The 60,948-nt window shown below is 40.3% G+C and overlaps 2 protein-coding genes across 15 annotated transcripts in view; both read left to right on the forward strand.

Moving 5' to 3' along the window:
* The window catches only part of DNAAF5 (dynein axonemal assembly factor 5), a 26,358-nt gene extending 21,234 nt beyond the window's left edge, over positions 1-5,124 (forward strand). Inside the window, exons 11-13 of the mRNA XM_080981021.1 lie at positions 2,207-2,354; positions 3,548-3,739; positions 4,852-5,124. Of these exons, the coding sequence (XP_080837147.1) occupies positions 2,207-2,354; positions 3,548-3,739; positions 4,852-4,997 (486 nt within the window). The 3' untranslated portion in view covers positions 4,998-5,124. The remainder of the gene's footprint in view (positions 1-2,206; positions 2,355-3,547; positions 3,740-4,851) is intronic.
* Positions 5,125-8,614: 3,490 nt separating this feature from the next.
* SUN1 (Sad1 and UNC84 domain containing 1) lies at positions 8,615-60,300 on the forward strand. 14 transcript variants are annotated; one of them, XM_080981001.1, is made up of 23 exons: positions 16,294-16,516; positions 24,884-24,980; positions 30,638-30,841; positions 33,560-33,750; positions 36,173-36,199; positions 36,287-36,481; positions 37,668-37,790; positions 39,410-39,493; positions 40,060-40,170; positions 40,873-40,971; positions 42,822-42,915; positions 44,762-44,820; positions 46,261-46,406; positions 47,203-47,439; positions 48,031-48,117; positions 49,350-49,393; positions 50,195-50,333; positions 50,955-51,209; positions 53,323-53,407; positions 54,881-54,996; positions 56,390-56,557; positions 57,202-57,294; positions 58,195-60,300. In XM_080981001.1, the coding sequence occupies exons 2-23, from the start codon at positions 24,904-24,906 to the stop codon at positions 58,306-58,308; spliced, it is 2,748 nt and encodes a 915-aa protein (XP_080837127.1). In that variant the 5' UTR covers positions 16,294-16,516; positions 24,884-24,903; the 3' UTR covers positions 58,309-60,300. The 14 variants fall into 14 exon arrangements, with proteins under 14 accessions (XP_080837121.1, XP_080837132.1, XP_080837133.1 ...); XM_080980994.1 differs by having other exon boundaries at positions 16,294-16,483; XM_080981000.1 differs by having other exon boundaries at positions 16,294-16,475.
* The last annotated feature ends 648 nt before the right edge of the window (positions 60,301-60,948 follow it).

Raw genomic sequence — 60,948 nt, forward strand, 5'->3', positions numbered from 1 at the left:
CCACTGACTTCCAAAGTCCCCCTCCAGGGTCTTTCCTTTCCCCCTCTCCCACCCTCACAGGTCTGTCTGCTTCACAAATAGTATTGATGAAATAATTTTAAAAGGTGGCCTTAGGTTTTATAATATTGGAGCTTTGCATTTGTATATTAAGCAACGCTATCTAAATCATAAAAATAAAGGGTTGGAGCTGGAATAAGTTAGTCACCCCTAGGTCCCATTGAAATGAATGTGAAAAGTGAGTAATAATTAACAAATGACACTATTTTAATGGGAACTTGGTGCCACTAACATAGTCTAGATCCAGCCCATAGTTTTTAAAGAAAAAAAATGCCCGACGCTTGGATCAGTTCCTTTTAAAGTGGGCTTTAACAGAGGATTAGACAAATTCAAGGGGTAAATTCAGCAGCTATTGCCCAAATAGCTCAATAAAACTACTTTTGAGAAGCTATGCTGCTGAATATCAGTTGCTATTAGATAACATCAGAAGTCTATTGCCTTATGGCCCTTCTTGTGGGCTCCCAGGCGACTTCTGCTTGACCACCCAAGAAAGCAGTATGTTAGACTAGATAGAGAATTTTTATCAGCTTTCATTATATTCTTTTGCCATTTGCGTGATCTGGCACTGACTTGATCCTTGTCCTAAATGGTTTCTGCAAGCTGGTACATATCAACTGCGCTGCAGCAGAATAAAATTGAAACATGATATAGGAGCCTGAAAGGGTGTGGAGGAGACCCCTGAACTCAACAAAGTGCAAGGAGAGTTATTGATTGGGAACCACACATGGTAACAGAGGTTTGTGTGGAAGATCTGGAGAATGAGAAGCTGCTACGCAACAAAAAAGGAGGCAGATGAAATAGTAGGCAATGGCTGTTCAAAGGTTTCGTACAACTTGGGAAAGGAGTAACACTAAGTATTCTCTGCCCCTATCTCTGATGTAGAGTTTGTGCACAAACCCTAACACTCCATATTTTTCTTTCTTTTGAGATTTGGGTGGTCTGTTACAAATGTAGTTTGACTTTTACTGTTTGTCTATATTTGGATATTGTGGCTGCTTATGGCCAAGACAATAAAACTCATTTGACTGAGAGACTAAACAGTTTGGAAGATAGCTCAGAAGATCCCTCTAGAGTGAATGCAAGACATGCACATCCTTGCATTTGTTAGAATACAAATGTTCTTCTGCATACTTTACCCAAAAGCAGGCTGTGTAGTGTAGAGCATGGTTTGCACCCTAGTAGAATATGTGTCACACCAGTACTATAGCCATGGTCCTCTTTCTGCTTTTGCCTTAAGATTTTTTAGAAATTGAAAAGCTTAAGGGTAGAGGGTATATTGGTTGCAAGATGTGGTTAAGGTGCGTCTTGGGTTGAAGACTCTTGGTTTAAGAGCTTAAATTTGAACATGAGCACCATCTTCTGGAATACTAAAGAAATGCTAACTTTAAATCATTCATCTCTCACTCCAAAAGTGTGCTGGTGGTGGCAGCCATGTCGTATGATCGTTGGAATTGCTTCCCTAGCCTTCAAAACATGTGCCTAATCCCCTGAAATATTTGCATTGTGGTTTTAGAGAACTCTACTGTACCCCACGGAGCTGAAACGGCAGATACACAGAAAATGAAAAGGTCATGAGGACATGGCTGGGATCCAGAGAGTTAGGCACAGCAAACGGGCGTGCATGTGCCCAGGGGGATTTCCCCCACTACCTTTCTCTGATGCCAATGCCATATCACAAACTGCTTTTGATAGTTTCAAAAGCAGTTTGCCACATCATAGTTTGAGGAGTTCTCTGTGTGTGTCTTGTTTCTGTATAAGAAACCCAAACTCATCATAACCTCCTCTTAGGGCCAGGCGGTTCATATTTTCACCTGGCCATTTTTATTATATCTACCATTAATTTAATTGAACAAGCCAAAAGGGTAAAGCGATTGAGAACAAGCTATGTGAATCCATGTTCTCTCTCACAAGCAAATCCCCACACGTCAAGCTGTTCGTTGTGGTTAAAGGAAAAATCTGCTCAGTGAATGAGCCAAGAAGACAATGCTTTTCTTAAGAGATTTACTTTATTAGCATCTGTCCCTGTCCTTGGCATTTGCCTGCATCCTGCAGACGTCAATGAATATAATAACAGACAATAACAGAAATCAAACTGGTTGCAACTGCATTCCCCTTTTCTTAAGCTGGCGGTTCCTTTCCTTGTTTTCAGATGCTGAAAGTTGAAGATGTGCTGATGCCCAAAATAGTTGCCACACTGGAAGAAGATTCCAAAATGACACGCTTAATGTCTTGTCGAATAATCAGCATTTTTCTAGACGGCTGCGTAAAACAATTTGAACTCAGCAAAATTTATCCAGGTATGATAGCCGTTGGTGGTGGTGGCCAATCTTTCTGACTTCTCTTGTTTGAGAATGTGCCCCTCAAGTTCGCAGGTACAGGTGCATCCTCCTGCACCTTCTTATGTTTTACCTTCTAGCCTGCTAAACTGTGGAGCAGGAGAGTGCAAGACAGTCTGAGTGGAGAGTGGACCTGACTGGTTACCATAACCAGACCCATAGGCATGTACAGGTGTGAAGAGGCCCTCTTAGCCTCTGCTACTTGTGCCACCCATGTCACGGTTTGCCCATCTAGTTTACATGGTGTGTTTCTTTTAAATGAAGTAAATACCCCCAGTGTTAAAACTAATTTCAAATTTACATAATGACAGCTGACACAAGAACACTGATTTCTTACCGCTCATCTTACTTTTGGGGAAGCTGAAAGTAGCACAGGTGGGGTTCCTGTATAGTTTCTCCCATAGGCACTGACCAGGCCTGGGCTGATTAGGTCCAAAAAGGTTTTTGCATCATGTGGCTATGCCCTGAGCCACTTGCAGTTTGATGAGAGTCGGAGCAAGTGCTGCTGCATCTGCAAAAGCAGGTGCTGACCCCTGCAGATTGAAATGGTGTGAAACGTGATCTCTGCGCAAACTTGTATGGAGAACAGAAACAAGTGGTTCACACATGTGAAGGCGCCCCTTTAAAGCAATGACTCTGTTAGACTATATTTTTGAACATAACTGAGCCAAGAAAAGGGGGGGGAGCAATGTAATCTGCTAACCACGGGCAACAATCGTGGTTTTGCTGGGAAGGACAGATCAGTATGAAGAGGAGCAACTGGGAAACCTGTGCCCCCTCAAATATTGTTAAGCTCCGTTTCTCATCAGCCACAGGCAGCATGGCCAGCAGTTGAGGATGTGAGTCTAACGGAACCTGGAGGTGCACAACAGGTTCTCATACCTGGCACAGAATCTCCTTACCTTTTTGTTTTTATTCAGGAAGTCAATTGAAGAAAATAAAGACATTTTCACGTTGCTTTATTGTGTTAATTTTATTGTATAGAATGTTCTTAATTGGGGTGTGTGTGAGAGAGAGAGACACTACTAGATCCTAGTCAGCAGAGTGTAAATTTTAGGAACAAAATAAGTTCCCTATCTCTTTGCAACATAATTTCCATTTGTTACTGAATATGGCATATAGTAAACTTTTGGTGCTATTGTATCATTTTTCAGAACTCCTAAAGCGTTTGGATGATTCATCACATGAGGTCCGACTAGCAGCTGCCAATGCCTTGCTCAGCTGGTTCAAATGTATAAACAATGACGAAAAGAAAGCCCTATTAAAAACCAACATTGAGGTCCTGTATCAAGAACTGTTGGTTCACCTGGATGACCCTGACCAGAATATCCAGTCTGCTGTCTTAGGTAAGCCTTTGAATGAGTTGTCGCTTTGATGTTTTTTTAAGAAGTTGGATTAAGCACCTATTTTCTGTGGCAGTAGTAGCTGTGACACCAAATGATGGTCAGAAAAGAGAGAGAGTTGCTTCATCTTTCTGGGTGGAGGAGAGTGCTCTGGCAATGTGAAGTGGGAAATCATGTTCTGTGTGAAAGGTGGTCAGCTTTGAGAAGGTAAGGTGTTTGCAAGGGCAGCAAGTATCAAAGGAAGGGAACTGGAGAGGAAGGGATGAAGGAGGTTGTCTTTCCAAAGGTACAGATATACGAGTCCTGCTTATACTAAATCCCATGAGAAGTAATTTCTGAATAAATGTACACATGGATGCCTTAGTTTGGCTAATGAGATAGGTGGGAAGAACTCTATAAAATATGAGTTTACACTTTTCTTGTAGATATGGACTAAACTAATGTCCCTTTTTATTTGTTTGACTTGTCTGTATTAGGAGTAGCTTCACCAATTGTTGTGGAAGGTTTTATTACTGTTGTTGAGAAAATAATTTTTCCAAGCTTGCAATCTTTGTCTTTCATAATCTACTCACCAAATGATCTGTTTATATTATTAAGACCTGTGCAAAATGTCATTTTAACTTGCTTGACACTGACTACAGGTTTTACCAAGCACTGTGTCTGTGACTGAAGCATGCAACTTTAGGCTCAAATTGCACTGAGCTCTTCTTGCAGGTGCGCCAATGCATTAATACAGCTAGACTTTCCTCCATTTCAGTGGAGGAAACAGCTCCTTTGCACAAAATATTCAAATTTGCATTGGTGTGTATATGGGGCTCGTAATTGTGTCGGCTGCATAAAAATAAAAAGGAATCCATGGAGGCATCATTTTTTTCCTGAAAAAACTCCAGGAGGATTTTGAGTTATTTTTGCAACACAGGGAGAAACTATGAAAATACTTAAAGTTCATGTGCTTTTAAAAGTTTTCTATTTATATTTGGTATGATCAGCTTCATATTGTTTCTGAAAAAAAATGCATGCTTTCTAAGCTAAGAAGGCTCCTGTGTTTTTGGCAAACAGTAGGAAGTGAAGGACAAGCTGTTTTTGGTAACTGTATATAAACTTGTGTTTTGCAGATATTTTGAAAGAAGGAGGTGTTCTCTATCCAGATAGCTTGGCAAAAGAAATTGAAGCAGTTGTGCGCAAACATCGCTCTCCAGCCTACTGTGATCAGTTGCTGCTGCACATTGAATCAACGGGCTGGAGATACTCAGAATCATAAATGCTTTTGTGGGCTGTGACTTCTCATTTGTACCATACAATGTTGACACTTCAATAAATGGAGAAGTTTCAGCTGCCACGTACTGACATTCATGCACAGATATAAATAAAAACTCCTACAGGCAAAATATTTTTAACTTTTTTAACAGAAAAAAAAACTTGAAAAGACAAATGTGTGAATAAGAGTTACATTGTTTTTCATATTGTTGCAAATCCCACATCTAACATCTCTGCAGTGAACTTTAGACCACTGAATGATGTTACAATGTGTTGACTCAGCTGTGTATTATACAAGTTACTATGCATACTGTAAGATCTGTATGACACAAAATCTCTATGACACAAAATGAAGATCTGGAGACATTTAAAGGTTTACCAAGCAGCAGAATTCAAATCTATTTTTGACCTTGGTAGTTCTTTAAAAGTATTGGTATTGGACCTCTCAAGTGTGAAGCATTTAGACCCCGACCTAGACACTCATCACTGCAAGGAGGAGTGGCTGTCTTCATTTGAATTAAGACTGGATGTGTCTGGCCATGACAACATGCATACATTGCGGGAAGAGCAGGAAAGTCCAATCTCCTTTCACTTAAATTTATGTTACCACATTTCCGGTAATGTAAATACCCAATATCCTGGGCATGTATCATTATATTGCTTTGGATTACTATGTGATGAGTGTGTTATTTGGGGAGTCTTAACTATAGATGGGGTTTGGTAAGGAATGAATGAATTATAGATAATAAAATTATTTGCATTTCTCGCTGGATATTCATTATAGTTTGGTTTGCTGCAAAAATTTTTTTGTTCCATGTCGAAGTGCCTTTATTAAATGAACCACTGTTTTTTCTTTATTGGTTGGGCTGCAAGTAACTGAACTCCCATTGCAAATAACTGATCTCTCATGTTAGCTTACAGTGCCCAGTTTTGATGACATGGTTAATGTGTGTCATTTGGTTTTTTGATACTTTATCATAAAATACACCACGTGTCCATATTTGTGTGTGTGTGTGTGTGTGTGTGTGTGTGTGTGTATGTATAAGTCAAGTGACTGGCAAAACAGAAAAGAGGCTTAACATTCTACCGTTAAATATATTAGCTTCTGCCTTTGTCAATGACACAGCTAGATTTCAAACCAGACACTAGGAGCCAAAGTCTAAAAATAGTGGAGAAAAGAAGGTGGCACCTACTATATAAGTACAAAATAAGTTTTAAACAATTCAAGGCATTGATTAATGATTGTGCATTATCCTCTAAGATAAGACAATGGGGTGTTGGGGTGTTGAGTCTGTGTATCCAGGAGCTCTCTCTTTTGGTGTCCAAGGATGGGGTAGGTTTTTTGTTATTTCTCTCTCTGTGTGTAAGTAATTGACTACAGTCTTAAAAAATGTTCAGCAAAGTCCTTCACTAAAGGCTCCTGAGCAAACAGCATTCATGAGGCAAGGGCATGCGGCCTGTTGTGGATATGAAACTGGTTAAAGAGGGAAGACATAATGTTCACAGTTGATGGAAATAAGTAACCCAGAAGCTGTATTTAACTTCTAAATTATCTGAAGCAAGGGATGAGTGATGAGGTAACTAAATACCATATTCACTATCAGAAGGCATAGGCAGGGAAGATGTATTTGCATGGCACCAAAGAGATGTCCACAATGGGGCTAGGCAGACCTCATCATATCATTGTGTGCGGGTATATATTTATTGTTGAGCCCCACTAGCAAACATATTTTAAAAGGGCACAATAGCCATTTAATAATTAAACTGGGTTTAATTTATAAACTCCTTTGTGCCTCACCTTTTGCTCCTAGTTATTTTGTTTCTATTTTGGGCTGCCTTTTAGGGCATAGTCCTCACAAGATACATACAGAAACAAACACAGAAGAAAAGAACAAAAACAAGATTCAAAACAATTATAAAGGAGCGGCTTAAATAAAGATGCCAGAAGCATTCCATAAAAATTGGAGGGTGCTCCCTGCCTGGGCATATTAGCCAAGTTTCCAGTGAATAATATATACTCTGCCTAAAGGATGCTAAGGAGTCCTGTACCCTAGGGAGATATGACACTTGGCTCAACTGAAACACCAGAAACTTCTCGCTCTCCCCAGCCTTCAACTACAGTAGTCCATTTTAGCAGGTTGTTGCAGGAACTGTTGCCAACTCAGATCTAGTGCATCCAAGTTTGCCTTCTTCCCCTCCTCCCTCCCAGTCCCTCTTCCATTTTGTGTCTTCATCTTTTTAGAATTGTAAACCGAAGGTCAGGGACTATCTTTGTAAACTGCAAATCTATCTTATTTTTTTCCAGCTGACGAACAGGCTTCAAAACAAAATAAAAACAAACCAACCCTTGGAACAAATACAATCTAAAGGCTCCCAGATGTTGTTGGACTCCAGCTCCCATCACCACCAGCCAGTATGACATCAGCGGTTCTCAACCTGTGGGTCCCCAGATGTTGTTGGACTACAACCCCCATCATCCCTGAGCTCTGGTCTTGCTAGCTAGGGGTGATGGGAGTTGTAATTCAACAACATCTGGGGACCCACAGCTTGAGAAAGGCTGAGTCTTAAGGGATTAATTAGGTCACTGTAGTGCACTGATACCCAGAGGTTCCCCACCCTCATGGCTTCACTTTATCCTCAAGTATTTTTCAGATTCATTTTTTTGCTGTTTTCACTTTCCATATTTTATTTGGTACTTTGTGTTTTTTCCCTTTGTGTATTGTACGGCACCGCAGGGCAGGGGCATAGGGCGAGCTGCCCCAGCTTCCATCATGGGTGTGTGTGTGTGACAAATTATCAAGTAACAATTACTGCCCTACTAGGGCGGTTCATAAAAACCTTTTAAAAAAAAAAAAAAAAGCCTGTTCCAAAGGTCTTATTTTACTACACTAGGGATTATATAGCTCTATATCAAATTTCATGCATATCAGTTAATGTCTTGACCCTCCACGAAAATAGCTATTTACTTGGCCGTTTTCCTATGTCGCGAAGGCTGAAATTTCAGTTCAGTGGAGCACTTACTGTTCCCAAGGCTTACCCTGCGGAAAGCCATCGAATTAGACTTTAATTTGATTTTGACATGTTTTTAGGAGGTAATTTAATTATAGTTTGATTTTATACCAATGTTATGTATCTGATGATAGCTGCCCTGAGTCCGACTTCAGCTGGGAGGGCAGGATATAAATAAAAGTTGTTTATTATTATTATTCCTTTGTAAGGAAATATGAAATAACATAAAACCATTTTTTCAGGCAAAAAAAAAATCCATCCATGTTGGGGGGTGAGAAGAAATTTGGGTACCACCTGACCTTCCTACGCCTCTGCCGCGGGGCAATCCCTGCTTCGGAGCTGGAGGTGCGGTTTAGGCACACCTAGAAACGAAGGAAACGGGAAAAGGCACCAGCTGAGGAGAAATATCCGTTTTCCCACTGAGCATGTGCAGAGAGCGCTTCTCCTACCCTGACCAACCGCCTCCGTGTGGAAGAGGGGCGGTGGGCGTGCCTTCCCGCAGCCCAGCCCATTCCTGCGATTGCCGCCATTTTCGAAAATGAACCGTTGCCCGCGGCCGAAGGGGGCGGGGCGGGGCATGAGGAGCAGAGAGAGAGAGAGAAGTTCTGGAGGCCTCTCAGGGAAGCGGCGAGTCCGCCGACGCCTCCCGCCCCGCTCCCCTCAGTCAAGCGGGGCGGGGGGCGGAACGGACGCGTAGCGGCGCTGCTCCCGTAAAGCAGCGCGAGATCCTCGTCACCCTCCGCAGGTGCGCCGACGACGGCCGGCAGTCAGCCAGAAGCGGCGTCCTCCCAGGGCGCGTGCGCGTGCCTCTCGTCAGGTAACTAACGGCCGCGCTTGAGAGACAGAGCGCGCGCTGCGGCCGAGGCGCCTGGTGGACTCCGTTTCCATTGCTCTTGCTTCTTGCTTCTCTTTTCCTTCTCTTCCTCTCTTGCCCGGGAATACATGAAAGGGATAGAGCAGGCGGCGGTATTATGTTAACGCGGCCCTCTCGGTTTCTCAGCGGGATTCATTGCTTGCCGCAGCAGCCGCCGCCTTCATTCGGCTTCTTCACCGCAACCGCCACCGCAGCCTCCGTTTTTATACTGTGGAGGTTGAGGAGGGGAAATTCCCCCCCCCTTAGTTTAGCGCGAGGATTGTTCGTAGGCCCCCACCCAACACCCTCGCTTCTCCCCCCCCCCTCAATAATATGGGGGGGCTCTTCTCTTTGAACCCCCCCCCCGTCACACAAGCAAATCGAGAGAAAGGCGGGGAGGGAGAAATATCTGGTGGCTTCATTCTCCCTCCCCTCCTTCCTTTCCACTCCCCTTTTATATGAACAAATAGTTGCATGCTGCTATTCCAAAACGAATTGTTGCATTGCAGAGGGTTGGACTAGATGACCCTTGGAACCCCTTCTACTCAATGATTCATTTTTTTGGGGGGGGGGATCAGGTTTACAACAATTTAGACACCATACAGTTTACTGGTTGCTTTTTTAAAAACCAAAGTAGCTTACAACAAGCACGTCCATTGAAACAGGCATAAAATAAAGGGAACGAACAAGGATAAATCCGTTTTCAAAAGGCAGGTTTAAATCATTCCACCCACTGGAGGCTGCAGATAATTAAGAGCCAAAGGTCTTGTGAAACATATACATGCACATACAATAAAAGATGAGCTTGCCCAACCCATTGTGGTGGTGTAGTTAAGAGTGTTGGGCCGGCAGACAAGAGTTCAAATCTCCGCTCAGCCATGAAGCTCATTGGGTGACCTTGGGCAAATCACTGTCTCTTAGCCTGGCTTACCTCACAGGGCTGTTGTGAGAATAAAATGGAGGACGGAAACTATGTATGCCACCTTGAGCTCCTTTGGATGAAAAATGGAACATAAATCAAATGCATAAAAATGCATTAGCTTCCAGCTAGGGCAGGGGTGGGTAGCCTGTGATCCTCCACATTTTGCTAAAATACCTCTATCCCTAAGGTAGTTTAGCAAGTTAGGGTTTATAAGGGCTGATGGGAGTTGGTATTCAACAACAGTTTGAAGGACCACAGGTTCCCCCTCTAGGATTAAAATAAAAATAGAAAGTAGCCCCTGCTGCTCCATAAGAAGGCTCCAAAAGCTGCAGCCAGCTAATACTTTTAATGGGGCAAACCAAGATGTCGACAAAATGTTGCAATACCTACCTTGATAGTTTTGTTGTTGCTATCTTCTTATTACATTTATAGTCTGCCTTTCATTCAAGGTAGCATACCAAGACTGGGGAGACCTGGTGTTCAAGTCCCCACCCAGCTGTGAACTTCAGTATGTGTGTCCTTGAGCCAGTTCCTCCCTCTCAGCCTAACCTATCTTAAAGGGTGGCTGTGCAGATAAAATGGGAGGAGAGGACCATGTAAGCTGCCCTGCACCACTTGGAGGATAAACTATGAATGTAACCATTTTTTTGAAGTGAAATTTTCCCCCTCCTTCCTTTCCCCTCTCTTCACTCCGCCTACTTTTGCTTTCACATCCAGTCTGAAGAAAACTTATGGAGCATTTGAAAGTTTGTTCCTTGTTTTGGGAGGTTCTGATAAAGGTATGGCCTGCCTGAGTTTATGATTAAAACTTCTTAAATGTTTGTTTTCAGTCTGTCTAGTGGTCACCAATACTTTCAGACTCTGGCATTATATTATCTTTCTTTTTAAAATTATACATAGCTGAATTCTGTTTCCTGTGCCGTATTCTATTTCTTCCTGTTTTTAGATGGGTGTTGGAAATATTTTTATTCTGGCAGGCATTTTATATTTGGTTTCTACATTTTCATGCTACCTCTTTGAGTTTCATTGTGATTTTTTCCCCTTTTATGTAGCTTCCAATCTGTGCTTGGAACCCTCTGGGCTGGGACTTGTACTCATGTGTCATGTGACTATCAATCAGTGAATAACTAATAGTTTTCCTACTCACACTTACATACTGTGAGCTGCTGGGTATGGTGGAATATGAGCTCACATAAGTTAGTACTCAGTTCAAGGTGCCCTGCATGTCTAATAGAAAGGCTGCACAGCTCAGTGGTAGAGCACAAGTTTTGCATGCAAAAGGTTACAGGAAGGACTGTAGTTCAGTGGAATAATACCAGCTTTGCATGCAGAAGGTCCCAAGTTCAATCCCAGGCATCTCCATGTAGGACTGGAAAAAGACTTCTACCTGAAATCCTGGAGAATGGGTACTAACTAGTCTGAATGCTTAGCTAGATGAACCAATGATCCAACCTGGTATAAGGCAGCTTCCTATGACTGCCACTACAACTTTTAAGACCACCAGGGAGTGCTGTCAATATAGACACCAAATCAAAATCTGTAAGGATACACATTAAGGGTATTCTTGGCTACCCCTCAATGTCTAAGGGCCCAATTTTCTTAAAGAATGCCTCCTCCCATTCAAACCTGCGTGAATTTTAAGATCTATAGGAAAAGCTCTGCTGGTGGCTCCCAGGCCTAATGAGGTGTATGTGGTAGGGGCAGGGGCCCATGGGTGGGCTTTCTTTTCAGTGGCCTCTTGCCTTTGAAATGACTTCCCCTCTGAGGTATGTCTCACTACAACACTGATGTCATTTCATCAGCAGCTGATGACACCTCTTTGCCTAGCCTTTTGGGATTCAGGTGTATTAGCCATTTGAGTTTCTGTTGCTGCTGGTGGTTTTATTTGTAACTGAATTCTGTGTTTTGTTTTACATTGTTTTTGTTTTATTTTATTTTTTGTTTTTAACAGCATATAGTTCTGACATGGGATGTTTGGTAAATGTTGGATTATAAATATTTTAATACAGTAATGTAAATAAATAATCTTCAGTGAGTTTCTATGGAAAATAATGCTTTAGTGTATTTATTCTGAAAAAGTGTATTTATTCTGAAAAACCGTATGAGGATTTAATTTGGTTTTTAATAGCCAGTGATGGAGTCAAGCATATTATTATCCGCCTCAAGACTTTGGAATAGGAAGAACTGTGTCCAATAAATACATATGAAAGTTGCTTAAAATGGTGGGCGTTTGACCCAGTTCTGTTAAGTAGCACCCTGATTTTAGTAACTTGTGGTAAAATTGTTTCCTTGTGATTGTTGCTGAGGACAATGTACCAGTAAGTAAGAAGAAATTAAAGAGAATGATATAAAAGTTCAGAGTGAGAGGTGGTTTTGAACAGGCATGAAGTTTTGGTAGTCATATTTTGTAGTAAAAATAGTTGGATAGCACTTTGCAGACAGGTAGTTATGTTTTCTTTCTCCAGGAAATTATTAAGTGTATTATATTCAGATACACCCCCTCATATGGGAATGTGGCACAGTTAGTCCTATAAGGATAATCCAGGCTCACAAGGCTTTAATAGAGTTCTGATTAGAACAGTAGCAGCTGTGCCTTCTGTCTCTTTGGCAGATAAATGACCTGTCCACAAAAGAGCAACAAACGGCTCTCTGTGCTTTCACTATTTGTGGTACTTTGCTCCAGAGTGGTCTGGGGGTTTGTAACAGACAGCTGGGAAACAAAAAACGGCATGCTTTATTCAAATGAAAAGATGTCCTTCTGCTAGCATTGCAACTGGGTTGGCATCTTGCTGGGCGTTGGTGGTATATTTTAGTCAATAAAGAATTTGATGACAGGTTGCATAAATGCCAGGAAACATATGGTGATGTCTCCAATACTATTAGTTATTATTGCCATTGCTGCTGTTAACAGTAGTGGATTAATTCTGCAAGGAAGACTTGAATACAACATATTTTGGGGCTATGCCCCATTGAATGAATGAATGAAACTTTATTTGCGTCAGCCGTCGGCCATAGCAACAAAAATACATTGTGATATACACAGAACAAAAGAAAACGTCGATTATAGTAGACCATTGGTATTGGTCTACTATGATTTTTTGTAATGCCCATCTTTCACATTGTCTCTCTGGTTTTAGCATGCTTATGTGGTTCTGAAGTAGAGTTATGGATTTAGTGATATTGTGATCCAGGCTAAAATGGTAAAGATCTTGGCAGTACAGCATGGAACATGATGGTGCCAGCATGGCATTAAGAAATGGAAAATGAAATGTGCGCATCAAGTTTTGAATGTTGAAACAAGGAAAATTTACCTAGGCAGGCAGGTTTTGAGTGTGCAATTATGGTACTAAAGACTATAAATATTCCATTACTAAGTGAGGCTAGACTGATTTATTTACTGCAAACTTTCTCATATTTATATGTGTTTCTTAGTTATCTCTGAAGAAGATGAACATCAGCTCTCTTCTTAACTAGTCTAAGGGTTATCAGAACTTAAGCAAAAAAATTGTAAGCCCTTACACACAGGCAACTTAAATATAGATGGTCAAGTGTGATAATTGCACAAGTCTGCTTCCTTGTGTGCTCCTGTGGTGTACACGTGCAGAGAAACTGCAGCCAAACATAGATTTCCATCATGGTGTACATATAGAAAAATGTGTGTTTATTTAAAAGTGTGACTGTTTATATTGTGGTAACATGCTAATTCCCATCAGAACAAATCTATGTGTTTCACTCTGAGAAACTGTGATTGGTCATGGATTCTAGGGCTTGTATGCAGCATGTTCATCCAGCAAAATGTATTTGTGTGCAATTATATGGTATGTAGATTGTATATTAAGGCATTTGGAAACAAGTGCTTTGCACTTAAGAATTACATACTGTTGGAAGTATCCTTGCTATAAAATGGAATCCTAGCACGTTCCACTAATGAATAACTCTGTGGGGGGTTTTTTGGGAGGGGGCTGTACATGTGAGAGAGCTGCTAATTCTTATTACAGTGTAAGCTAATTTGAAAATTGAAGGTGCAAGATGTATTTTTCAACTCCAATTTCAGTAGTCCATATACAGTGGTACCTTGGGTTACATACGCTTCAGATTACAGATGCTTCAGGTTACAGACTCTGCTAACCCAGAAATAATGCCTCGGGTTAAGAACTTTGCTTAACAGAAATTTCGCGGCAGCGGGAAGCCCCATTAGCTAAAGTGGTACCTCGGGTTAAGAACAGTTTCAGGTTAGGCATGATTGTGTACTCTAACCAGTGCTCAACTGCCTTTGTAACAAAGACCTGGGTTCTAGTTGTTGTCCAGCCTGTTTTATCATCCATAATTACTTGAAGTACCAAGTTGCTGAACAGACTACATAGCACTGGAGAGAAAACTAGATTGCTAAACTTTCAATTGTCCATCTTATCTTGCCATTCTATAGCAAGACTAGGACCTTTCATATGAATGCCTGCCCCATCCACTGGGAAATTCCCAAGAACTTTAAGCAATTCATCATATTCCATTGGTCTCTGGGCTGGGATCAGGGAGCAGACCATCTAAATGGGTCCTCCACCCTGTAGGGGGATGTAGGCACTAGAATTCCAAACTATACCTGGAAATGTTCTAACCATGGCAATGATGTTATAGAATCATAGAATTGTAGAGTTGAAAGGGACCCTGAGGGTCATCTAATCTAACCCACTGCTATGTACGAATCTCAACTGAAGCATCTATGACCAAAATTGAAGGTGGAAAGGGGAGAGAAAGAAAATGGTGGTTTTTACACTGTATAGCATGATTTTATTAAATTTACAAATGAAACATCACATGGATGAGAAATACAACATATATTGCTATATGATATAGATATGCAGGCACTACTCATAAACTCACTCCTATTATTCTGTTTTCCAAGTTGATTTATTGAAGAATTCATTGAACTGGTTTACTATATCACCTCATTATCATGTACTACAAAATAATAGATTTAGTAGTTTACATGAAAGATATTTTGCTTGGTGCTGCCAATCTTTCCCAGAAATCTGCAGCTGTAGGGGAGTATTAGATGTCTACTTCCAATACATATGTGTTAATGGTGATTTGGTGAGGTGAGCCCAACAAACTTGGGTGGCACCCTCTCTGAAATGACTGTGTGGCTAGAGCACACCACAAAGTACATGGGTCTTTTGGTGGGCTAGTTGAAGCTAAACAGATTCCTTGAAGCTAGAAAGCTTTAAAACAACTGCTCCTGGCATTTTTGATATGTGTAATGCTGAGGAGGCATGTGCTATAATCAGGGGAGGGCCAAGCCTCTCTTTGGCCCCTCCTCGGGTGCGTATTGGCTTCACCATCCTGCCAGTTTAATGCACCAAACCTTGTGCCCTATTTGAGTATTGATTAGTCCTTGGGGGTTCACTAGAGTGCATCCTGCATATTCAAAGAATGTCATGGTCTCATGCAGCCCCAGACAACTGCTTCTGTATGTCAGGGTTAAGAATGAGCATGAATGAGCCATTGGATGAGCTGCCAGTTTTGTTTTATCTGCTGAAGTGAGGGAGGGAGGCTTACAGAGAGGCTTCCTTTGACAAGGTTATGGGAACCTTCAGGGAGGGAAGGAAGAGCAAGGGATCACTATAGCAATGGGGGGGGTGGAGTACTGCCACCCTTTTGATTAGGTATGGCATGCATGTGGGTGAGCAACAGGTGGCAGCAATGAGAGGCAGAGAGGGGAGTGGGGAGCTGCATACCTAAGCACTGTGAAAGCTGATGATCTCTAAGATGGAGATGGAGGCTCTGGACAGTGCTAGGTGGGATGAATAAACTCGTGTTGCCAGATTTCAAAAGCTCTAGCCTTGCATGATGTGGGACATTTTAATATTTCCTCTAAGGCCAGCTCTTGTTGAGGTAGGAAAAGGTTTTTAAGTTAAGTTGTTCCAAAGAATAAGGAAAATGCTCCCGACATTCAAATTTTGCTTTGCATATGATGAAAGTGCTAGAGCTGTGCAGATAATTTACATAGGTAAAGGTCCCCCCCCCCATAAAAACGTTGTTTAGCATTTGAATAACTGCACTTGCCTCCTTGCTATGAAAGTATCAATTTTGCTAGCACAGGTTTAATGGAGTTCTTGCTCATAGGTCTCCAGAGCTTATTTTTAAAAAGCAGGGAAGAGCCTGATCCCGCCCCCTCCCTGCCTTCCTTTTGCTAAATAGAAGCATGTTGTGGAAACAGAACATTGCAGGTTGCCTAGGAAAACAACAAAAGCATGTTGGGGGGATCTTCTGTGCAGTATTGTAGCTTCTCCTTGCTAAAGAGCTAATTAAAGGTGAGAATGAAAGTGCCATGGAAACCTGTAACTATAAATAAAACACTGGGAAAAGGTTTTCAGTATGTACATCCTTGAAGGAAATTAAGTGGTTAAATATTGTGGGCTGGCTGAAGTAGCTTTGTCCAATAAATTCAAAGTCTGCCTCTGAGTGACAATGGAAGCTTTAAGAGGCTGGATTAGATTCGTCTGATCCTTCAGGCTTTGTTGACGCTGGGAAGCCATTTTGGGATTCTGCAGTGTGGAACAGAAAGAATGTGCTGTCAACTCTCAAACTTGTTTTGAGTTATTGGGCAGGAGATCGCCCCGTCCTGGAACACAATGCTGAATTAAAGTATTCTTCCTTCCTTCTCTGTGGGATGAATGATGCTGCATTTTGAAAAGATCCAGGTTTGAAGGTGTACCTCTGCTGCTGTTTTCTGATCAGTTGTGTAGGTCTGATAGATCTGGAGCGTAACTTGGCAACTTGAGTTTGTTTTTAGCTGTGCCAAAGCATCGAGTTGCTTGCTTGTTCTGCTTTAGTGAGCCTTATTTTGCAATTTGTTTCTTAGTAATTTGGGATCTGACTGAGTTATTGTACAGAACAAGTTGAGTTGGATTTTTCGATCATTGCTGGTTTTCAGGGTTACTAGCTTGTAAAGTGAAAACACTCATGTTATCTGAAGCATGTAGAAAATGCTCAGTATTTTTATAAATTCCATGTTCTGTTAACTGCAATTTAGCTATGTATGTTCCTCTTAAGTTCAGAATAATTCTTTTAAAAAATATTTAGTGTGTTGTAATATGTGCTCTCCTTTGACAGCCACAGTCTAAGTAATAATACAGTCAAAGCTTGCACCAAGTGCAATATATAGATGATCAGATTTGTATGTCAGAATACCCGTGGTTTTTTTTAACATGTGATTGATACATCTTTCTGAAACACTGTCTTTTGTCCTAAATCGTGTACTGTATTTACTTTTGCTTGAAGCTCTTTGCTTTTCAGCCTGTTCTTTTTAAATTTTAATGTGGGGAGGTACGTGAAAGAGGCTGCAAAATGTTAGATATTCCCTGTAAGTTAATTCAGATTTTGGGGAATGAGTTTTCAGTGACTAAAATGAAATACTATAGTTAGATTAGCTTGTAAACTGCTGAAGCAGCAGCAACAAAGTTCTTAAAATCTGAAGGTGCAAGCTATTTGTTATTGGCTGCATTAACCATAATTTAATTTAATGTACTGCACTAAAAAGAGAGTTCATAGCTCAGTTTGTTTTGAGGAGGCATTTGGGATATACATAGTTAGCATATTATAGCTCATAAGTAACCATATTGTTTTTAAAATGCTTAAGAATAGCAGGTCTTGATTTTTAAACCAGCACTATGGATGTTTTGTTTATTGTTTGATCAGTAATACTATCCTTTTAATTCTAAAATGAAGGCCCATTTTATAGACAGTTATTGCCTGATGTATTATTGCTGCTAGTGTATTCTTATAAGAGATATGTTCCAGTAGTTCTAAAAGATGCCTGTTTTCTGTGAACATCTAATATCCTACTCCTTCAATCCCTTTTCCTTATCAAAAGTGAAACTAGAGTGGAATGTATTCATATTCTTTATCACAACCTGTGAATTGAGCAGCAAAAGGAAACTGATGTCCATGGTTCTGAATTTGTTAAAAAGAATAATAGCAGCTTTGAAATGTAGCACGTGAGTTGCATCAACAACTTATTTAAACAGAACATCAGGTACCACTTTTTGTACTTCTGATTACTGCCATCCCAACATCCAGACCTGTTAAGAAAAATAAGTGGAGATCCCTGCTGCCCCACCCCCAAAAGTCTTATTTTTGAATCTTATTCAAAAACAAAAGTAAAAGTTTGAAGCCTTTTGCAATTTGCATAGTTTTCTCCTGAGCCATGGACTTCTGTTGATAAGATTGTTGAGTATAGAGAGACACATTGGAATCATCATGAGGAGCAGAACACACACACACCCATTTTTAAAATGTGGCTATTTTTACTTGAGTGATGAAGCTATTGCACTATAGCCGTGTTCTCACCCATTTCATCCTCACAACAACCCTGTGAGGTAGGTTAAGCTAAGAGATAGTGACTGGCTCAAGGTCACCACCCAGTGAGCTTCATGGGTGAGTGGGGATTCGAACCATGGTCTCCCAGGTCAGAGGCCAACACTCTAACCATTATGCCACACTGGCTTTCATTGTTTTGTCTCCTCTCTATGCATTGAGTAAATGTGGTACTGGATGTACGAACAGGACTACTGTCTCCTATGCAATAATGTAGGAGTTGGCCACAATTTTTTTAAATGTTTCTTGGATCATTTGAATTTATAATATTTTTCTCTGTGCACTCTGTGGCCAGATAATTATTGGTCACAGGACAGCAGAGCAGGTTGGGCTGGCTTAAGCCCTTCTCTGGTCCAAGGCAGGGACAGCAATTTTGCTATCCCTTCTGTGCAGGAGGTTCCTGTGCTTATTCAGTTTTTCTACAGAGCTGCGGGTTTGGAGGCCTTCTTGCTCATTTCTTCAGACATTTCAGCCTATCTTTCCTCTGACAGAAAGGGAAGGAAGAGTGCAGCACCTCACACATCACTCTTAAGACTTCTATAACTTCATAGCCTCGTACCCCACACCTGTTTGACCACAGGCTCAGGAAAGGGAGGACAAGATGCTGTGGCTTCCAAACCTATCACAAAACGTTTTATCCTCTTCCATAGAAGTGATGGATAGGTGCACTGTCCTCTCCGTGGATGGCTTCGTGGCTGCATTAATACCCATGCCAGCGATTCCCCAGAAAAAGGAGAATTCAAGATGAATCCTTGATAGGAAGAATGGTGCTGGCCTATGATAGATTTGATCCGGATACTTCTTTCATAGAATCATAGAATTGTAGAGTTGGAAGGGACCCCAAGGGTCATCTAGTCCAACCCCTGCAATACAAGAATCTCAACTAAAGCAACCAGGACAGATGGCCATCCAACCTCTGCTTTAAAACTTCCAAGGAAGGAGAGTCCACAACCTCCTGAGGGAGACCATTCCACTTCCATCAAAGCCACCACTGCCAATTATTTTGGTGTGAGCTCCCATTCTTGTACCCAGGCTCTACACTTAGAAGTTATTTTGAGTGGATCAGCTATTTTGGGCTGGGCAGCTGAAATTTATGTTGGACTCATCTATGAATTTCTTTTGGTTTCAGCAAGGATTGTATCATCTAGAACTCATTAAATAACTTTTAATCTGGGCTTCTTAATTGTCAATATATTCTTCATGTCCAAAGGAACCCCAAAATGGCACATTTCTTCTCCAAATTCCAATAATAGGGATATTAAGTGATAGATTCACTTTTCCTACTAGGCCTCCTATATACCTTTCTGTCTCTCTACTTTTAGGGAAAGTACTTTTAGGGACACAGTCCTTCTACATGGAAATCTGAAATATTCTGCGTGGCTGACCAAGATTCCCAGACTTAATGGAATATGAGATTCTGGGCCCTTGACCCTTCCTCATCTCACTGAGTCTTCTCTCTCAGAGCCCAATCTACCATCCCTTTGAGATCAGTCTTGCTTTTATGCTTCAAAACTGAAAAGCAATGCTGTCAAGACTGGGATTGTGAGGAAAACAATTAACACCATTCTGACCTCCTGCAGATTGTCTGCTTCTCAGACTTATGAAATAACATGGAAAGCCATCCACAGATCCCAAGAGAGAAACACTCCATTCCATTTCTGCCTCTGGTCAGGACATCTTAGCCTTCTCCAACAGGCTGACCAAGAGCTCAGCAATCATTACTCTTAAGAGACAGATGGCAATGCTTGATAACATTCTTGGGTAGCTTCTTAACAATATGTATATACTATTAAAATTTAAAATTTAAATAATAAAAACAGTTTAAAAATAATTATAATTAACAGTATAAGAGATTAAAACAGTCAACATCTACATTTCATTCTTATCCCATCATCTCACTTAAAAAAATAAAATTAAGGAGTAAGTTCATTATCTACTCTTGCTCTGTTCACAGGTGCCACATTTGCAACCATTCCTTAGTCCTGAAAGCTCTTACTGGCCCTCCTTCTGAACCTATTTGAGTGCTTACCTGGAAGACTGGGTTTTGAGTTATGCTTATTTCCCCCATGAATTGGGGGCAAGAGCACAAGAGCATTGTTGGTCATAGAAAATGAGTGTATTTATTTTCAAGAAGACAGGGTTGTGCTCCACACCAACTCATCCTTCATAGCTAACATTTATTTGACTTTCCATATGAATTTGTTGGGCTTTCCATGTAAAAAAAAAACCCCGAACAGTTGTCCCACTAAATTTTGCCCCAATCTACTTCTCCCAAAGAGATACTTTGGCAATAGCCAGGTTCTTTGTGTTTACATATTTGTAGATCTTCAAATGTCCTTTCTCTTGTTTATGAGGCTGAGGGTCATTCTGCTCCTCCAAGGAACAGTGCCTACTTTTTCTAGAAACCTGACCTTTCCGCAGAAGTATTAATGCTACTGTAGATTGCATTTTCAGGGTATGCACTTGCATTTTTTGCAACAGAAGGCTGAAGACAATACTAGCTATAAGTGGGAGTTTCCAATAACCTTGCCGTTAGTTCTCGCTTTGATTGTAGCTATACAGAATAGTCTGAAGAAGGAGCAAAATATATTTAGTTTTAGTTCTTGGAAAGTTGCCAGATGCCTTGTGTGGGAAAGGAATCTTAATGATTAAACAGCTCATCTCCAACTTGAGTAAAGGGGGATGTATGCAAATAATAGCTATGTGTCCAGTTCCTGTAGAACACAAGTCACAGCTCACTACGTAGCTTGTGTTTGTGCCTGTTAAAGATCTTTCCCTGGCAATCTAAGGTTTCATATGTGGGGTTTCAGGAGGGTGACGACAGCTGTTCAGCAGCCAGGTCAAAATTAGATTTGTTGATGCAATGCTGCTTGGTAAGTAACAGTGTCTCTTAGTCTGTGTTTGGGCCCAGAGGGAACTGTAGACAGCCAGGTTTCTCAATTGTTTCCAGTATCTCTAGCTGTTGGGTACACTGCTTTGCAGTTTTATACGAGTAATTACACTGGTCCAGTTCAGACAGTTGCCAAGCCAGTCAGGCAATTGGGAGCATCCCATTCTCTTACACACCCCTCCCTTATTATTCCCTCTTTTCCCTGAAACTGTTGTTTCACATTGCATCTGAACCAGCATTGCAATAGGTACCTCTAACCTTAGACTCCCCTCAAACCTATGGCTGAGACCAGAATTATAACCTGATTTCAACTTCTGGTTAACTGTGCCAATTTGGTGATTATTAGACATTGTTTATTTATTTATGAATAGTTTCCTATGAGCCATCTCAAAACAATTTCACATTACAGAAAAAACATATATAAAAACAATTGGATGTATATATAGAGCACACATAGTTTTAGAAATTGCATGTATAAATGCAGTACACTTATGGACTGGGATAAAACTCTTTTCTGAGACTCTGTACACATTCCCATTTACTCCGGCTCCAGTGCCTTCCCGCTGCTGATATTTGAAACTGTGTACATACGATGTTAGCTGCAATCCATATGCATCCTGTAGTTTCCTGTGAGATACTGCTGTTTGATGCATTATCTCTCAAACCAGCTTCCATCTGATTTGTAAATGTAAGCTGCAGTTAAGCAGAGATGTATAGATCTGAGATCTCTGTTGTGCATGTGCAGATGACAACTTCATTGAATAGGAGTTTTGTGGGGTTGTGGGTGCGAGTAAATAAACCAGATAATGCGCTTAGGGCGAAGACATCACTGTGCCAAATTGCACAAATGTTAAAATTAGCTGCAAGGTCATTAACTTTCCGTACTTTGTCATAGACCTTTTATAAATGAGTTCCCCAACCTACGTACTCTGTGTTCTCTGTTGGTCAGGTGTTTGGGGCGTTTCTGAGCATCAACATCCTCTTCTGGGTTTTGAAGCAAATTACAGCTAATTAATTTTTGTCGTCAAGGCATTGCAATCCGGACACATTCACGTGCGCTGCATGTGTTCTGAATGTACTTGTCTGGCAGAACCGCCTTACCATTCCAGCTCCACACTACTGAGCTGTGGTTGTGTGAATGCTAATTCTGGACTGAGGCCTTTTACCTTACAGTATGTGTTTGGCCATAGCCTGTCCTGTCACTGTCGGAACAGCAAGCACAGAGCACTTCATTTAATCTATGAGGTGCTCATTTCACAAATGGAGTGAACATTTCCTAACAAACCCCTTTGTCTTCAAGGCCAAATTATAGCTATTATTATTATTATTATTATTATTACCCCACCCATCTGGCTGGATTTCCCCAGCCACTCTATGTGAAATAATATTCTTTTTTAAAAATATTGGCAACTCCCTCTTTGCATGGGGGTTGTGTTTTGGGTCATTGCAATTGTGTGAAATCAGAAAGCCCATTGAAAAAGCCTGCAAACACCCTGCCCCACCCCCCAATTTAGTGATGTTTCAGTGACATCCTTATGACGTTTTCACATTGCTTCCAGATTTGGCACTGTACACGTATGTGTGACCATGCACATAACGGTAGTTGCCTGTTTTAGCACATTGGTACAGGACAGATCAAAACTGTTCTGAGAACCTGGCCCTGCATGAGTAACTTGCCTTACTACTATATTAAAAGCAAGCACTGGATTTCATCTACCGGTAGTTTAATAACCAGAATCTTGTGTCAACTAGTGTCCTCCTTTTGTCCAAAGCAGCATTTTGTCATTCTTAAGTCTTAGTCACTATGAGTTTTAGCCAAATACTTCATACTCAATGTTGACCTTTTTAAGTGAATGGGACTATATTAGTCATGCTCATGCATTTCTAAGGGTTTGTTCTTGGTAGGACTAGCATTGGATACAACCCTTTGAGGGCAGCACATCACTTCTTCTTAAGGCTCACCATGAGAGAGGTGGGTTGGCTTTGGTTCTTGCATGTTCGTCCTCTCCCTCCTCCTAGTCCTGTACTGATGATGATTGCTGACATTTAGCATGATGTCAGCAGTCAGAATAGAATCCCTGGTTTGTGTCTAGCATGCACATAAGAGCACAGATGAACAGTGTTTGTGCGCCTGATGTGATCTTAAAACAGGGTGAATTAGTTTATATCAGCCTTGAAGGCACCCTTTTGCCCAGTAAGTCTAAAAATACCAGCCTTTACAGCTAATATTGCTCAATGTTTTGTGTTGTGTTCTTATGAAAGAACATTTCTTCATGCTTCTGTTACTTGATCTGCTACGTAAATCTAGGCATTTTGCAACCTTAAATTGTGGTTTTGTTTAAAATTTTAGCGTTTCCTTCAGTTTCAGTCTAGTAGCCCTTAAGCTAATCTCCATTCAGTTTTTCTACTTATTGTAAAAGACTGAAAACTCAAAAATCCTGCTTTCTGGCTGCAGCAGAATTAGAGAAGGGAAGCAGGGCTGTTCCATCAGCTCTGCTGAGAGACCGGTTGCTTTTGGCTCTTCGTCATCATCACCTGTCACTTAGCAAGGGTTGTTATAATAATTTTAATAATAATTTATTATTTATAACCTGCCCATCTGGCTGGGTTTCCCCATTTCATCATTCCATCATTCCTCATTCCATTATTCCATCAGGCCACCTGAACTGTTTCCACCCCAGCTGGTCTCTATAAGAATTGTAACTTTAAGAAATTGTCCTTGAGTTAGCTTTCCCCCTCCTCCCTACCCATTTCTTTTTCCTTTAGTCTTTTACACTATAAGCCTGAAGGCAAGGCTAGAGTTTTTCTTTCTTTTTTTTTAGTTGATCTGGAAACTACTCTGAAACATTTTCTGCTGAAGCGTGGAATAAGAATGCTTTGAATAAGACTGGAATCCAAAGAGCTACTGCAGGCCCATCCAAGCCTTCAGTGTGCTGTGTGGGATTTTTTTTTTTTGCGCTCCAAACCATACAAAAATACTTTATAAATGCTTAGTTTTAAAAGTAGCTTGCATTCAGGACTGCTTCTTGAAAAACACATACCCAAAGGCCCTTTGGATGAGCAAAACTAGCTGTGTGGCTCTTTAGATCACAGTCTAAACATTTCAAAGTGACTCCCTTAAAATGCCTGAGCTAAAACAAGTTCCAGGAATACAGATCTGGCACTAGATTTGTGATTGCATTTTGGATCAGCCTTTAGGGTGTGTACATAAGCGCCTTTGCTCTCTTCGAGGTGATTAGTTGAATCAATCCCAGCTAAACAGGGCTGTCTCTTTCAAAGCACAAGCCGAGCCAGACTCCCTCTTTCCATTCCAGTGGCACAAATGAAATGTTAAAAGAAAAATGTGTTGTTACATGAAACACATCACTTTTTGTTTACTTAACTGTTTTGATTGGTGCAGTTCTCAATACCTAGAAAACATTTAGTTTAGTATCAATGGAAAAAAATACTATTGTGGGTGCTGTAAACTCTTGGCTTTTTTCAACAAAGTGCAGTTTAATAGTATCTGTCAAGTGTACTATAAGCAGCACTGTAGGTATGGACAGGGTTTAGCTTTTTATTACACCATTTAAGAGAACCTTGTAAACAGAACAGAGCATGCCTAAGACTTTTGAAAAAGCTGTCCAGAAGAGGAAGTGCTTAGGGTTCATGTGACTTTTGATAAGGGATATCTAACATTAGCAGCCACATTAAAAACGCACACTACTTCTGATACCAGTGGCATTTCCCCTCCTCTTCCAAAGCATTATTTGCAGTATTCTAAAGTACTGGCTGAACCAAGCAAGAGCTCTTTTTTCTGTCTTTTAAACTGTTATATAGCACTGTGTTTTCAACTTTTTGCAGTATGATTTGAAACAGTGACCATGGATTTTTCACGTCTTCACACGTATACCCCTCCCCAATGCGTGCCAGAGAACACTGGCTATACTTATGCACTCAGGTGAGAATCTTTTTCCTTATGGAGAAGCTGCCTTCTATAGGGCCTGGTTTCTTTGTATGTTGTGGTTTTGTGGCAAGATTTAAATCAAGGAAAGAAACCTGGCATTTTATTATAAATCTATCTGATTTTCCTGTTTATAGATACATGTAGCAGTTTGGTTTTAGGTTTTTACAGTGGATTCTAATCCAGCACCACTGGTGACTAAGACAGTGACTCAGGATTTGGCAGTAGCTGTAAATAAAGTATTTGGGAACCACACCCAAATACCATTGTTTTAGCTTGCAAATGCAGGGTGGGGGGTATTACATGGCAGGGTGTGTGTGTAGATAACTTAATATAGTTCCATACTGCAATGAGGAATCCTTGTCAGTTTTGCAGAGTAAGTACAAAGGTATAAATTTACTATTACTCGTAATTGTGCTTTTATTGCTAAGTTTTGCAATAAACTTTTAATGTTACATGATCCTGCAGTATTAATATGGGCAGGGGTAACTGTTAGGAAGATAGTATTGTCAGAGATTTGTCAGGTTGCCTAGACCTAGATGAAAAAGGGAAATAGTAGATCAAGTTTGAGTATTACTGAATAATGGTTATGCCCCGAGTAAGTCACCATGAAAAATATGTGGAGCTTATAAACTGGTGTATCCTGTAGCTCTTTTTCTCATACTAGCCTTGTAAATAGCTACTTGTTTGGTTGCTGGTGGTCAGTTACCTCCAGGCTACCAGGTAAGAAGTTTGCTTTACCTGGAAAGGGGTTGTATCCTTCCCCTTTTCCAACCTCCACTGTGCCACCAACATAGCATGTGTGAGAAGTAGATGGGGCTGGCTACTTTTGTGGATTTATTTCCATCTCTGAAATTTACAACTGACAATTGTTTTTCTTGCACTGTTAATGTTTGAGCAATTTTCTTGTTTGTTGGACACCATTTATGCTGTTACTAGCTAGAGTAATAAGACCTGAAAAACAATCTGCATTTGGGAGCAGCCCTCACAAATATGCCATTAAACAAATAGGTGTTTGCCAAGTGAAAACAAATTGGGGCTAGTGGCAGCTGTCTGTAGCGCCTGGTACTTCATTTGAATAGTGTGCCTGTAGTCCATCACTTGCAGAAGTAGAATAAAAACAGCCGTATAATAACAAGTGTCAATAGTAGCTTGTGAGGAGTGTTTAAATAGACTATTGCCATCACTCCCTTAAAAGGCAAAATTGTGAGCTGCCAGGTACTAAATGAAGTTACAGCAGGAACAAGCAGTCTTTCTCAGCCCAAGAGCCACATTCCATTTTGGGCAACCTTCTGAGGGCCACATGCCTGCGATGGGTGAGGCCAGAGGCAAAAGTGGGAGGAAGAATGAATATAAATGTTATTGGTTCAAGAAAAATAGATACAAAAGGAAGAGAATTCCGGAATGCCAAGATTCAAATTTGGGGCAAGTACTCTTTGGTGAGAGAAAACCAGCGTATATAAATTCATAAAATATGAGGCAAATAAAGTGTAAAAATGTAGGATGTAAAACCTTTAAAATATGTTATTCTGGGTGAGTTCCAAAACTGTCCCATTTAAAAGTTCCTTCTGAAGTTTCCCAGCATAGAACACACATTCGGTAACTTAAATTGGTATACTTACAAACTCACCAAAGGTATCAGGAACCTGCCCTGAGATTTATGGGTAATAATAAATAATGTGTTCTTCCATATGTCAGTTAGAAAAGTTGCAGAGGCAGTAAAAAGTAGCATAGTTACAAAGCGGTAAAACATTACTAAACTATTTGTATAGGAACACGAGAGGTTGGTGAGAGCAGTGCAGCCGAGCTGGAGGAACCAGCTCAGACCTCCTCACATGCTGAGTTCTCAAGTAGACTGGGAAGCAGGGAACAAAGAGTTGTTTACCTGTTTCTGCCCAGGGTAAGGGGAAGTGACATAGCTAAGCTTGGCAGGACAGCTTACTCTATGGTATTAAACCCTTCATGCATCAATTAGACTAAAGCATGCTGGTTATATGAAGCTGGTTATCCTGTAAATTTTACATGCATCCATCTCTGTCCTTTATTCAGACAAGCAAGAGGTATGATCAGAGTTCAAGGACCCATTCAAAGAACACTCAGGCTTGGAAGCAGGGCCTCTGAAGGGTACAACCTGGTCAGAGTTTCAAAGGCCAGCTAGAAACCTGGAGGCCTGCTTTCGGCCCCTGTGCTTGAACTTCCCCATCTGTCAGTTATCGTAGAACATGCTTTTAATGCATCTTAAGCAACCCTGGTCTAGCTTATCTGAGTCCCAATACGATTTGGGCTGCTGTGCATGGCCTAGTTCTCTCTCAGACAGAAAACCTGTGTCTGGGCTGTCCCACTTCAGACAGTGGGTGGGGGTAGGGACTCGACACACATGATTGAATGTGGCACTCCACACTCAATCCCTGCAGACCCCTGATTATTTCTAGACAAGCTGGAGATAATTCTCCTTTGTGGTGGTTAATCTTAAAATGATTAGCAAATAATTTAGGCTCTCCTCTGCCCATGTGCTGGAATGTTCCCTTCCATGCCAGTGGAAGGGAAGACTATATGCAGTTTTTTCCTGTGTGTGAAACTGCAGAATTAATGGAGAAATATGTTTATATATGCAATTAAAAGTCTAGAGTATAAATCTTGGATCCTGGGAAGCTGCTTTATACCAAGCTAGGTGAACCAATGGTCTGACTCAGTATTACACATTGATTGGCAGCAGCTCTCTAGGGTTTCAGACAAGGGTCTTTCTCAGCCCTACCTGGACATATTTATTAGGATTGAAACATTTTGTTTGCAAAGCACATGTTCTGCCGCTGAGCTACCCCATTCTTCCCCATAAATGATTGAACCCAATCTTCTGTTATGATTGCAGTCTCCTGGCATTCCTGCTTTTAAAACTGAAGCTGTGCATGTTTTTGTCTCTGGGTTTTATTGGTGTAACTCAGAAGATAAGCCATTTTTGGCCTGCAACAGTTTCAGTTTAATAACTTTTAGCAATGAGATTCTCAAGCCAGAATTCTGTTTTTTTCCTCCCTCTAACACTAACCACACAACGCTCAAGGCTGCTTTCTCTTCATCGTTAGTTCCACTTCACTGACATTTGGTTTAATGTGGCATTACATTTTCTTCTCCATGAAAAGGGAGTCTCTTCAGACCATTGTTTTGCTTTTAAAAATGTAATCCTAAATTAAGGTAAAGGTACCCCTGCCCGTACGGGCCAGTCTTGACAGACTCTAGGGTTGTGCGCCCATCTCACTCAAGAGGCCAGGGGCCAGCGCTGTCCGGAGACACTTCCGGGTCACGTGGCCAGCGTGACAAAGCCGCATCTGGCGAGCCAGCGCAGCACACGGAAACGCCGTTTACCTTCCCGCCAGTAAGCGGTCCCTATTTATCTACTTGCACCCGGGGGTGCTTTCAAACTGCTAGGTTGGCAGGCGCTGGGACCGAGCAACGGGAGCGCACCCCGCCGCGGGGATTTGAACCGCCGACCTTTCGATCGGCAAGCCCTAGGCACTGAGGCTTTTACCCACAGCGCCACCCGCGTCCCAATCCTAAATTAGTTTCTCCTAAAATAACTTATATTTTCATGGGTGCATTTAACAACTTTGTTTTTGCTACCACAGACTAACATGGCTCCCTGGATATAAGGACAGACCACTTGTTATTGCAGGCACTGTGCTGGCCCTTGAAAAATGTATCACCATTTTTAAATTATTATTATTTTTAGTTTACCACATTACTTGATTGTAATAGTAAAACCTCTAAGTTGTTTACAAAAAAGCATTAGAATTAACAAATGAAAACAGGTATTTAAAAACAATCATAATATAATAAACAAAAAGCAGTTGCTGAGTACTGCAAAGATGCCTGTCTGATATCAATAGGCGGTGCTGCCACACTAAAAAATCAGATTCTTACAAGTGTGGAACAAGTCCTGTATGGCACCTGTAACAGTGCCAGTTCTGTAGATTGGAGTGAATGGATACTTATGGGGTAAGGCAATCCACAATTAAACTGGTCCCAGGCTGTTATGGACTTGATATACTAACAGTAATACCTTGAACTCGGTCATTTGACAAATTGGGTTCCCATGCAGATATCTGAGCAGAGGCGTTATATGCTGACGAGGTCTCACTCCTGTCAGCAACTGTGCTGCAGCATTCTGCACTAATTGCAGTTTCCAGAGCAAGTACAGTAGAGTGCATTTCAGTCATGGGGAGAGTCACCATGTCTGTCACCCCCACTCTTTCCTAATGATGACTTCACTGTATCCTGCCACTTGATAGTAGTAGTAGTGGTGCTGGGCAGGGAAACACATGGGATGGTGTTTTACGTGCAAAAGTGAAGCTGTGTGCTGCAGGAAGAAAGTAGCATAGGGAAGACCAATAGGTGATCCTTTGTGGAGAGCACCTGCCTCGTCTACTCCAAAGTTTGTGTCACAGTTCTGCTTGTAAACTTAGTTTCTGGCCATGTTTGCCAAGCTGCTACGCCTTTTAGGCTTCAAGATAGGACATATTTGAAAGGAAGTGAAACTACCCAAACTGATCCCTCGGACAAATTGAAACTTTAACATATATATAGAAGGATCTGGTAACTTCTGTTTCAGTGTATCTGAAGAAGTGTGCATGCACACGAAAGCTTATACCAAGAACTAACTTAGTTGGTCTTTAAGGTGCTACAGGAAGGAATTTTTTTATTGAAACTTTAACAGTGATGATAAAAACACAAAACCTTTTTGGAACCAGAGGGCCACATTTTCTTCTTGGCAGCATTCCAGGGAGTGCATACCAGTGGTAGGCAGCGCCATAAACAAAAGTGGCAGAACAAGAGATGTGACCCTTTTCTTTGTGTAGGAGGTTACAGTCCACCCATGCAAAAACTAGAGGTTTATATAAACATACATACCTCTGTTCTCCCAAGCAAGCAAGAAGCATCATCACAGTTTCAAGGACACATTCCAGCAATGCAAAAGTACTCAATGAAGTTATGGTCTGTGGGAGAAGTTACACCCCTGGGGAGAGTGACAAGGGCCAAATAAAGAGGCCTGAGATTCTCTACCTTTACTCTAGGCTTCAAAACTAACTTTCCTGAAGCACTGGAATATTTATTCATTCATTTAAAATATTTAAAACCTTTTGAGGCTACTCTGAGAAATTAGTTAAAGTGATAAAAAGATACATGCCCACTCCATAGCAATAAGTAAATAACTGGACATTATTTTGTTTAATGTCCAATCCTGTAGAACAGCAGATGATTAAAATGATTATTTTATTGCAACAGCTCACATCCTGAATGTCTTCATAAGCAAGTGGGCCTCACGTTTCCCCCTTGAGATTAAGAAAGAGGTAGATTTCAAAGCCTTGAAAAGGATGGTGTTCCTTTCCGATGTTCTGATCTTTCTGCATGATGGGAAGTAGCATTGATCTTCAATAAAATGTTGGGTTTGCACAAGGAGAAACGGGGACTCTCTCAGATGAGCAAGGCCCAAAGAGATTCAAAGATTTAAGTGCCTTGATTTTTACTTGGAAGCATTAACAGCAATCCGTATGGATTGCTCAACAGCAGTTAATTATACTCCTGTCTCCTCCTCTCTGTTGAGAAGCTGCCTGCTGCCTTCAGCAGATATACCAAAATCTTTTTCTGTCTTTTCTTTATAGTTCAAGCTACTCATCAACTGCTCTAGATTTTGAGACTGAACACAAACTGGACCCTGTGTTTGACTCCCCAAGAATGTCAAGGCGCAGCTTACGTTTGTCTGCTGTAACATATAACACACCTGAGGATACACACAATGAAGGCATCTTTGGTGGTGGCAGCGGCTCCTATGGCGGGAAAAAGGCATTTGCAGACCAGTCAACTAAGTAAGCATTTCTTTTAATAGGTACTTCATGTAAGTTACCTTCTTACTGCTTCCATTCTATTAAATTTTAAGGGGTTCAACTGCAAGCTGTGATTTTTGTTTTGTATTTCTATATTGCATTGGGAATTATGATAGTTACTAGTTTTTCTTTAAAAGGTTTGGGTTTTCAGTGGGCAAAAAGAGGAGTACTGCTCCTCCCAAAGTTAGGCATCTTCTCCTGGAGAACTGAAGGTGATGCTTCAGTTTTGCAAATACCTCTGTTGTACTGTAGAATTTCTTTAAAAGAATATTTGTTAAAAAATGGTACTAGTTACTATTGTAGCCTCCAGTTGAGTTAGGTTTTCTTCCCTAACCTTTTAGCACATGCTTTTGTGACTCTTGAGTCCAAGAAAAGTAGCAGCAGCAATTGGAGAGTGTGGTTTGTACGAGATACTCAAAGTACTGGTTAGTTGAGGATGGAGCTTCTATACTTTTAATAGTTGCATAATCTTAAGAGTGGGGCATTCATGCTGTGAAGCATTAATGTAAGCTCAGTGTTCTGCGTCCCCAGCTAAAATAAAAGAGGCAAGTAGATCTTCAAGACAGCTATATATGTAGTCCACATGGCTACATTATTTTCAGACCTGTCAACCACAGGAGATGCTTCTCTGGTGACCAGTGACTGGTTACATTTCTGGACTGTTCAAATGGATTGATTAACTCTGTAACTGGAAATTCTAGTAATCATTTTGTCTTGTTTTGCATTGTGCACTCAGTGTGGTTAACATTGCATTTTTTTGGGGGTGGGGGGAGTTTCTCATTGGAGGTTCTCATCAGAGAAAGCTATGCAGTATCATTCAGGTTATTTTAATCTTGTTCCTTTTTCCGTCATTAGCTGGAATATCTTTTGTCTACCCCTCCCTTACCATGATTTAAATTGTTTATTCTATCAGTGATTCTGGCTGATCACAAATATGTTCATACTAGATACTAGATGGAAGGAGGTAATATTCACAAGAAAAACATTTTAGGATTATGGATTATCTTGGCTTCTTATGAGAACTCAAAAGCCGCAAATGGCATGTAACGCAGTTCCTTCTGACCTCAGTGGGACTTAAGTAGAACCATTTCACATGTACACATTGCCTGCACAGCCACCCTATCCCCTGTAGAAAATGTATGAACTGTTCATTGGGTTAATCCCAATGAAATGGTTTGTGAGTGGCACTCTTTAAACCCTGTTACTGCATCTTTATTTTAAAGTAGTCCCTTCTGAGTTGCTTCCAAGTAGGACAACATAAGTCACATGTTACTCAGTGGGGCTTCCTACAAGAAACCCCACTATTAATCTGCATTCCAAAGGATGCTTATTTAATCACCAAAGTTCATGGACCTTGCTTCTTGGAAATACTATTACAGTAACAGAGGATTCAGAATGTATATGTGCATATTGTTTTGTTTATGATGTGACCATTTCTAGTGCTAAAAATAAAATAAAATTGGCATAGTCAGTCAAAAAATTAAAAGTACAATTGATTTAAAATGGGAGAAATGCAGACTTTTACTTACTTCATGCATTAAAAGTGGGACTTTAAAGGGTTAACTTTGCCTAGATTATACTACTTTATTTAGAAGCTACAGCTATTTAATTTTAATTGGACTTGTTTCCAAATTTAGGATCAGTGGTTTAAAAAAGGACTTCTGCATATTTTTTGGCATAGTATATAGAACAAGGTTGGCTTGAAAAGAGATCCACAAATTTGGAACAGCTTTGGTATGCAACCATTATGTATAGTTGTGACCCTTCTTTCCTCCCATGAGTCCTTTGGGGAAAAAGAATGTGATGTTACACCAGGTACCAGAGTTGTGCAGAAGCAGTGTTTGTCACTGCTTGTGATTATTGTGCAAAGTCAGAGATTGCCCTCCTCCTCTCATAAGTCATATAGAACTCTGGGAGGGGCTGGCTTGATATTTTCACAATGCATATGCTTTCAAAGATGCTTAGAAGCAGAATGAAAACATTTTTCTGTGTATGCCACAAAATTTGTGACAAGGTGGATCTTCTTTCCTCATTGGCACCTATAGGTTAGCAGTTCTCAGGAAGAGATTTATTGTTATCATAAACTACCCTGGAAGTTCAGTTTTCACACAGTTCAGACGCCTTGTGAAGCCATGATTGTGGTGTCCTAATTTCTCTGTCATTTCGACTAAGCTGGGAATTCTTAACAGAAAGAAAACAAAAAAACCAGCAAGCAACTCTGAAATAAACTGTACTTTGCCTCATTGTTTAGATTACAATCTGTGTTTCCACATTATATAGACCCTGTGGTTAGCATAGACTGTAGACTGGTGTATTTGAATTGAGCCACTATCTGCTGTGTGATGGTTTTAATGTTGAAGTAATGTTTCCCAACAACAAAATTATTATTTATACCCCACCCATCTGGCTGGGTTGCCCCAGCCATTCTGGGTAGCTTCCAACGCATATAAAAACACATTAAAATGTCAAACATTAAAAACTTGCTGATACAGAGCTGCCTTCACATGTCTTCCTAGTTTAAGAGGAAAGGAAAACTGCTTCCTTTTTTGTTGCTATAGCCAGAGTAACACTGACATGGCTTCAGAAGACCTGCTGGATTATTATGCCCCTTTTCTTTTGCCTTGTGTTACAGATTCTTAATATGCCTGAAATGTTGGTAAATGTTTCACATTTATGCTTTGACATTTCTTTTTCTTTAAGGTTTGTAAAGCAGCGTAAAAGTGTGGTGAAACAGTCTGGCTCTATAAGACATACCCCAAGAAAAAGTGTGCCCAGCTCTTCCAGTTTTAGCCACAGTAGTTTCAGTAGCCACGCAAGTGATGGCTCTTTAATGTCAACCATATTGGATGAGTCTTCAATACAGGAGCAGACAGCTGTTGACCATTTTTGGGGTAGGTAATAATGTACTACAATACACATACCGTATATTTAGCATGTATACTCTTATCTGTCATGTCAGTTCTAGTTCAAAGGGCAAGCTGCATTATACTCAATAAGGCAGAGTAAGAAAGAAATGGTTACACATCTAGGCCACTGTCACGGCTAAAATGGCCGCTGTTTCTTACATTTCAAAACTATATATATATATACACACACACACACACACACACACACACGAAGAAGCAGTTTTGTGATTAAAACAGAGGGAGAGGCCATAGCTCAACAACACACATGCTTTGTTGTTTGCAAAAAGTCGAGCTTCAGTCCCTAACACCTCCAGGCAAGGCTGCAAAAGATTGGTCAAAAATCCTAGAGGCCTACTATAAATCAGTGTAGAGACAATACTGAGCTAGATGGACCACTAATTCAACTTAATATGGCAGCTTCCTATGTGGATCTATGGCTCTAAATTCTGCTGACCAAATACAAGTGAATTTGTACTTAAAGGATCTCTCTGGGTCCAACTTAGTATTTTGAGAATGAGCTTTCACAGAGTGTGGAGCATGAAGGCTTACTATCACCTTCAGAGTTGTGAATATGTCTACAACAAAACCCACACTTTGATTCTTTCAGCAGAAATACACGATGGCTGAAGATTCTGAGAGTTATTAAACAAGGAATTGTGGATTCTGTATTGAAAAGTAAATTTGGTCCTGTAAAGTGTGTGTGTTTCAAATATAAACCCTGTCATTGACTTCCCCTGTGAAAAGTTGCACTCAGGTGGCACTCCTTTTGATGGGAGGGTGAAGGAGGCTAGGTAAAGGTAAAGGACCCCTGACCATTAGGTCCAGTCATGACCGACTCTGGGGTTGCGGCGCTCATCTCGCTTTATTGGCCGAGGGAGCCGGCGTACAGCTTCCGGGTCATGTGGCCAGCATGACTAAGCCGCTTCTGGCGAACCAGAGCAGCGCACGGAAATGCCGTTTACCTTCCTACCGGAGCGGTACCTATTTATCTACTTGCACTTTGACGTGCTTTTGAACTGCTAGGTTGGCAGGAGCAGGGACTGAGCAACAGGAGCTCACCCCGTTGTGGGGATTCGAACCGCCGACCTTCTGATCGGCAAGCCCTAGGCTCTGTGGTTTAACCCACAGCGCCACCTGCGTCCCTATAGTGCCAATGCCCCATGTTACGATTTGAATTTTGGACATATATGAAACCAGTTTAGTTACTGGTATGATTTCATTCAAGATGACTTGTCATTCTTACAGTGTTGGATTTGCTTCCATCTGTAAATTGTTCAGGGATTTTGTCAATTTAAAAAACCCTTTGAGATGGAAGTATTTTTATAGCAATACGTTTCAAAATACAGGGAATATGCATTCCAGTCCGGCTGCTTTCTACTTGAAATAGCAAGGTAAACAGAGGGTCTGAATGTAAAACACTAGGAGAATTGTGGAAGATTCACTAATGTCTTTTTTAATGGCCAGGTGCCTGAGAAACTAGAGAAAGGGGAAACAGAGGGACAGATGACTCTCTTAAAGCAGCTTATATCCTGTTTCCTGTCAAGGAGGCATGCTGTGTGGGGATTGCTAGAATTGTAGAGCAGCAGGCGCATTAATTTCCAAGTGGAGCAAGGTACTGCTTTGTCACTGTAAATTGACTTCAAGGACAGATTTGAGACAAAGCCTTAGTCCACCTTGATAAATTATCTTTTATTTGGAAAGTCTGTGTAAAAGAGCATCTGTGGGGCTACTGTACCTGGGGAGACAGATGAGGAACATAATGTGTATAAAGCTTTCCGCCCTCCTTCCTTATAATCCTTTCTGACTTGAGGTCTGACCTTGTTCAGGCCAATTTCCCACTTACTCTGGTGTAAGGTGTGCAGGACTGGGCGCCAAATGAGCAGCGCTACTGTCAGAAGATCTTGATCCTGTGTGAGCAGAGAAAGGTGCTGTTGTAGTTGTAAGCCGTATGCTACTTAACTAGCCTAGTTGTAGGCCTCCGCTTACCTCAGGTTGAAGAAACCTGTGTTAACTACTAGTAGCGCATTTTTAAGTGTAAATTTTGGCATTAACCGCCTTGTTTTACTACTATGTAGTGAGCTACAGCTAGAGCAAGTGGTAACCAAGCAACAGAAACATTGTGTGCTTCCAATTATCTAGCTTCCCCAGTAGCAACACGGGTAATAAAATACAGTTTTTTTGTTGCTTTACATTTCCGCCTGGAAATGTAACCCTGTTTGGTAGATAACATAAATGGTTGTTCTTAATAAAAAAAAAGATATTCCCTTGTACATAGTAAAGTTTCCACTATGCTTCTTGTCTATTGTTCTAGAATTAGCAGGAGAATTTCTTTTGGCATAGCAGTTAACGTTGACTTAGAAAGAGTGCACCTCCTTGAATTTAAACAAAGCATCCCTTTACTTTTCAGGTCTTGATGATGATGGTGATCTCAAAGGTAACCAGGCAGTCTTTTTCATTATAATTTCTTCTCTCCCAAATTGACTGGATTTGGATTGTTAGATCATTTATTGCCATTCAACAGGTGGAGACACTACAGTGATTCAGGGCAATGGTGACTTAGCAACAGCTGAGAACCAAACAACACTGAGCAATGGGTATACCTGCAGTGACTGCAGCATGCTTTCTGAGCGGAAGGAGGTCCTCACAGCATACTCGGCTGCTCGCATGCCATCCTCAAGAATTTACTCCAGGGATCGAAGCCAAAAACACAAGTCTAGTAAGTAATGTTTGTGTTCATTCTGTTGGTTTACCACTGTTGAGAAATGGTGCATGAATGAAATCTTACTGTGTGAAAAATGTGTTGAGTTACATTGGTTTAGGATTCTGTTCCTAAAGGTTGGGGAATTTTTGATTTAATAGAACATTCCCATGGCGATCTGTCTGCGACTGCTTCTGGTACAAAGGAAGTTCTTGTGTGCTGCTGATCCTTTTTTGAAGATCATGAGATTCTTTCTAATCAAAAACGGAGAAACCCAAGCAGTTTCTAGCATAGAAACACCAGCATGGTAGGAATTGGTTGCTTCATCTGAACTTGGTAGGCTCTCTTGATGAACAGGTTTATCCAACCCTCATGCGTATGGTAATTTCACATTGCATATCTTCATTGTGAGGAAGGCATCTGATCACATTTTTGTTCAGAAAAACTCCATAGAACTGGTGTTCTTTCCATAAGCTGTGCCAATAGGCATCTGAAGTAGGAGGCAGAGTTACTAGAGCGTGGTTACATTCTTAAATGAGGAAGAATTAAAAGGAGGAAACTTTGGGCACTTGAAAGTGAGAAACCAATCTCCAGAACTACTTTCCCAGAGCAACTGTATCTAACACATCATTCTTTACCTCTGTCTTATTTTCCAGAATGATCCAACATCTCATTCGGGTTTCTTTACTTAGTAGCAGCCTCTATGAAACTGTAGGATTACAATCTCTCAGTAGTATTGATTGTCTTTGCTTCTGAGGAGTTCTGCATTCTGCTTGTCTGAATGTATCCCATGGAAATTAGTGTTGAGAGCGGCTCATTCTTTCCATGCAATTATTTGAATGCTGAAGAAGAACACATTTTGCGCTAACCAGTTTTGCTCATCTGCCAACTTTTGGCTAGTAAATTTGCAAAGCAAGGAATGCAGGAAACATTGTGCTACATATTTTTCTGAAGTTGTTAGTTACATGGACTGGTACTTAACAGTGTTTTCCGGTAACTTGGTTGTTGTCTTTTAACCCCACTTGTTCTCCAAGTGCTTCAATGAATGAAAGATAAAAATGACTGTTGCCATGGGGTGACTTCTCATATTTTGGAAAGTAAGAAATAACCATACTGCACCTACGTGGGTTAGCTTTGTATTTTCACTGTGTTAGTCAGTAGAGAAATGGAAGCAACTAACATGCTACTGATGCTCTTTTAATAGGGGGCCTCCCTTTCTACACAAATCAGATTCTGCGAGCAGCCAAGTATACCACAACATCTTTTTCATCACTCATAGTGCAGTTATTTCAAATGATCTTGCTGAAGCTGGGCTATGACTGTAAAGGTATTTCGTTTTTTAGCTTATCTTTTTCTTTGTCCATCCGTGCCACACACTTAAAAAACAAATTCTGAACCCCTCTGATGCCTAAGTGTGTGTATGCTTCTTCATGTCTTTCACTCTGCGGCTTTATTATGTCCTCTTTGGTGACCTGGCTTCTTGCTTTCAATTGCCTGCCTTATATATATATATTCTCTTAGAAGCATCAGTATGCAGGCAAAAGGCACTGGTGCAGGTTCTCCTTTTTTCTTCTTTTCTTGAAAAGGCATGAATAGTGGGCTTTGAATGAAAGCTTAACCTTGATTATGAAAGTAGATTATTTAAATTGCATTACATTATTGATAAAAATCACACTGTGCCAGTCTTTAAGTGCTGGGGTTTTTCTTCTTTCTTTAGTGTTTATATACAGTGTATTTAACAACAAACATGCTTGCTTTGGTCAGGTGTATTACATATTCCGCCATAGAAGTATAACTCCTGGCTGTCATTGGCCAACTACTGCTTCTCATTTGCGTTTTTAAGATAGTCCCATTAAACATTTTTACATGAATGCCCAGAAATCTAATGTGTGGATGTGACAAGTGTGTTTTCATCTACATATATCATACCAGTCTGTGCCCAAGGGAGCTGGGATGGTCTGCAGCTTCTGTAGCAAACCCACACTTCCATTGCATAATACTGTGCTTGCAATATTGGCCCTGGATACAAAGAACCATGCATCTAATGCCCAAGAGCGCTTTGGAATTATGTTTCTCAAGCACCATGGCAAACCTGTTTTTCGTACTGTGCGACATGACATTCTGCTCTGCAAATTCCACCATATGGGGCTGAGCCCTTGGTGACCTCTTTAGATCCTGGTTTTGTCTTGTAATGGCCTTTCTCATCAAGATGTACTTGGTTTCTCTTTCACGATTTGTTTCCTGCAGGAAATCAAAGCATATTAAAGTATTTTAAAATATTTTTCTGGTGTCCTTTGGTCTCCAGAAGTGAAAAGAGAGTGTGTTTAAAATGTCAGAAAAGCAGGCCTGGTCTTCTTTAGAAGGCTTCTAAGCAGAACAAATATTAGCAAGCAACAATCACCCAGGAATATAAATAGCCTTAGAAATGCAGACCAGCAGAATTCATGAGCAACCCTCTCCCCCCCCCCCCCCGCAAAAAAACTAAGATGGAGCTCATCCTAGCTAGTTCAACTTAAACATCATTTTCTGGGTTGAGTTTCTTAGGACCTCAACTAGCTTTTAACAAAAGAAAATCATTTATTTGCTGTCAGCTATGTGCAAACTGGGGTACTGTATATATGGGTACAATCCAAAGAACAGCTGGCCTTAAAATAGGCACACCCTGGGGGTCTTTATGTTTGTATTTCTTCTCCACACTACTCCAAAGATACCTGTGCTGTCCCCTTTTTCTCCTTTCTGGGTGTGGGGTGGTGAGCTGCTTTTGTAAATAAGGTGACTTTCCATGTCACGTTACAGTTTATCTGTGAAAGATGCTGTGTAAAGAAATCAAAAGATTGCAGTGGACACATCGTGCCTGCTGTTGGACTTTTCTGGGTTGTATTTTCTGTTTTTGCAGCCTGTGAAAATCTTTGTTCTTCTTAATTATTTGTTTTTCTTGTGCTGCAGCTCACTCTAGCTACTGTGGAAGCATGAATGTAAAAGAATTTCTCAGGGAAGATGGCCACCTGGGTATGAATGGAGAATCAATGTGTAAGTTTGACAGATTTTAAAAAAGTGTTATTTTATTTATTGTTGCATTTAAATCCCACCTTTCTTCTAAGGAGATGAAGGTGGCATACATGGTGGCATTCCTATTTTGTCATAACAACCCTGTTAATAATTCTGACTTTTGCAGGGATATTACGTAATTTTGTGGAAGCTGGAAAAGCAATGTATCTTGGCCATGATTCATCCTGCACTTGCAGGAAGTTCCAGTTGTTTGCTCCGTTACCTCTCTAAGTGCTTTATTATCAATTACTTTTCAACAGTTGTCTTCATAGATGCAACTGTCTATGGGATTTAATTTTATTTTTCGCTAAAGTTTGGGAGGCAAATCTGCAGCATGAATGTGTCAAGTGATACAGACCACAGAGGTTTGTGGCATGCCTGCCTCTCCCACTGCATTGCTGCCTGCTCCCATTTCTATAGATAAGAGGCAGAAACACACCAAGATTCTGGGGGAGGAATCTGGGGGGAAATAAATTTCTGTGACATATCTGGCACACCACTGTCTTCTTGAATGTGTTATATTAATTGATTGTTACCACAACCAACAGGTGATGACTGTAAGGGGAAGAAACACCTTGAAACACACACAACAGCCCACATGCAATCCTCAAGGTCTAAAAGAGTAGCAAGGACCATTTGGCACATCTTTTCTTACACAGGTTGACTTGCACCATTTTGTTTTCGTATTTTGATTTCTTTTGCTCTCATCATCACAATCTCTTCATTGTTAATTGCTCTCTCTGTTGTTGTTTTTAGAGCTTTCTTGCAAAGTAGATTAGAGTGACTTGCTTGTGTCAGCCAACACCTCTTATCAGCTCTTGCTATGAGTTTAGGTTGACCCCTGTCATGAAGGAAGGTTGGAGCAGATAATCCTCATTCTACATATGTTGCAGAACTGTTAGGAAGGCAGAATACAATAGCTTGTGCTATTGTACTAAAATGGAATGTTACAGATGAGGAACAATAATCTTAGAGAAGAGAGTTTCTGGTCGTCGTTTCCCCCCCCCCCCCAATCTTCTAGCTAAAATAGATCTACACCTAATAAATACAGTCTTTTTATTTTATTAACAAATGCTTAGCAGTATGACTCTTTCAGTGAAGTACGTAGTATTCTCTCTCAAAACCATTCTTGTTTATTAAAAATAACATGGTAGTAAACCCATGGAAAACAGAGCCTGTTGAATTATCAAATCCAATGTTTCTTTATAATGTTAGTTCCAGTTTTTCTCTGCTGTAATGCTAATAAAATATTTTGTATGTGGATGAAAAACAAAACAATCCCAGAGTGTTTTAAAATGGTAGTGTTTTTAATTGAAGATGCTCCCCATTTTCTGTGTTCATATTCATCTGTGTTATATTAGGTTACTTCTTGCTACATATGTTACAAAGAATGGGAACCGCAGGATGGTTTGTGTCCAGGAAGATTTTGTCACTCCTTTGGCTAGCTGTTGTGTCTCCAGGTTACTATTGATTTTGTGTGTGTATGTTTATGCTTTTGCATGAGTATTCTGCCTTTTAAAGCATACTGGCATCTTATAGTAGATGTGATCAGCTGATTTAACCTGGATTTGTGATCCTTAGGGCAGCTTCAAATGCTACACAGAAACATTTCCTACACAAAAAGCATTTCCTGTAAGTGCCATGGGGCTTGTTTGCACCATCAGTATATCTGATGAGGCATGGGCTTTGGAAAGAAGGCTTTCAAATCAATAGGCTGAAATCTCTGTATAGAACTACCTACCTAAATAGTCTGGAGATCAGGAGGAACCAACCACTTTCTATTTACTGCAGACACTAGCCCTGCTATGAACAAAAGGTCACAAGTGTTCTCCATCGTCCTATACAGCTCCTCCTTCTTAGTTCCTGAATGTCCAGCATTTTTAGTTGGAAAAGAGGATGAAACTTGTTTGTAGACTCAGTGGCATAGCTAGCCGCTTGGGTGCCGGGGGTGGCCCACACATCCCGCAGCCGGGGGCAGGGCGAGCCGCCTATGGGAGCTGGGCTTGCTGCATGGAGCCTCTCTGCTGCCTTCCCCTCAGCTGTAGGGCAGCTGAGGGAGAGGCGGTGGGCAGGCGCAAGCCCCACGCTGTCGTTTCAGGCAGTGCGGAACCTGCAGGCACCCAATCCACCACGTCACTCCGAGGAGAGACGCTGCAGGCCCTGCAGTAACTGCCGGCCCCTGCGGTGTGGCATCTAGTGCCACTCGCGTTTCATTATGTTTGTTGACCGAACTAAAAAGTTTCGTAAGCCCAGGGTTTATTTTTTTAAAAAGCACCCTCATATTTTTGTCATTTTGTCACACCCCTCAGTGATGACACCCGGGCGGCCTGCACCCCCTTACTCCGCCACTGTGTAGACTGGCTTAGTTTTCACATTGTTGCCTATGTTGAAGCGCTTTTCATGTAGGAAATGAACTTGTTTCAAGCATCCTTTTGGTTTTTCCATCATTGTTTGCTTAATGCTAACATCTGTAGCGTGGTTGTGTACACAGCTTATTAATAACCCGGCATACCTTATACAGTGTGCCTGCTTCCAGTATTGCGAGGCAGAATTAGCTAGTTGTGAAAACAGAGGGCTGTTCTCGGAAATAGAGAAACTGACTCCTTGCAATTCCATGTAACCTTGGGCATCTTACTTCATCTCATTCCCCAAGCGGTTTCATTGACACACTAAGTACATGCACTTTTCTTTTGTAAATTGTCAGACTTAAGTTGCTACTGCATTACTCTCTGCTGCATGACTTTGTGCATGCGTGTGTGACATTTCAGGTTATGAATATAGATTGTAATATGATGTGCTTTGGACTGATTTTAATGTTGCATGTGTGTGGTCATTTGCCAATACTCATTTACACCCAAAATCTGCATGTCCTATAATATTATTCTACAGCACTCACCTGTTGCTTCCGCTTGGTCTCCTCCTAAGCCAGTGGTTTTCAAACTGTGTTCCAGGGAAGCTTAGATCTCCTCAATGAAAAGATGTGTAATGGTGGACAACCTTTCCCAGGAGGCTACTCGCCCAACATTACAGAACATCCCCTGCAGTGTGAAGCTACAGGGCCATGTTGGCTGTCTCAGGTGCATCTTGGTTCATGGATGATAGTGGCCAAGCTCTGCAGGCCTAGCCAGTGTCTGTGTGAATGGAGGATGTGGCTTAGAATATGTTCCAGGATCCTCATCCACTTACAGGGATTCCCAGCAGACATGTTGATTTGGAAAAGTTTCCCTGAAGACCCAAACGTTTGAAAACTATTGTCTTTGGTGATTATCTTACATTCCCAATTCAGCCAGCGTTGTCTGTTCTCATCTAGGGAAGGCAGCTGCAGGAGTGTTCTGGTGGCTTGGGACTGGATGGTATCAACTTGTTACTCTGATTTCTTTGCTGAATGTGTTCCTTCTTACAAGGTTTGTAAGCATTTCTTAACAGAATTTAATCACCATGTGTTTAGGAAACTGATTGTAGATCAGTTTTCTTCATCACAGTTTTATCACTGGAAACAATTGGATTAAAGATGATATAGTCTCATTTTTCAGCTGGTTCATACATTATGACAAACCACTGGATTATTACAAAGCGCAGGGAGTCTTGGACACAAATGTTCTCCCCCAACTCCATGATGTGGTTGCAAGCACATTGGAAACTTTCATTTTTGTTTTAAAACAACCACTGTTTGTCAAGGACAAAGAGTGATTAATTTTAATATTTAATCCTATTGCTGTTGGTTGAAATAAGCCAGCTTCAAACCATTGATTATAAAAATGACATGTTTCAACAAGCCATAGTTAAAGTTAACCACCGATTAGGTTACAGATGTATTGCTATACTGATGTTCGCTGAAAATGGAAATGAAAGTGTCCAGTCTTCACAGCTATGCTGTGGGTGCCAGGTGCACACAGGCTGAAGCTTGCTGCTACTTGTTCTTGTTATGATGAACCATGTGCATTGGAAAGCACTCAGTTTACTGAGCTTGTTTGGTGGTTATTAAATTCTGCAAGCTAGGCTAAGAAGTTGCCTCCGGGTTTCAATACTGGGGTTCTCAAGACAAAGTGGTAGATTTTCTCTGAAAGAATAATGCTGCCCTGAGCAGATTGGGATCCAATTTAGGATAGAGAGAGAGAGAGAGATTTATCATTTTATTTTAGTAACCAAAACTAAAAAAAGTATGCCATGTTAATTTCCCTTGCTGTATAAATAACTCAGAAGTCCCCCCAAAAAATTAAAATATCTTCCTTTTAAATGAATAAAATAAAATAAAGCATAGTTAATGTACATAAAAACAAATTCAAATCAAACAAATACTTTGTTTGGAAACTTCAGTTTGTTGGAATACTTGTAAGTACAGTGGTACCTCGGGTTACATATGCTTCAGGTTACATACGCTTCAGGTTACAGACTCTGCTAACCCAGAAATAGTACCTCGGGTTAAGAACTTTGCTTCAGGATGAGAACAGAAATCGTGCTCCGGTGGCTTGGCGGCAGCGGGAGGCCCCATTAGCTAAAGTGGTGCTTCAGGTTAAGAACAGTTTCAGGTTAAGAACGGACCTCCGGAACGAATTAAGTACTTAGCCCGAGGTACCACTGTATTTTAAGCATGGCAGATATTTTTAAAGAAAGAAAATGTTAGCACTGAAACTGGTTAAATTAACTTGGCCATGCTCTAAGAACTTCCTGTCCCCATTCCAGTTGCTCAGTTTGACTTGTATTAATTCATTATATTATTTTTAAAAAATGTATGTAGTAATGCATTCCACAAATGGAAACTTTTCAATGGATTAATATAGCAGTGGGAAAAATGTCCCTCCCACATCACTCCTCTAAATTTATTTTTAAAATTGACTTTATAACACAGAGGAGAGATAATGGCCACAATCCTAAAATCCATGCAATTTATTTTCTGCGACCATCAGGACTGGAACACAAGCTTCTGTTGAGAACATCAGTGCGTTCCAGAGGCAGTTTGCAGTACATCACACCAAGTCACTGTTCAAGAGAGAAAAGTCCTCCTAGGCACCTTTTAAGCCTATGGGCAAGTCTAAACTGTTCTAGATTGTGGTCTGTAGTCTAATATGTGCTGCTGTTTTCTCTCTGAATGGGTTACAAAACTATCTTCATAATGTTGTTGGCATTGTTACAGATCACGGTCATAAAGAGCTTAAGTAATGGAATTGAAATTTTCAGTTATATGTTACATGTTCAGGCAACCAATGGCAGTGAGCTAATTGCAGTGAAATTCCTTTATCTATTTTCCAGATGCCTTCCAAAGATATTCAGACTGCTGTTGTTTCTCCTCCCGCTATTGCTGTTGCTAGGTAGGCGGAAATGTATCAGTAGAATGAGCCTGAAATCTTACTAATCTAGGTTACCTATTTATAGGGTTGTGTGTATTCAGCCTACATGTGTGGCCCACTCAGACTGAATGCAGCCAACCAGCCACGTAACAGTGGTTCATCTAGAACAGGGATGTCCAACTTCCAAGAGATGTGATCTACTCCCACTATAAAAACACTGGCAGTGATCTACCCATTGGATTGACCAAAGTTGTTGAGGGTTTTGAGGGGGTGTCACTCAATCAGAATCACGCAATTGACCAGGAACACCCCATGATCAACCGGTCAATCGCGATCGACCGGTTGGACATCCCAGATCTAGAATAATTTCCCAAACTTGGAACTCAAGCGGTTTTTGGACTACAACTCCCATCATCCCTAGCTAGTAGGACCAGTGGTCAGAGATGATGGGAAGTGAAGTCCAAAAACAACTGGAGGCCCAAGTTTGGGAAACATCTAGAAGCTTGAGCAGCCTTTTTTCCTGCTTGCCTAGGTATGGAAGTGTGTGTACACATGTCTAGTACCTGGTGAGCCACAATTATGGTGAATAATTCATTGCAGAGCCCCACATCCAATCCCTGTAGATGTGGTCCGCTCCCACCGCAGCTGGAAGGTTAAGAGTGTGCCCAGCTACACAGATGGTGAATCTTTGTAGCAACAGAAGTGTCTAAGTACAATAATTATGTAGAATAGCACTTCATATAGAGGGATGACTGAAAGGTTTTAAGCAGCGGAATTGGTAGAAATCATTAATTTATTGGAGGGCATAGGCCCTGGGATTTATTGGGAACATTGGAAGCTCCTTTATTCTAAGTCAGGCTGTTGGTCCACATCACTCTCTATGTCTGCACGGATTGACAGTGATTCTCCGTGATCTCCGCCCTATCAGGAGATGCTGGAGATTGTAGCTGAGGCTTTCCGCATGCAGCCTATATGCTTTCCAACTGAGTCATGGCACTTCCCTGTTGCTCTTCAGTTCCCATAGTTTTCATATCTGCATTGAGAAAGGATGTAGACCACGAGTAGGCAAACTAAGGCCCAGGGGCCGGATCGGCCCAATCGCCTTCTAAATCCAGCCTGCGGATGGTCCGGGAATCAGCATGCTTTTACATGAGTAGAATGTGTCCTTTTATTAAAATACATCTCTGGGTTATTTGTGGGGCATAGGAATTCGTTCATTTCAACCCTCCACCCCCAAAAAATAATAGTCTGGCCCCCCACAAGGTCTGAGGGATAGTGGACCGGCCTCCTGCTGAAAGTGTTTGCTGACTCCTGATATAGACTGTGGTCAAAGTTATTAATTTAATGATTAATGCCAAATTAAAGTTGGTTTATTTTGCTGAACTTACTTTAGAAAAAAATCTGAGGATTTCCTGTTCTCAAGATCTTCATCTTTACCCCTTTTTGCCTTCTTTCTTTTAGGATTATGGCACTGGGGTACCGAAGGTTTCCTTTCGTTATTGCCAGCTTTGAATTGGACGGGCATACACAGAATACACAGCTGGGAAGATTCTGCAAATATCATTGAGGCTCAGCCCGATGACTCTTATGCTCTTCCATACCCTGATGTAAGTGCTCTTTAAAAATATGTGTCTTAAGGCTTTTTGTTTCGCAAGTGAAGGCTAAGGGGCTCTGGATGTTACTCACTTTTACCTGCCAATATTATGGAGGGTTGGGAGTGATACAACCAAGAGCTGGCCATATTATTTTCTTCCTGATGTGCAGGCCTTAGTCCGCTATGCCAAACATGACATATGCCAGCCATGTACAGCAGCCTGCCAGCAACTATTGTTGCTGCCTGTCTTGACTTTCCAGGTGTCTGACAGGCTCTCTCTTTTTGAAACTCCAGCTCATGAGGCTGGCTTGATGCTTCACACGTTGTGTTGACTGATAGATAGCTCATCAATATGCATAGTGCATAGTTTTGTTTTGTTTTTTTAAAAAAGCCCCTTCCCCAATGGATGACATTTGGACTCCTCCCCATCTCCTTTCCATGTGCAGTGTATGGTTTAAATCCGTCTCTTAAATTTTATTTTATCATTTGTTGCTTTGGGGATAATGAGAATTAATCCCAAAATCTGGAATAAACTCCCAAGAGAGGTATACCATTCTTATCACTGCATGCTTTTAGGCAAAACAGTGGAGACAATTTTATTTCATTGGACCTTTTCTGAATGGTGTTATTATTCAGGATTAACTGCAGCTGCTACTTTCGTCTGCTTCTCTAACTTGTTTTAAGGGTTTTTGTTTTGTTTTACAACTGTAATTTGTTGCAGTTGTGAGCTATTTTGTTATTGTAAACCACTATGAATGTTTTAGAACAGAGCTGGAGTATAAATGAATAAATACCCTTAAAAATTATAGGAAACTATGAAGGTATTTGATGCAGATCGTGTGATAGAGCTGGAAAAGAAAATGGCCTTTATGTCTAAGAGATGGCATCATCGGGATGAAGAATATAGTAAAATGCTACTTCTCTTGCAAAGCCTTCAAGATCAAGTTACCCAGATGAATGACAAAAGTGAAATGCTGACACTCATTAAAAATGTGGTGGGCCAGCATATTAAAGAAATGAAACCTGATGAAACACTACACCCAGCGGTAATTTGTTTGGAACTGTTTCTTAAAACTTGGGAGTTTTAATGTGATCATTACAGACTTGTCATTCAAATACTCAATAATACTTCTGTTGTAGGAGGCTGTTTAGAACTGACATGGGAAATGAGAGCTTGTGTGGGTGGGATACAAGTGTTTTCAGCTTGCACATGATAATAGTTTAGCAAACTGCATTATAGTCATTCTCACTGGAAGCATTTCATTGTAATTCCATTCAGCCAAATGCATATGCTTAAGCTGAAGATGGTAACATTAAAAATGCATTATTTGATATAAAGCCCAACATGCAGTACATTTAACACACGTTCCTATGATTAGCTTAAGAGTTGAATAACTGTCTCTTAAAGGAAGAAAATATGCTTTTCATGAATGGATTTTAAAATGATACCATTTTACTTCTTTACCTTTTCAAACTGCATTAAATAGCTCTCATACGGTCATTGTACTTAAATATGGCTTCAGGATAAACAGATATTATTTTGGGTTGTGTGGTTAAAATCCATACAATATTTAAATATGGGGGGGATCTTGTGAGCAATAAGCTTCAAAACTTACTATTCTCTTTTATCTTTAAAGCGTGACTTTCTGACCTTGCATCAAGAACATGAATGGCGCATTGTAGCTTTAGAAGATCTCCTTGCAAAGCTCTCACAAAAATCAGAGGTAATGAAAAGAATGATAGACTTGCTTTAAGAGTTTCTTTCAGTAGCAAAGGCTGTAATTTTAAGAATACTTGATTGGAAGTAAGTCCCAGCGAAATCCACAGGTTGCTTTCAAGCAAATATGCTTAGGGAAGGGGAAGAAGACAAAGAGAAATCTGTTACCTCATGAGTGTGGAACCTCAGGTCAGGGAGCCAAATGTGAGTGTCCAGGCATCTCTATTTTTGGAGATTATCTCCTAGAACTAATGCTGTTGCAAACCCTCCTCCAATTGGTCATCTGGCCAGAATGTCTCCTTGAACTTTGGTAATGCCTCTTGCTTGCCTAGATGGGAAGAGATGTATTTGGTCACAAAGTGGTAGTTTAATGGCTATTATGCTGGGCTTGGATGTGGGAAGTTTAGGTTCCAATTGTCTAAAAATCTCACTGGGGATACCCCTTGGCATTTTCTCAATCTCTCAATCAAACCAGCTTCTCAGGATGGTTGTGAGGATAAATACCACGAGTTGCTCATAAGGCCAAAAGTGTGCCAAATGTATAATTTGTTGTGAGAACCAGAATTTTCAAATTTGGAAGGCAGATCTATTTTTCCAGCATTAAGAAATATTTTTTAAAAAATTGCAGTTAAGCATTAAAAAATAAGATATGTGCTGGGATAATGAAAGACAGTTGGTTTGACCAAACAAGATTTATTCTGGATAAACATCAGACAAAAAGAGGAAAGGATTTTTCACTTGCAAAGAGGCCCTAGTGAAAATACGATTAGTAACCTCAAGTGCAGTCTTGGGATCCAGAGTGTTATGTGGATCTCCATATGTCAGGTAATGTTTCTGCTTCTTCTCTGGAAGAAGGATTGTGCCTTCCTTTCTTGTGATGCACTCCCTTCCCCCATAGCCATATGTTGAGTTAATGGATAAGAGCTGGATTACAATAACTACCACCACCGAGTAGTTTATGAGCAGTTTTCTTCCCCAAGTCACATGCAGTCCCAATTGGAGTCCAGTGCCTCTGCCACTTTCTCTCACCCGCCCCCATTCCACCATGGCATGAATATGTCAAAATTGCTATCAGAATGCAGAATGAATAAGTTTAGAAAGTATGCAAATTGGTTCCTCATCCTCTACCTTTTCCAAGTCCAAGTTTCTGTTGTCTGGGAATCTTTTCTTCACAGCATCTCTTCTGTAGTTCAGAATAAGGAAGTTCCATGTGAATTTAATCATTTTGTTATTTTTCAGGGCCTTCAAAAGGAACTTGAGCTAACCAAAGCACAAAGAATGAGGTATGGCTGCAGCTAGCTCCTTGCCACTAAGCAGTTAAAACTAGCCTGTAAACAGATGATAACTGTTCTTCTTTTAACACCTCTGAATTAAAAATGGGTGGGTGGCTCTATAAGGGGGGTGGCTTTAGCTACTGAATGTTTGGCCTTTGTTGTCACTATACTGCATCTTGAAATTACATTCTAAAACTTGCTATAAGTCTGGAAAATCATTCTGTCATTCCACCAACTCAGAATTTATTTTCTTTCTGGTGACTTGTTTTAATTCTATACTTGTTTTACACTGGCTTAAACCATATGCCCAGAAAATTGATTTTAAAGTTTCAAAATTCAGTTTGTTTGCTGATTAGCTTACTGCTGCTTTGTGCTGAAACTATGCAGTAATGGAATTCAGCATTTTCACCCCACCAAGCTACTTTAAAACAACAATTGGAATTTAATGTCTGTTTCATGTCTACGTATAGTAGCAAATTCAACAAAATGCTGTGAATTGTATAGAAATTTCCAAAGAGTCGTATGAACTTTGGGTGGCTTTGAACATTTCCCCAAATGAATAATAAGCTAAGTGTGAATGGTTCATACCTTCATCTCCATTGCTGCTTTTTTATCTTGTTCATAGTGGAGTAGAGGGAACATGTTTATCACATCAAATATGTTCTTGCATGCATGGAGAACACATCTCTCTGCCAAAAACTTGCTCATTTTGTTTTACTTCAGCGTAATGTTTTGTTGACTGTTACTAGATCTGTTCCTAATAGTTCTGATATTTGAACTTTGTCTTTTATTATCTTTCTGTGCTGTCAGTGACACTGATGAACAAAACAAGCATCTGTTATCCAAGATTAAACACCTAGAACTTGAGTTAGGTCACATGAAATCAGAACTGCTAAGTTCACAGGGTTTGAAAACTTGCTGTGACAGAATGGATACCCTTCATGAAAAGGTAAGTTCAAAAGGAGACTTCCCTGAATGAAGTTTAATATGTTGTATTTGTGCACCCAGTTCTGACAAAGCATTTTGTGTCCAAGGCAAGATTCCTGGGGGGATTGATTTGCTGAGAAGCATATGGTTGTGTCTGTTTAGCTTACTCAAAATACAATACCATAAGATGCAATTGGTTTCAGGACTTTACAGGACTGTCTACAAGCAGGAGGCTGGCCTACTCAATTTCTGTGGGGAGGCACTAGCTTATAGTTCTTTAGAATTTTCTTTTGGCTATCCCTGTCATTCCATTTGAAGATCATGGTAAATGGATTAAAGGCTGTAGAGCTGGGATCCAAAGAGCAGATTAGGCCCACAGAAGGGGTTTACAGAAACCCAGTGGAATTTCTGACTTATTTCCTTTGAATAGTTAACATGAATGACTGTGACAGAGGGAATATGGTTTGTTCCCTAACAGTGTATTAAAACATAATGTTGAAGAACCTAAACTTTTATGTTACAGCGGTCTGATTGTTGGGAATAGCAGGAAACTAAAATAAGTATGTGTGTTAAGAGAGCCACTATTCTATTTGGAAAGTGATCCAAAGCCAGTGATATAACTTGCCATATGATATGTTTCTAGGTAGATGCCCAAGTTAAAGAATCAGTCAAGATCATGCTTTTTGGCAACCAACAAGGAGACTTGCCAGAATCAGTGCTTCAGTGGCTAACATCCAAATTTGTGAGCAAGAGCGACTTGCAAAATTTGTTACAAGATCTGGAGTTGCAGATCCTCAAGAACATAACTCTCCACATGTCTGTCGCAAATACAAAGTCAACTTCAGAGGTAGTAACGAGCGTTGTGAATGAGGCTGGGATTTCAGGCATCACAGAAGCGGTAAGTAAGACGAAAAATATTGTACATTTCCACTAAAACTCTAGATTGCACTTTTGTGAAACAGCTTCATTAAACTTATGCTTAAGTTTCTGTGCATTTCATTTTTAAGACAGTAAGTGCAATTCGTCTTTAACTACAAATGTTTTTCAGGAGAAAGATGTGAGCAATATTTTAGATAAATGATAAAAAGATGGAGATGGAGACAGTCCATGTTTTTGTCTATTAACATACATTTAATTTAGTGTGGTATGATTTTGAAATGTTAGCTTTTTTACTTTGGCCTCTAAGGACTCTTATTTTGAATGTCAGCTTTTTAAATAATGCAGTGTCCCATACCTTTCCATACGAATAATCCAGATTAACTCCTGCCAAGTCTGTTCACAATTGCAAAATTCTGAATCATGCTGCAATAAGAAAGTGTCCAGCTAATTGCTCGCTGTACATTGTAGTGTCTTTAAGGAGTGCCAGGTGTGGAGAAGGTGTATCCTGGCATTTTATGATAGTTCCAGTTTCATAGAGTACTGCATCCCCAAAGCATTTGGGCAATCCCACCATAAATGAAAGCACATCTCAAGGGTTTGGCATCCCCTCCAACATTTTGGCAAGGAACCAGTGTTCGTGTAAAATAGTTATGTGGTGTTAAGTACAGTTTGTGAATTGACTTTAATGTGAGTTCTTTGTTCCTCACTGAGCCAGAACGAAATGTTAGTCTTGCTCCAGTATTTGAAATTATAATTTCATCAGTGTCATTAGATGATGATACCTTGGATCCAGAGTTACTCTTCCATGAATGGAAGGGTGTATGAACTTGTGGAAGCTCACACTGGCAGAAGTGAAGGAGGCCATTTTTCAGTGATTCCTCTTTCTCTCTGTGCCATACCTCATTCTGTTCTGAAGGATCCTGCAACATTCATGAGCAGATCTTCAGGGCACTGCAGGAGAAAGGAAGTTTCAACAAAATTGCCTCTCTCTCCCTATGCCATTGTTCCCAACTTTCATCCACTAGAAGCACCCCGTAAGCAAAGATTCACTTCCAGTAACATGGGATCCAAGCCACTGACTGTGATTTCGTGCTGGGAATAACTTTGCAGCTGGCTTGTAGAAACAAATGCTTTGCTACCAACACCAGTCCTAATTTTGTAGACCTCTGCCCATGTTAATCATGTCTGGCCTTTGCAGAAGTTGTTCTTTCTCTTCTTTCTTCTTCTTTAAAGCTTTCCTTATCTAGTCATTTGCAGATAATTATTACCCAACACAAATTTCTAGGCTAGTGTCTATGTGCAGTTCTGAGAAGGTGATGTCTTCAGGGCTTGCTGGGTTATAAAGCTGGAAATAAAAAATAATAGGCATATAAAATAAATCCTGATGAAACATTTATTTGAAATTTACATACCACATTTTCTACCAATAAGAGTGGCATTCAAGGTAGATATGCAACAAAATTAAATAATGTAATCAAGGTAATGTAACAAACACAAACATAATTTAAAAATCAAATTGTCAGATTGGACTGCTTAAAAATTAAAAATGCAGCCAGAGAAACATCAATAAAATTCCAGCCATAAAAAGGAAAACCAGTCCCATTCATTCTGAATGGTGTTTCATAAAGAGGACAGCACATCCATATTGACTGTATTGGTTACTGCTCAGGAGTACAATTTGTACTATTGAACACTAACTCAGTTCATAGTTCTGGCATTGACCTTTAAAACTGTTAATCGCCTGAGGCTTTGTCACATCAAAAACCAGATTTGCCCATATGTTGCTTCAAAGACTAGTTTGCCCAAGCCTTAAAGTTAAAATTGGCCTTGAAGGCCCTCTTTGTCCCACCTCCACTGGGAATACAGTTGGTAGGCCTTAGGAACAGGTAGTGTCACTGCTTTAGAATACCAATAGGCATCCTCTGTTTACATTCTTACACAGGTTGCATGAACTTTTTCTTAATTCAGAGTGACATTTTTTGGGATACTATAGCTATATATCTATATCTATATATGAGAATGCCGTATAAAACAATTCTATGGCAAAAGCACAACTTGACATCAGTGTGTCAGAATGCTGAAATACAGTGCTTACTCTCAATTTCTCATATTCCTCTTATGTATATTTGCAGCAAGCACGCATTATTGTCAATAACGCACTGAAACTCTTTTCACAAGACAAGACTGGCATGGTTGACTTTGCCTTGGAATCTGGAGGTAAGTTCTGAGGGGATATTGCCTGTCTTATACCAGAGGTGTTGAGCAACCATTTAAATAGTTTAAACATTTTGAGCTGATCTTTATTACAGATAGTAAGTTCTGCAGAAGTTTTGCTGGCTCTAGAAGCCTTTCCAGTTGCGGCCCCCAAACCCTTTAACTTTGTCCCTGCGTGTATTTGTCTACCAGCTAAAATAGCAGGTAGGAACCTTAGGCCTGGGGGGGGGGGTGGAAATGCAGCATTCCAGGCTTCTCTTTCTGGCCCTTGGGGCTCACACCAGGGCATAACTCCTCCTTACCCTCTACCATCTTTCCCCCAGACCACACTTCTCACTCAACTTCATACCCTCCTTGAGTGCTACAGCATTATACTAATTAGAACTTGCTACTACTTTTGTTTCATTTTGTAGTTTTCAGTGCCAGTTTTGCTTGATTTTAAATGGATTTGTTTTGTAAGCTGCCTTCAGGGCACTTGTCAAAAGGCTGGGGTATAAATCCCCAAAATAAATAAATATAGAATACTTCATCCCATAACAGGCTTTAGCTCAGAGACTAATAGAGTTTGTGTGTAAGAGGCTCAGACATAAGAGAAGTGGGTGGAGACAGCTTGGGAAATATGGCCTGGGCACCCCAGGAGATTAACAGCTAGTTGCATTGAGGAAAGAACAATTTACTCTTGACTCTGCAGTTATAGGAATCTAGAAATGTGCTTTAAATCAATCACTAGGAAAGCTAAAATTCTCCAACCTGAAAACCTCTTTCTACCTGGTTTAGAAAGGAACCCTAGTCAGCAGGAGTCATGGTTGAGATTAGCACTGCTCTTGTTAAAGTTGAACTTATTTCCCATAAAAATCCATCTTGTGTAGATACCTGTTTGGACATCTGGGTGGCTTATATCAATATATATGGTTAATTTAAGAAGGATATACAGATGATTATTGTATCCTAAATATGAGCCAACAGTGGGTTTTGTTTTTCCTTCACTTTTTTCCTTCGTTTTTCTTTTTATTTGTTAAATTTGCTTTTAAGAATTATTTTTAAAAAATAAGATTGGCATAGATATTTTTGCCATGTGTTCAGGTGGTGGGAATGTAAATAATTCACTGCCAAGAGGGGAAGAGGTGGGAGAAGGGGGAGCACATATTTGAAAAGCTAGCTCCTAATTGCTCAACCATAGCTAAGAGCAGAAGAGCCAGCTCCATCTGCACCACCAGCCCTTGGACTCTAGATTATTAGAGCAAGGAAGGTGAGGCTGTTCTTTATAAAGGAGAAAACAGACTGCTGTCCAGCAGCTAGAGTTTGTGCTGGCTGCCTTGTCTGTAGTCCCCCAAAGCATAGTTGGCTGCCAAGGGTTGAAAACGGCTGCATTAAGTAGCACAAGGTTTTAGTATTTAAAAAGAATGAAGAGGCACACACAGAGTAAGTCTGCACTGTCTTATTAACAAACCTGAATAGTTTCCTTGTTTCTTCAAGGTGGCAGTATTTTGAGTACTCGCTGTTCAGAGACGTACGAAACCAAAACAGCTCTAATTAGTCTCTTTGGAATTCCTTTGTGGTACTTCTCTCAATCTCCTCGCGTGGTGATCCAGGTAATTAAAAAGCTAGTGACTTTTAAAACACTTGGGAAACATATTTTTCCTCTTAAAGGCATAACTTGCTCAGGACTTTTGTCCAGAAGGGTTTCTGTGTCAACAGGTAAGGTCATTTCTGCTTAGTACAGCAGTATCTTGGCTTCCTCACATCTTGTTGGCATCCTGGCATCAGCTTATTTCTTTGCTCATGGAATAGGAATGAATTTTGTGCCAATATTAGATGAGCTAACCTTGCTATCACTTAGTTTCCATCTCTTGTTAGCTTTTCTTCCAGAATCTCTGGCAAGAATTCGATGAAGGTGCATTTATATGTTGACTGTTGCTCAGTTCCTTACCACTGAGATGCTTTGCAGCTAAATTTGTGCACTCTTCAGAACCCAAATGTTGACCGGCTTTCTGAAACGATGTTACAGTCATGAATTCTGATGTCTAGTATATCCCGTGTGTGCACATTCTTGAAGTATAGGGCTGTTCCGTAGGGGTGTATGCCCTTATACAGCCAGGACAGTTGTCACTGACCCAACACTGAGCTTCTTTTATTAGCTATTTCATAATTTTTTATGCACTAGATTGTAAAAAAACACCAGTAGTTTTCAAATTGTGTACACAGGAAGCCTGTGGCTTCTCAGGGTGTTCAGTGAGAAGATCGGTAATAAACTTCCCTGAAAAACTGCTTGCCCACCAATAAGCACCTTCTGCAGTGTTCATGTACAGGGGTATTGAGTATGCAACAGGTCTGGATAAAAGGCAGAACATGGCTTGTTGGCTCCTGAGGTGTGTCCCCCCCCCCCCCCCGAATGCTGGACTAGAAAGCCTGATCCAGTCCTTAAGAAAGAGAGCACATTTAGGGTGACAATGCAGATCAGTCATACCTCTTGCTTTGTAACTATAAAATATACAAGTAGACTGTGGGGATTCTAGCTTAAAAACAAAACAAAGAGACAGATCACACCAAACTAAGGTCAGCTCATAATTATTTTAGGAGGCACAGTAAGTTTAGAGAAGGTGATGGTGAAACCAAACAGGCCTCAAACACGTCACTCAAATCCCCTACAATAGGTAGATTTCCCAAAACAGATAAAACAGTGCAGAAAGTTTTAAAACCACTGAATTATGCAACAAAAGTTGCTTAAAGGTTTCTTAAAGGAAGCTATTTCAGATTATAATTGCTTCACATTTTTTATGATGATGCCACACAGTGTTAATATGTTGCTGTACTTTAGTTATTATAATTTTGAGCTGCTGAGCTACATGACTTAAAGGATATGCACCATCTAAGGAAATTATGCAATTTCTCAGTGTATGCTTTGTCCACATTATAATGTCAGATCTCTTGTTATTTTTAAACTTATTAATGGAACTGTAACTTTTTTTTATTTCTTCCCTTAAGCCTGACATGTATCCTGGAAACTGCTGGGCTTTCAAAGGATCACAGGGATATCTGGTTGTCAGGCTTTCCATGATGATCTACCCTACAGCCTTCACCCTGGAACACATACCAAAAACACTTTCACCAACAGGCAATATTACCAGTGCTCCAAAGGATTTTTCAGTATATGTAAGCTTTATTTTTGACAAAATAGATTAGGGTGATTTTCCTCAAATTTATTTATTTTGCAATTCTTATAAAAGGGGGATCAAAGGAAAAGGACTTTGAATACCTCAGTATATTGATTTATCACCTAACCTGCCCCGGATGTGCCTGCTTCAAAACTCTTCCCTTGGGAACTGTATTTGACATCTGTACAAGCAGCTGTAAGAACAGACTGTTCTAATTAGCTTTTCAGTGTACCCAGATAGATAATATAAAAGAATTTTCAGTAAAACAAAGAAATGAAAAGACCAGGAGATCACACTTTCAACTTAATATATTTTGTGTTAAAATTAAAGTAGAAAGTCAAGATGTGACGGTTTATAAAAGTTACTCTTGCATACAGACCACATTTCAGCCATTTCTAGTATTTTACATTGCAATTATCCTGAGACTTTGTGGTGGTCTTTGTAGAAATCCAAGTAGTAAATTCATATTTTTCATATCCTAAAAATATTCAGGGTGTGTGTGGGATATGTTGTGTGTCCTACCTGCTTTTATTGTGATCTTGTCTTTTAATAGGGACTGAGAGAGGTTGAAATTAAAACTGAATCTTATAGTTACCTTCTCTGGTGAGAACTCAGAATAATATTAAACATTTGTGTTGGCAGGGTCTTGAAAGTGAGTATGAACAAGAGGGCGTACTTCTTGGGCAATATATTTATGATCAAGATGGAGAGCCATTACAGATGTTTCAAGTAACGGTATGTCAACATTAGTACAAAGCCTATCTGCCTTTAGGCTTCTTCTTTTTTACACTCTTGGAGGCATTGACATGAATGCAAATAGTATTAGGTTTGGATTTGCTCCTGTAAAGCAAAGAAGCTAGATCATGCATGTGACAAATAAAATATGAAAGTTTGGTTTGCTCCAGTCTTGCATATAAGCCCACAGAGAGTTTTACTAGCATAATTACTGCTCATTCACAGAAATCTTAAAGTAGCACAAGGCTTTCCAAACTGGAGGAAATTTGCATTTCAAATTCCCCTAACTGCAAATTCTCCCCTCCTCTAATATCACATAAATTGATCTGTGAACTGTTGGCCCTGCCTTTTTGCATGGGCTTGATGGATTTTTTACCTATTTTGACTGCAATAGTGCATGTAAAGTTGAATGCAAAGGAAGCTGTAGCAACAGTTATAGATACAACATTGTAATCCTGCTTCTTTTAAGGACAAAATACTGAAAGGCTAATGGTTGTGTCCAATACTGGTCCTGCTCAAAGTAAACCCATTGAAGTTAATGAACGTGACTAAGGGTTGCTAGGTCCTGCTGAGAAGAGACCCACTGAAATTAATAAACCTAAGTTATTCACATCCACTAACTTCAGTAGGTCTACTCTGTGTAGGACTAGCACTGCATACCACCCTAACTTCTGTCCATTAATATCATTGAGTCTGCTATGAGTAGGTTTTGGGTACAACCATAAGCACCCAACTTATTGCAATAAGAAATAACTGGTGTGAGTTATGTGGTTAACAAGGGTTGGACTGAATTCATAGCATTTAACATTTATAACAATATAATTTATTCTACAGACAAATTACTTTTAAAATAAGTTATCTGCTAAGTTCTAACTTCTTCCTCGTTCTTTATTTTTTTAGGAGACAACTGAAAAACCATTCCAGATAGTGGAGCTAAGAATTTTTTCTAACTGGGGCCATACAGAGTACACTTGCCTCTATCGGTTTAGAGTGCATGGGAGACCTGCTGAATGAATCCTATGTACCCTTTCCTACTTCTTGATGTATATTTTTTCTGTTTATATGTATATAAAGGGAAAGCCTGGAACACTGGAATTCTTAAAAGATACGTGATGGGCTGCAGGTTCCAAGTTCTTGGCTAAGTATAGAAGACTGCCAACAGAATTGTATATCAAACCAAATGGTTATTTGCTCGGATGCTCAGCTTGTACCTTCCAGACAGCTTTATATTTTTAACGTGTTCATTCTAAGAAAAATATTGCATGCCAACCGCTCTCATTTGCAAAACTCAGTTAACAAGCTAGTAAATATCTATTTTATTACTTTGCAATATAAGCTTTTTAAAACTTCTTTTTTTGGCAGCTAGGAATCTGTTTTCATTGTGGGGGCTCACCTTCCCCACGTATATGATTTTTAAAAAAAGGACCGTGGATGCAGTCCACCATGTTCTGCAGTTAAATAGTTTCCAGTCACTTTGACAGGGTTTGCATGTGGTTCCAGCACTCTTTAAGGGATGGAGACTGTGTGGCACCAGTAGTTGCTGCATTGCCTTTTGGCCACAACCTCCCAGACCTGGTGCCACTTCACATACTTTAAATTCTCAGCAGGATTTGACACCAGTGTTGTGTTTTTGAGGGAAAGGTTCTGATTTCATCTGGAATTGTCTAAGAACATCTTGCTAAAAGACACATTTGGTAAGAATATATTATGTTTTAATGTTACAGATAGGAAAGGGATAGAGCCAGAAGTCTATTCAGACTGGTAACCAAACTGGAAAAACAAAAGAAAAAAGCATCATTAACAGGTGTTTTAAACATAAATGGGTTTAAATTTTGATTTTTTAATAACTTTCCTTTTAAGCAAGTTGATGGTTACAGTAGCTAATAGCAGTTGAATGAATTAGAAGGTTTCCATGAGTGCTAAGTACAAATTTGGCCAAGCTTTTCAGCGTAATATCAACAGAAGTATATGCTGAATAAAGGAGGAAGAGGTCTCATCAGTAAGAAATGGCCTGAACAGGATTGAATTAGAATGGCTTACAAGAGTAGATGCTGAAAGATGGAAAATTATAAGGAAGTGGAAGTGGAACCAGAATTAAAAGGATGATGCCAGAAATGCTAAACCTCAGATGAGGTAACCTGCAACCATGTTTCATCCCTGGGGCTTACTCATACATTCTCTTTTGTGCAGTTAAATATCCCAAGCCTCACTGGGTATTCTGGGGTTGCTGCTAATCTCTGGAAAGCCAGAGGAAACTTCACAAGATTGAATGTTGTTGAAACCTCAGGGGCAAAGTTTTGACACCACTTCTCCCAAAGCAACTGTTTTTTAAAAAAACACCCACACAATAACATGGTTATAAACTTCAGGACAGAAAATGAAGTTTTCCTAGAGCTCTTGTTACACATGGAACTTGTTACATGCCCCGACAACTTGACATCTTTTAAATTGGAATTATTATTAGAAACCTTCCTTAGGAAAAAGATTCCTGAAAGTGGTGGTGTGTGAAAATCTTACCTTACGTTTTGCTTTTTTGGAGAGTTTATAATAATTGTTCTTTTGGGAACGACAAAATGGAGAGTTAATGTATGTTGCACAAAGAGTCCTCAAATATTTATAGAGAGTTTTATTTCCAGAAGACCATTTGCTCGCCTAAGTTCAGCTAGAAATAGAACCAATGGCCTATTGAGAAGAGCTTGTTAAAACCTGTACAGCTGTTACATAAACTGTAGGTTAAATATATAAATCAGAATTATCCTGTATAAATCCAAATGGGGGAAGTTGACGGGGTGGGGAATATTTTGCATAACACTAACTTATTTTTTAAAGACGTGAGATAGGACTTTGTGCAATGTATTTTTGTAAATGCTTTTTTCAAAATATTTGTCTCTGGTATCCTTTGCTGCCTCCAAACTGACAAGAAGCTATTGAAAATGTTTTAAGAGTTTAACTTTTGGAAAGTGCATGTAATATTTGGAACTAAGTAATAAAAGTTTTCTTTTTTTCCCCTTTTGGTATTTATGCTGAATGCTTGTAATAACTTGGCGATTTTTAACGCCGCTGAAAGGCAGCTGGCAGTCATCTTATTTAAGTGCAAAGTGACTTGTTTCAGGACAATCTGGTTTATGACTGCTGCCCAGCACACAGCACAGTTATGTATGTTAATAGAAAAGCAATGTGCCACACCACTTAAGCTACTACATAAATAGTCTTGGAAAGGATTCAGCAAACTTGGAGACGATGGATCTTTCAATGGTTATTAGCCTTGATAGTTAAAGGTAACCCCCATCTGCAAACGCCTGTCCCTCTGATGACCAGACTTTCAGGTACAAATAGGACAGCAGTCACTCATTCCCCACCTCTGACCTTTCCAGAGCAATCTGGTTGACAACAGCTACCAGACTCAGAACGCTAAACTAGAAGGACTTGGGTCCAATTCAGTCTGGCATTTTCTTCTTCTAGTTCTCTTTGTCTATCTCTGCACCAAATGCTCTGCCTTCCTCCCCCAAATTATGCAGAAAGTATATTATGGGGGTACTTTTGTTCACGTTTTATAGATCCAAGGGCATGTGGAATTTGCTGTGTGTGTCTTGCGTGAAGGAAACACACAACCATGCAAGAATTAAATTTTATATAAAAGTTCAAGAAATGCTT

The sequence above is a fragment of the Podarcis pityusensis genome (genome assembly GCF_964106645.2).
Source record: "Podarcis pityusensis genome assembly, chromosome: 14".
Taxonomy (NCBI): domain Eukaryota; kingdom Metazoa; phylum Chordata; class Lepidosauria; order Squamata; family Lacertidae; genus Podarcis; species Podarcis pityusensis.

Excerpts from the sequence above, each read along its gene's own strand:
- SUN1 (XM_080981001.1), top strand. The coding sequence starts at position 24,904 with ATGGATTTTTCACGTCTTCACACGTATACCCCTCCCCAATGCGTGCCA. Across the intron at positions 40,972-42,821 it reads GCTAGCTGTTGTGTCTCCAG|GGAAGGCAGCTGCAGGAGTG; the intron begins GTTACTATTGAT and ends GTTCTCATCTAG. Across the intron at positions 44,821-46,260 it reads CCCGCTATTGCTGTTGCTAG|GATTATGGCACTGGGGTACC; the intron begins GTAGGCGGAAAT and ends TCTTTCTTTTAG.